We start from the raw sequence: 72,089 nt of genomic DNA on the forward strand, positions 1-72,089 counted from the left end.
ATCCTTCTATGGTATTTCAATCACTCTTTGCTTCTTTGAATGTCCTTGTCACCATGCTAATGTTTCTGGTTGTTCTATTTGTTCTTCAAGGACCAAATCTAGTTCAGGGCAATCAGGATTTACCTTCCCCTCCTCTTTTTTAGGGACCTCAAGAAAATTTGACATGATTTTTTGGTAGTTTTCTCTACATTTATCCATTTGATTTATGTTAGATAATTGGGGGGGGGGGGGGGGGGGGGGTTAATCAGTTGTGTCCAGTTATCTTATAGTCCCTTCAAACAATTTCTATACCAATAAAACTTCATAAACTTCAACAATAATCACTCAGTGATATCATTAATTAAATTTGTCAATCAGTTTATTCCAAAGAGTTAACTCATCCTTCTTTGCATTACTGAGTATCAATAAAATTTCCACTTATTACCTACTGATTACTTAGTTACTACTGAGTCATAGTAAACTGTAAAACATGTAAAACAACTTACATCATAAATAACATTCACAAATATAAAACCATGATTTAACATGGAAACCCTGTGAAGGGAAAAACCACTCGAGACTGGTAACCCAAAAAATTTACTCTTCTAAAGTGAGCTATGCTAGGATCCAACCTTGTTAAAAGTTACATACACATTATTAATGTGACCTTGTTAGAGGATTTCACTAAAAGATCATCTAGACCTTATCACCTCTTGTTCCTAAATAAAGAGTGGCCTAATTTAAAGTATGTACAAACACCACTGATCGATGTTGGCATATAAGATTTCATAGAATTTTTAGATCCACTTGGTTCTTCCAAGATTTTTTGTTGTAATAGTTAAAAAGTAACAATAGAAATGACCTGTTAAGAATAACAACTACCTTTGCTTGTTTAGATTTCTGTTCTTGCTCTTGTGTTTGTTTGATCTCTCACTCTAATCTCCTTTCACTTTGTACTTTTGACTCACTGATTTCCACCTTCTCTTTCTCCTTTCTTTGCTTAATTCATTTGGCTCAACTATCATCTTTTACCTTCAACAACTTCACAATTTGATCTCTTCTCTTGCATTTGATCAACACAATCAACTTTGAACCAAAATAATCATCATTATCAGCCTAAAATAGTCTTAATCTCCTCCTTAAATATTCATCTTCAAGCTTCCATATTCTTTGAGATATCGTCTCTTAATCAAAATCGTTGATCTTAGGTTCATACCAAATTTTCTAGATTCAAAATTCATACAATTTATTTAGACACTCAGACAATAAAATTTTCATAGAACTTTATATCCATCCTTATCCTTCTTCAATTTCCATCATTAGATCCTTCTTGAATTTTCCTAGTTGTAGATCTTGTAACAAAATTTAACTCATGCCTGAGATCATCTCAAATTTTCCAAATTTTCATTGAAAGTTGAACTTAGATTCTATTTATCTAATATTGTTCATCTAGTTGTTACTCGGTAAACATAACATTTACTCAGTTAGTTATTACTAGAATCACTTGGGAAATAATGTATTTCCATTCCTCCTTTACCAATTTCTTAGGCAATACTAAAGTCACTTAGTGAATGCAATATCCCATCATTAACCTTGTCACTTACATAAGCTTGCATTCTTCAATATATTGCAATACTACATGATTGTAAAAAAATCCCAAAAAATATTACATTATCATTGTCCAACTCATTCAAGTACCCATTGAATATGTTACATATCAATATTGTCTTCATCATACTTTCTTCAAATTCTCATCATCAAACAAATCCTCTTCATCAATCTAATGATATGGTACTCTATTGAATTAGCATAAAGTCTAGCCAACTAATACTTTGACATCAATGAAAATATAAAACCTGATATGACTCTCTTACAAACATTAATAACATTATTAGTTAGGGCTAACAATCTCCCATTATTAGTTACATTATTAGTTAAGGCTAACAATCTAAAAATTTCTCTTCATATTAAAATCTAGTAAAAGTAGGATCAACTTTCTTCAATTCTTGTTCAATTATATCCTCCCACTTCTAGGTTCTCTCCATACAAACTTCGACAAATAAGCAAATTTTGATAACATCCTCCTCCTACAATGGTTTATTTGGAGGTACATTCTAACCTCTCATCTTTCTCAATGTATTCCTAACCACGTTATTGGGTCATATATCCTAGGGGTAGAGAAGCATAATCTATAATGTCTGATAAACTCATGAATTTATTCCACAACATCCATCCTGATTGAAAAATATACTATCTTAAAAATACTGCACAGGAAAATTCCTTTTCTCCTTTTAGAGCCCAAGTGACCTCTGTTCCCTATCCATCATGATGTGTTTCCATATAAACTCTGCAATCTATAACCTTTTAGGAATCTATTTTGGTAACATGCAGGGAGGCTAAGGGCATCCAGATACTCTCATAACAAAAACAATTGTAAACAAAAAATCATCTCCCCAATTATGGTCAAGTCAATGTTTATCATAATAAAGAATGGGCCTGAGTAACTTCCTAACAATATAAGTAATTTTTTGTTGATCCTCCCACATGTTCATAATAGGAAAGATAAAATCATTAAAAATTAAATTAAATTACATTAATGGTAGTGGCAATTCCATTCCTTAGTCAATAATTGCATAGGCAATACACCTCCAATGTCTTCTATTTGCTTGATGAAATCTCCACTAATATAACCTATATTCTTGTATAGGATCAACTGCATAAGAAAAGGGCAATGATGAAATTTGAAATTTCTCAAATTATAATTTTTTGTGGTCATGATTCCATTATACATCACATTTATTATATGCCCTTTATAGTCATACTCTCTGTTTGTGTAAAGATCTTGAACATTTGTAGCCATCACATAAATATCAACAACTACATTTGTAGACCCATGCATGAAAAACACTTTATGAAAACCATACAAATATTGTTAAAATATCCACATAAATATTCAAGAGGATTTTTTTTTTTCGATATTCTTTGGTATTTCACCATCCTTCTTCTTCTTCTTTGGAATGTGCCACAACATAACCTTGCTAATGCAATACTTTTTCTGTCTCTCAAATAAAGCCTCATACTCTTCCAACTTAGTCTCCAAACTAATAGGGAATCATAGTAAAAACACTTCAAAAAATGCTTCCTTTTCCAATGTACATAGTATGCTTTTTTCCTTTATGTGGAAGGAATGTGTGGTTGGGTTATATGCTTTTATTAGTGCCTTCATTAGATCGACATCAACAAAGACCTTAATCACAATCAATTTTGCTAGATTCCTTTCCCAAGGATTTGAGGCTGGAGGTCCTTTGGGTCTATTATTACATAAATACATGAACAATTCACACCCATTAGTTTCTAGACATATAACATTCCTATAGAAGGCATAATGATCCGTCCACTCATAAGTGTAAGCAAACTGTAAATTTGAAGACCTTGGGAACAAAATAAACCATTCTTCTGCATACATGGTGGAGTTTCTTACTCTTGTTTGTACAACATCTGTTGGAACCTCTTCAACATTAGCTTTGGGTGGGCATTGTTCTACCATATTTGTTTGGTAAGAAAATAGAAACTCTACTTTGAAAACCACAATATCTCAAAGAGTTTGGACGTTGCAATTATGAAAACTTGATAGCTGTACAATGGAAATTGTTCTAATAAATAAATTATCTTTAATAACCATGTTCATTATTAAATACATTAATTCTTTACATGCATGAAGATTTTTTTTAAAGCTTCTCCTTTCCTTATATTTGGCGATATTCGTAAATCAAGTCATCTATCTTGTTTTTCCAATGTGGTGTTGTTTTACTAGCTGGGACACCATTTATGATTACTCTAGAAGTTATTCAAACTTATGACCTTCTACACCCCTACTAAAATAATCTTATCACATCCTCATAACCCTTAGTAGAGAATCCATTGAATCCCTTGCGAAGCTATGTGTTCATCCTTTTGATGCTTGTTGCAAGGTCAAAACTATTGATCTCTAAGCCCAAGTTTGTTATTAGTGTCTAACACTCAGTCATTTCTAAGACAATGTTGGGCATTCATCACTATGAATGAGCCATCCAGAGAATGCCAAGCTATAAAGGACTTGTCTATATTTTATCATATGTTCAGAAAGTTAGAGGTTGCCAAGCACCGTAATAAAGACTGAATCAACATACATGCCGAGCAACACAAAAGAGACTGAGTATTTAGAAAGTTTGTTAATGTCGAGTGAGTTAGTATATGCTGAGCATATAGAAGCCAAGTGACAACATGAATGTTAGTTATGACCGAGCATCATAATAGTCAAGTACTGAGTAAACTAGTTTTGACATATGAGTTTATAATTGCACAAACACTTATGTAAATCATTTTAACTGACTTCTACATGACATTTAAAGATTGTAGGGAAGAATTTTATACATTTTGTTAGATGAAATTAATCATAAAAAATAGATTAACCAATTAGAAAATTAGAAGGTAAACCAATAAAAGGATGGAATATGGATTGTTGATCCTAATTTGGAACTTCCTATGATTAGCTATTTAAGAAGGATTCTAACCCTAGGAAGATAAAAAGGGATGATAATGATGAAGTGTGAAGCATGAAGGAGCAAACAAGATAAGTACATATTGAAGGAAGGCTAAGTCTTAAAGGAGATCTGATGGGGACACAACCCAAGCACAGAATGGACACAATAGGAAAGGGAAAATTTTATTAACTATGAAAATATGCTAGTACACTTAGTGCAGAGAAAAAGACTCCAAAACATGCCCTATGGGCTTACAATAGCATAAATTTGGAGATAAATTCTTCTCCTAGTACCTTCTCTCAAACTCCACTCCGAACTGCCTTTTACAATGCCAACAATGTCTTTAAGTAGACCCCAAAGGGTTAAGGATTAGGAATACATTCTAGAAAGTGCTAGTTCGCATCCATCGACCAAATAGAAGGCTCTAAAAGCTGCATTAGAAGTTGGCGCAAAACTAGAAGAATCCATAAATGGTAATCGAACTTTCGGGAGGCATAACTTTTGAACCGTAGGTCCGATTGACGAATTGTTTACATTATTGAAAAACTTTCAAAGAATTCTATAGCCCTATGGACCAGCTTTGCTCATCCCCCATTTTTCAAACCTTTTTGAAGTCATTTAATGCCCCTAACCTAACTTTGAAACATTCTTAGGAGGTCTCCAAAAATTGAAAAACTACAATAACTTTCAAACCATGGGGCCTTTTGACCTGATTCTTTTTTTGGAATGCTCTAAATTACAATTACATTCATTCGACCAATTTACACCATCTAATTCACCAAAATTATGGCTCAATTACATACTCCTATTTTTCAGCATTTACACGTATCCTAAGGTGCTTAAAAACTCTAAAAAAAATCTAACCTAGAACACTAAAAGTGGAACTATGAGAGTTGGAAACTTTATTTGACCCAAATGGGTATCCAAAAATGAAAACAATTGAAATAGAAACTAAGTCTAAGTACATTTTTTTGGGTGACATAGGATTGCACTTATACCTCTGGATGCTCCTGCATCAGACACCCAGGGTAGATTGAAAAGTGACCCTGTCATTTTATGAATGGTAGAGGAAATCCCAAATGGGAAGCCTCAGCTGCTGATATCCAAGTTGTGTCCTCGATCGGTTAGAATTTCCACTTAACTAGATACTCTTCATACTGCCTATTTCTGGTACTTCTGTGCACATGATGATCTATAATGTCTGCAATGTTGAAGATAGGAGAAATGTGAATTCCATCTAGCAACTCCACTTCATATGCATTTCCTGAGTCATGCTTCTTCAAAATTTTGTAGGGGCAAAATTTCTTCATTTTTAGCTTGTTGTAAGTACCTAAATGAAATCTCTCCTTTCTTAAGTGTACCATGACTAGATCCCCTACTTGGAACTCCTTATGTCTTCTCCATTGATCAGCCCTAGCTTTATACTATTGATTCATCTTGATAATGTGAGCCTGAACCTCCTCATGTAGGTGATTGATATTTTCAGCAAACTCTTCTACTTCAGCACTTATCCTTTCCCCTTGCTCTATCTTCCTCAATTCTAGTGTAGTCCTTGGGTTACTTCCATATACAATTTGGAATGGTGATCTAACAGTACTCCTATTTATAGAGTTATTGTAAGAAAACTCTGCTTGTGGTAGAATCAAATCCCATCCCTTGGGCTTATCCACAACCAAACATCTCAGTAAATTGCTCAGACTTCTATTTACCACTTTAGTCTGTCCATCAGTCTGCGGGTGATGTGTAGAACTGAACTTCAAGTTTGTTCTCAATTTCTTCCACAATGTTCTCCAGAAATACCCCACAAATTTAGTGTCTTTGTCAGAAACTATACTCTTTGGGAGGCCATGTAGTCTTACCACCTCTCTGAAAAATAAGTCTGCAATATGGACAACATCATGAGTTTTGTGGCATGGAATGAAATGTGCCATTTTGGAGAACCTATCAACTACCGCAAATACTGAGTCATTACCCCTTTGTGTCCTCGGAAATCCAAGAACAAAATCCATACTTATGTCCTTCCATGGCTTTGATGGAATAGACAATGGCTGATATAGTCCAGTATTGTGACTAAATCCCTTGGCCACTTGACAAACCTGGAAATTCTGTACAAACTTCTTCACATCTTGTGACATTTGACGCCAAAAATAATGTTCTTTGAGAATGGCAATGGTCTTATCTCGACCAAAATGTCTTGCCATCCCTCCACTGTATTTCTCCTCAATCAAATTTTCCCTCATGGAACTCCTTGGAATGCACAATTGACTGCCCTTGAACAACATACCATCCTGAATCAAATAGTCTAGCCACTTAGTTCTATCTACAACAACAAGCTCTTTACAAGCTTTCCAAACTTAAGCAAAATCAGGATCCTCAGGGTACAGATTCTTGAGTTCATCAAACCCAACTACTTCAACCTGCATTATTGTAAGCAACAACTGCCTCCTTCTTAATGCATCTGCCACCCTGTCAAATTTTCCACTTCTATGCCTCAACATAAATGTATAGCTCTGCAAGAACTCTACCCACTTCATATGCCTCTGATTCAATTTAACTTGGCTATTTAGATACTGTAATGCCTGAACTATTGCATAGAACTCTTGATCATAAACAGAATACTTCTTCTTCACATCATTCAATTTTTCACTAAAATATGCAATAGGCTTACCTTCTTGGCTCAATACAACTCCAATAGCACTGCCACTAGCATCACAATCCACCTGGAACACCTTTCTAAAATTTAGAAGTGCTAGCACAGGTTTTTTTGTCACCTTCTTCTTCAGCAATTCAAAACTTCTCGCAGCTGCCGCAGTCCATTTGAACTCTTTTCTATCCCCTTTTATTGTGTCAGTCAAGGGTGCACATATGCCACTAAAATTCTTAATGAACTTCCTGTAATAACTAACTAGACCATGAAATGATCTTACCTTAGTAGCAGACTTTGGAGTAGGCCATTCCAAGATGGCTTTTTCCTTCTCTAGATCCATTTTAAGACCTTTAGGTGATATAACAAACCCCAAGTAGACTGACTCCCTTTCTGCAAAAATACACTTCTTCAGATTAATTAAAAATTTCTCTTCCCTTAACCTTTCAAGGACACTATGAATATGCAATAAATGTTCTTCCAAAGTCTTGCTGAAAATTAAAATATCATCCAAATAAACAATAACAAATTTTCTCAAGAACTTCTTAAGTACCTCATTCATAAGCTGCATGAAGGTGCTTGGTGCGTTCGTCAATCCAAAGGGCATGACTAACCATTCATAAAGACCTTCCTTGGTCATGAAGGCAGTTTTACACTCATCTCCTTCTTGAATCCATATCTAATGATAGCTACTCTTGAGATCTATCTTTGTGAAGTACTGAGCTCCACTCAAGTAGTCCATAAGATCATTCATTCTTGGCAAAGGAAACCGATACTTGATGATTATCCTATTGATAGCTTGAGAGTCTGTACAAATTCTCCACTCTCCATCCTTCTTTGGTGCCAGTACTATAGGTACTGCACATGGACTTAGGCTTTCTTGAATCAAACCCTTCCTCAATAGCTCCTGAATCTATTTGTTTCGCTCCTTAGTTTCAGTAGGAGTCATCTTGTGAGCAACTTTGTTAGGCAAACTAACTCCTGGGATTAAATCTATCTGATGTCTGATTTGTCTTACCGGTGGCAATCCTTCTAGAACATTATCAGAGATGATATCTCCAAACTCACCTAGTAAATCTGAAACTTCAAGTGGTATTTCACTACTACCTTCTTTATCTTTCCTAGGAATCAAAGCATAGCACATACACTGATGTTTCATGCCATCTAAAAACTTCCTTCCATCAACAAGACAAATCCTAGCACTGCTACATACCTTTTCGCCTTCCTTTTTCATGGGCTTCAGTTTGTGGTGAACTCCATCCTTTGTTAGAGAGTAGGTGTTTGCATGACCATCATGTACTGTATGTTTGTCAAACTGCCACGATCTTCCCAAAAATAGATGGTAGACATCCACTGGAATAATATCACAGAGAACTTCATCATGGTAACTCCCAATTTTAAACTTTACTAAACATTGTTCACTTACTAGGACCTTATGATCATCTTTCACCCAAGCAATTTGATAGTGTTCGGGGTGTTTCTCCCTCTTTAGCTTCAGCTTAGAGACCATCTCCTCTGATACCAAGTTATCAATGCTACCACCATCAATGATCACATCACAACATTTATCCTCACACTTGCACCAAGTATGGAATAAACTCCTCCTTTGTCCTGGTTCAATCTCACCACTTAGTAGGACCCTTTCATTTACTAAAGTCTCTTGTCTTTCTGCATCCTCTAAATGTGATGACTATGCATCCTCATCCACATGAGCAACCCTAGCTTGGCCCTTAGCTCTACTATATGTTCTTGCTTGTCATTGAGGGCATTCAAAGGCACGATGGCCTTGTTCATTGCAATGGAAATAGGTACCATGGAAACCTCCTCTTCCTATACCTTGTCCATCTCCTCTACCTCTTCCTCTCTGATCTTCAAGTTTTGATCATGGGAGCGGTTGAAATCCTCATTCCTCTGGTTCCGGCTAGTACCCATATCTTTATTTTTCTTTTGGGTCTCATTTCGACCTCTTGATGACCTACCACTGCCCCTTCCTCCTTGACCGTGCCCTCTTTGTCTTCCTTCAAACCTTTTATTTAGCTTTTCTTCAACTCGTAGTGCAAATTGGTATGCTTCTTCAACACTGGTCATTCTTACCAGACTTAATTCCTCCTAGATGATAGGTTGCAACCCACTGATATAATGAGCAACCTTCTCCTTATTTGCTTCTGCATGCCCTGCTCTAATTAAAATTCGGTAAAACTCCTCCATATATTCCTAGACTAATTTTCTTGCTTGCTTTAACCCATGCATCTTCTTAAACAAATCAAGCTCATAGTCAACAGGAATGAACTGCTTCTTCGATTTGTCCACCATATGATCCCACCTTGTGATCTTCTCCTTTCCTATTCTATTTCTTTCTAATTGAACCTCTTGCCACTAGATTTTGGTATGGTCTTTTAGTTTGGCCTTTGCAAACCTAACCCTATCTGGATCCTTGATATCCTCATATTCAAAGTACTCTTCCAGTTCATTGATCCAGTTGATCAACTCATTTCATTTCAAATTTTTTGAAAATACACTCACATCAATTGTAGGTCTTTTCCCAAACTTAGTAATGGCCCTAAAAAGCCTTTCCTTTGCCTGATTCAAAACTTCTCCGTCAACTTCCCCTTCTGGTCTAATTTCTTCTTCATTGTCATCCTCACTTTCGTCACCTAAAGTGACATTTGTTCCTCTACGGAGCTTTTCCTGCAATGCTTGTACCTGCCTTTGGGGGGCTCTAACCTCCTCAAGATTAATTGCTCCAGCCCTTCCACCATGCTCTCGTTGTGGAGGCATCTTCTTAAATCAAACACACAACCACACAGTCCTGGTGCAAACTATCTCATAGTTGGCACTCTGTCTACACACTTAGGAAAACTAGGCTTTGATACCACTTGATGGGGACACAACCCAAGCACAAAATGGACACAACAGGAAAGGGAAAATTTTATTAACTATGAAAATATGCTAGTACACTTAGTGTAGATAAATAGACTCCAAAACATGCCCTATGGGCTTACAATAGCATAAATCTGGAGATAAATTCTTCTCCCAGTACCTTCTCTCAAACTCCACTCCGAACTGCCTTTTACAATGCCAACAATGTCCTTAAATAGACCCCAAAGGGTTAAGGATTAGAAACACATTCTAGAAAGTGCTATTTGGCATCCACCGACCAAATAGAAGGCTCTAGAAGTCACATTAGAAGTCGGCGCAAAATTAGAAGAATCCAAAAACGGTAACCAAACTTTCGGAAGGCATAACTTTTGAACCGTAGCTTCGATTGAAGAACCATTTACATTTTCAAAAAGCTCTCGAAGCGCTCTATAGCCCTATGGACCAGCTTCACTCATCCTCCATTTTTTGGCCCTATTCAAAGTCATTTAATTCCCCTAACTTGACTTTGAAGCATTCTTAGGAGGTCTCCAAAAATTGAAAAACTACAATAACTTTCAAACCGTGGGGCCCTTTGACCTGATTCTTTTTTTGGAATGCTCTAAATTACAATTACATTCATTCAACCAATTTACACCATCTAATTCACCAAAATTATGGCTCAATTATATACTCCTATTTTTTTGGCATTTACACGTATCCTAAGGTGCTTAAAATCTTTTAAAAAAACTCTAACCCAGAACACTAAAAGTGGAACTGTGAGAGTTGGAACCTTTATTTGACCCAAATGGGTATCCAAAAATGAAAACACTTGAAATAGAAACTAAGTCTAAGTACATGTTTTTGGGTGACACAGGATTGCCCTTATACCTCTGGATGCTCCTGCATCAAGATCATACAAAGAAACTAGAGTAGTGAAGGACAAAAAAAAGATATCAAACAAGAAGATTAGATTGAGATTTTAAAGAGAGGAGATCCATAATTAAATTTCAAAGAAAACTGAAGGATTAGATGCTGAATCAGTTTTAATAGATTGAGTTAGGGAAAATATCTTAATAGAGTGGTTCTAACAGACCTATTTAAATGTCCTAATAGAATCTTTAATTAATTGTAAGTGTAAAATCCTTTAATAGGTTAAGACCTAATTGTCTTAAATGATTTTAATAGAGCAGGCCCCTCACAGGGTAGATCATCAAATATGATCAAATTGTAGCCCCCATAGGTAAACTTTTTTGTTGCAATAGTAAAGATTTGTGGGTTTCATCCCCACCCTATTTTTCACTTCAACTTGAAGTGTTTTTGGTTTACCAAAATCATTGTGTTATGTGAGTGTCATTTGTTTTCCACAATCCATTAGTAAAAATTGGTCGTACTTCTGGAATTTGATTGTGTTGTAAGTTTTTTGCATCAACGTTTCAGATCACACACAGTGATCCATCATCAGGATGAAGAGCAAGAGAAAAGTAATAATAAGCAGCAGACTGGAGAAAACACAAAGATATAACAAGAGGAAGGAGAGGAGGTGGGGGGGCGGGGAACACGTGGATTGAGGGGGAGATAAAGAAATAAAGAATAAATAAATGAATTAGAAAAATAAAAATAAAAATAAAGAATAAAGGTAAAAATAAAAATTAAATAGAATAAAAAATAAAAAATAAAAACAAACAATCAAATGATAAATAACAATGAAAGCGCTCACAAAATGAGAATAATAATAACACTAATTGAAAAAACAATAAAAATAGAAATAAAAATAAATGAACGTAAAACCAAAATAGACCAAATAATAAATAACAATAAGAATGAACTAAGAATGAGAAACAAAAAAATTTTAAAAAGGGGGGTCAACAAGGAAAAAATAAAAAATAAAAAATAAAAATAAAAATAAAAAATAAAAAATAAAAATAAAAAAGAACCTCGGGGACCACCAAAAAGTAAGAGGGAACAAAGGAACCAAAGATGGGAGCGTCCTAAAGATACCGACAACACAGCGAAAGGAAGGAGAAAAGAAGAAAAGGAAGAGAGCAATCACCAACCTCAAGCAGGCCACCAACTAGGGAGAAACTAGGAGCAAGGAGGCGAGGGGAGACCGACGGGCTCAGAACACCAAAGAATCAAGTTCGTTGGTCTTGAGTCAGCAAAGGAATCCACGAAGGGTTTAAGGACCACCCATCATCTCTGTTGAGGTTGACAGGGTGACTGTTGATAATTATAGCTTCTTTGAGCTTCCTTTTGAAATAGTTGTCCTCCTTGGATACGATTTGGGCATCTTCTAAACAAATGTGGTGCTTAGTGGCTGACGAGTGCTCCGCTAAAGCAGACTGATGAACCCTGTCGTGTTTAATGTCGGCACTATGCTCCTTGATTCTAGTGCTGAAAGAGCGACCAGTTTCACCAATATACGGAATCCCGCAAGAGCAAGAAACTTTGTAGACTCCTGATGCTGAAAAAACATCTCTGGAATCTTTGAGAGCGGGGGTGCGATTCTTGAGCCTAAACCAAGGTTTGAAGGCCACGCGAAGGCCTTTTCTGCTCAGAATCTTGGCAAGCTTCTGGGAGACCCCATCTATAAAGGGAAGCGACACAAAAGCGGGAGGCGGAGAGGGGTTGGGTCGGGGAGCAAAGAGGGAAAAAAAGAAAGAGCGAGCACGGACAAAGGCCCTAGAGATTTGTTTGTGGGAGTACCCATTTAATCTAAAGACTTGGCGGAGGTGGGTCAACTCCGAATTTAAGTGGTCATCATCACAAATCCTGAGGGCTCTTAAGGCTAAGGTCTTAAGCGTGCCAACTTTTTGACTCGGATGGTGGTGAGAAGAAGCATGAAGGTACAGATCGGTGTGCGTGGCCTTCCGAAACACTCGACGTCCCAGAGAGCCATCTGGTTTCTTAGTGAGTAAAATATCAAGGAAGGGTAATTGATTGTTGGATTCAAGCTCTTTGGTGAAAGCAATGCTAGGAGAGATGTTGTTAAGATGAATGTGGAACTCTTCTAGTTTATCAATACCATGGGGCCAGCAAACATTGGTATCGTCAACGTATCGCTTCCACCATTTAGGCTTGAGGGGGAAAGAGTGGAGGGCCAGCTCTTCAAAGTGCTCCATATAAAGGTTAGCAATAACCGGGGAGAGTGGGGAGCCCATTGCGACCCCATCTACTTGTTCAAAGATAGTCCCTTGGAAGGAGAAGAAGGTGGACCTTAAACAAAGATCAACCAGATTAGCGATCTCAACATTAGTTTTCCTTTCCACAATACCAACGACGTCCGGAATAGGAACCTTCGTGAAGAGGGAGACCACATCAAAGCTAACCAAGATGTCATCCTCATCAAGTTTGGACTCTTTGATGAAGTTAACAAAGTGGGAGGAATCCTTGATGAAGGAGTTGGAATGGCCAAGAAGCGGAGAGATAAGCTTGGTAAGATGGGCGGCAAGATGGTAAGTGGGAGAACCTCTGGTGTCCACGATGGGTCTAAGGGGAATGCCAGCTTTGTGAATCTTGGGGACACCATAGATGCGAGGGGTTAACTCTTTGGATGGAAAAAGCCTCTTCTTAGTGACATCATCAAAAGAAACTATTTCAAAATCGTATCCAAGGAGGACAACTATTTCAAAAGGAAGCTCAAAGAAGCTATAATTATCAACAGTCACCCTGTCAACCTCAACAGAGATGATGGGTGGTCCTTAAACCCTTCGTGGATTCCTTTGCTGACTCAAGACCAACGAACTTGATTCTTTGGTGTTCTGAGCCCGTCGGTCTCCCCTCGCCTCCTTGCTCCTAGTTTCTCCCTAGTTGGTGGCCTGCTTGAGGTTGGTGATTGCTCTCTTCCTTTTCTTCTTTTCTCCTTCCTTTCGCTGTGTTGTCGGTATCTTTAGGACGCTCCCATCTTTGGTTCCTTTGTTCCCTCTTACTTTTTGGTGGTCCCCGAGGTTCTTTTTTATTTTTATTTTTTATTTTTTATTTTTTATTTTTATTTTTATTTTTTATTTTTTATTTTTTCCTTGTTGACCCCCCTTTTTAAAAGTTTTTTGTTTCTCATTCTTAGTTCATTCTTATTGTTATTTATTATTTGGTCTATTTTGGTTTTACGTTCATTTATTTTTATTTCTATTTTTATTGTTTTTTCAATTAGTGTTATTATTATTCTCATTTTGTGAGCGCTTTCATTGTTATTTATCATTTGATTGTTTGTTTTTATTTTTTATTTTTTATTCTATTTAATTTTTATTTTTACCTTTATTCTTTATTCTTTATTTTTATTTTTCTAATTCATTTATTTATTCTTTATTTCTTTATCTCCCCCTCAATCCACGTGTTCCCCCCCCCCCCACCTCCTCTCCTTCCTCTTGTTATATCTTTGTGTTTTCTCCAGTCTGCTGCTTATTATTACTTTTCTCTTGCTCTTCATCCTGATGATGGATCACTGTGTGTGATCCGAAACGTTGATGCAAAAAACTTACAACACAATCAAATTCCAGAAGTACGACCAATTGTGTTAGGTGTTGATATTTTTCATGGATGTTATGCTTAGATAGTTTTCATTTCAGCATTACAAGTTTATGATTATATGGTATGAGATCTAAGATATTAGATGAATTAGGTGTAAATATAGTTAGTTGTTTTATTAGTGAAAATTTTTATAGATCTTGATCCATCACACCCTCCCTCCCTCCCCCTCTCATTATCTTATTTCCCATTAAGATTTCTAACAATTTGTATTAGAGCTAAGTTCTCTTGAATGAAATCTACAACTTGAGAGCACAAGATCTTGAAATAGAGGAATAAAAAATAGGAAAAATCATTGAGAAATACATGATTGAAATCTAGATCATACTATAACACCTTGAAGGAGAAAAATACGAGTTAAGGAACTCCTAAAAGAAAAGGAAAGATATAGCCATTCAATAGAATGACACACTATACAAAGAAGTTGATGTTAGAGGTGTTGATGTTTTAAAACATCATGGTTTCAAATTACCCCAATGAGAACAAGATACATCTAGGGGCAACTACTTCCCATTTTCAAGATACCCTTTTAGACACCAAGCCAACTATAAGGCTAGATCCTTCTTCTACTTCAGGCTCTGCAAAACCTAGGTAGGTGGACCTCAGATTCACTTATATGGTACTAGTGCTAAAACATACACTTGAATCTAATAAAGAAGATAAAACCCTTAATCTTCTAACACTTATGCAAAGATCATAGACATGAAATAGCTAATGACATGACCAAGAAATTGATAAGCTAAGTGAGGGAAATTCTTTTCAGCTCTTCAACATTAAAGGGAAATATATTTGATTGATAATGTTGATTTCAACAAATCTCCAAATATGCAACAATAAGAACAAAATGATCTTGTAGTTGATTAGTGCCTTATCCACTGGGAAATTTAACAAATCACACACATACATCTATGATATCACTGACATATTCCATACATCAAGATACAAATCTATCTTATCACCTTTGTGAATCATATAATCATAAAGACCTCATTCTCATGAAATATCCTTCTCAAATAATCAACAACCTTGTCAAATATATCAAGCATTAACTTGTTCCTTTGTTTGAACAACAAAATATATCAACCATACAACCTTAAGGGGTTGCAAATGGGTCTCAAGTCTTTGTCCCTAAATTTCAAAACATTGAATATTATAGAGATAGGAGACAAGAATCAAAATGAAACTAAGAGATTCCTACTCATTTGTATTCATTTCTTTGAAACTATACATTCAAATGAATGTAAAACGATTCATAAAACAACTAAATAGATTAGAACTAGCTATATTTAATTGCTACTTTTCATACAAGAGAAATATGTTGAAGAATGTGGTGGAATCATAGCTCTAGATCCAACAATGTGGTCTCATAGACAAAATAGAACCAACCCTTACAATGGATGAGAAAGAGAAAGATATAGGAGAAGAATGAAATCTTGAATTTGATCTGGAAGTGACATTTGTCTACTTGAATCTTCGTTCCCTATTGTTGTAAAACATTTCTCATCTTTCTACCCATGAAAATCTGATATGATTTTCATCATTATTCTGTAGCAAACCTAGATATATCTCTTATGAATGATGAAAACCCTTGTGTTGCCAAAATATAAGAAATGCATCTAAAATGCTGATAATACTTTGATTTAACTGACTTGGAGGTGACAAAATTCGCCCCTAACTACATTTATTTTGCCTTTATGTTCATTCAATTTATCATTTCACTGGAAATGAAATCTGAACTACCCCAACTAAATGAAATTGAAAAATGAATAATTGAGACAAAAACTCGCATAACTTGGACTAGTTGATTCTTGTACAAAAATGAACTCCAAAAATGGAAAGTTCACTCTCTCTTGATTCTGGAAATATATTATAGTGCTATACTTGCTTATAAAAAATGCCAAGAATCCCATTTTTAAAATCAAGCTCCTAGACTGGGTCTGAAATTTGTACTTTGCAAATATTTAACCATTGTCTAAAGTCTAAACTTTATAATATAACATTTATTTATTTAAAATGAACCTATACGTACTTTTGAGGGAAAATATTAAAAAATTGATTTTTCATATTTGTGCCTTTTTCTCTCCTACTTTTAAATTTGGGTCAAACTGGTTTGATTGGCCCTGACATGTGTTAATGTGTGATTGTTGGATTCTACTGTGTCATTTGATACCTGCCACCTAGATGCCACATGTTACTATCTCACTAGTCCTCTATTCTGCCATGTGGTTTCCACATTATCAGTCTCTATGTCACTATCCTAGTTAGCATGTTGCCACATCATTGCGACATAGTGACATTGCGACATGTGGCACCTTGGTCCATTTTAGCATCTTGTTGGCAGCACCACATCATTGCCTTGTCACTGCACCATGTCATCAGTCACTATGTTGCATGGCACCTCAATATGGTATCACATCATCGCAACATAGTGACGTTGTAACATGTGGCACTATCAGTTACATCAACACCTTGGGAAACATGCCATGTTTGGAAGCCTTGCCACGTGTCGCTGTCAGATTTATCCAACTCAGTCTAGCTGGTGCCATGTTATTGCCACTTGTCATCATGTGGTCTGAGTTGGTGCCATGTTATTGCCACTTGTCATCATGTGGTTGGTCTAATTTCCACATTGTTTCTGATGTTAGCATCTTGTTTGGCACATTTGTATACAATTTTCTCGTCACTGAACTGGTCGAGTCCCACACATGAACTGCTTGAGGCTTAAAAGCCATGTCTTGCAAAACATGATGCATTAGAGTGCTCTTGTATTTAAAAAACAAAAATCCCCACCATGACATGGATGTGGGATAATAAGTTTTGAATGCTCTTTCACAAACCACGGGCCTCCATGTTTGACATTATAGAAGCTCCAGTGGCACAATTACCTCCATTGCAAAGCTTCATTGATAATTTCCCACCTACGTGATTGTATGTGCTTTCACCAATGGCATAAAGTGGGAATAAGTTTCTTACTGCGAACTTGCTGTATGAGATGAATGCCAACATCTACAAGTTCAGACATTCTTCTTGGAGTACTACTGTGACAAATTTAATAGAAGACTCCCATCAAAAGGGACATCATTTCTCCCATACGCAACTAGATCTTTGAAGACTTAACATCGAGCACCTCTTCTCCAAGATTGGAAAAAATTCGTGAGAAGGAAATGATTCACTATAAATTATGTCATATCTGACCTCCAACGTGAGTTGTTGCCCTACAGTTGGCCTCCCTCGGTTCTTGAAAATTCTACGACTTGGTGTGAAGTAGATGTGGATTGGTGCAAATGCTCTTTTAATGTCTCTCCTATTTATTACATGCTCCTTCCTCCTGCATATCTCATTTGCCACAAAAAGACCCTCAATTGCACCTTTCAATTACTTTCAACATGGTTTTTCTTCTTTATATTCCAAACTTGGCCACCTTCCTTCTGTCATGGCCTTCCAATTCTGCATTGTCGACCCTTTTTCATTTGCAAACTCCTCTCTGTTTTATTCACACCCCTATAGTTAGCGTGGGTCTTTAGGTTGACACATTTTTGACTGCCAATTTCCTTTTACAAACTACTGGTGATGCAGTGGAGCACTCCTCCAATGGTGAGGCAATAGAGCTTTCCTTCAAAGGTTCATCATGCTAAAACTCCAATAGCCTTGTGCCATGATCAATCAGAGTTAAGGCAGTATGATCAGTCAGTGTTAAAGCATAGGTATTGTTGCATTTTGATTTTGATTTTTACTTCCACAGATCCCAAAGATTAAAAGACAAGACTGCGGGCTTGAAAGTAATGGTCCACTAGCATTGGCATGTACCAATCTAGTGATGTGCACTGTAATTTTGAGTGCTCATCGGTGATTGAATATCTAGAACCATTCTCACTCTTTCCTTAGTAAACACAACCTCTCCAATCATTCTTGACATGTCTCTCTATGGACTATCCTCATTTTTTTTATAATCAACAGTGGTGGCACCCTTGTTTCTCATTCATGGCGTCTAGCCGGCTAATTATACTTAGAATAAAAATTGAATGAAAATCAATTGGAAGCCATTCCTTTTTAGTGGGAGAACATATGAATGATTACCACTCAACTTGCTTCTAGAATAATTTAATTCCCTAAACTAAATTTTCACTTCTATCATGCCTTTAAGACATATTAGCACCACCGACATTTCATATCATTGAAGGTGAAATTGATATTTTGTTGCAAGCGTGACACCATTTATGAGCATTGGCAACCTAAGAATGTCCTCCAAATTCCTTTCTTATCATTCATCACATGTATATGGTTCAATATAGCCATTTATGCACATGGTAAAAAAATGTAACAATTAGAATCATTACAATCTCCTTTTCAAAATCTCAAATTTGCACACATCTTATCAATCTAATGGAATTAGTCAGGCCCCAAGTGGGTCTGGCTAAAAAAAATTCATTTTCTAACAATTGACATTTCAAATTGATCTACTGAACACCTAGCTCCGACTAGAAATAATCTGCATTGTTTCTTCAACTTTTAAAACTCATTTTCACCTCTTTTTGCAAACTATCTACTTGGTAGGAGATGATTTCCACAGCAAGTCAAATTGTGATATTGCTATCAGGATTTAATTGTGTGATTTTTGAGTCAAACTCATTGACCCATATTTCATGAGTAGTGATTCAACATGAATCCATCTCTCATGAGAATAAATGGAACACTTAGCACTCATTGGATCTAGGTGATGCTCATAGGGGTGAAGCACCAGGACTTCCGGGGAGGTCACCCATCCTAGTACTACTCTAGCCTAAGCGCGCTTAACTATAGAGTTTCCTCTATCATTAAACCCAAAGCTTGCAACACCATTTGCAAACCCTTCACCAGGTGTTGTGCCTTACGAACCATTCATTAGAAAGCCCCTTAAGCTCATCATTTGATAAGTAGGAGATGATTTCCATAACAAGTGAAATTGTGATATTGCTATCAAGATTTAACTGTGTGATTTTCGAGTCAAACTCATTGACCCATGTTTCATGAGTAGTGATTCAACATGAATCCATCTCACATGAGAATAAATGGAACACTTAACACTCATTGGATCTAGGTGATGCTCATAGGGGTGAAGCACTGGGACTTCCTGGGAGGTCACCCATCCCACTACTCACCCCTGTGAGCATCACCTAGATCCAATGAGTACTAAGTGTTCCATTTATTCTCATGAGAGATGAATTCATGTTGAATCACTACTCTTGAAACATGGGTTAATGAGTTTGACTCAAAAATCATATAGTTAAATCTTGATAGCAATATCACTATTAACTTAGTGCCACGGGGTCCTTTAACTAGCCTTAAAAAATGACAAAAACACTTGATTGAGCTTTGAAAACCAATATACTGAGTCTTTTTCCACATTCTTGCACCATGTCGAATCTCATCTCATGATGAATTCTCAATCCAAAGATATTAATTGTCAAAGTTGCCTACTCAGAATTGCTTGCAAGAAAATGTGTTAGGATATCATAAAGTGTGTTCAGATTTGGCTTTGAAAATAGGGCAAATTGACACTTGGAGAAATTAAAAACTAGGTTGTTGGTTCACTGTCTCGAGGAGAGTATAAAACTGTGATTTGGACTCATGAAAAATAACTGGGTGTATTTGGCGAATAGTCAAAGTGGGCTACTCAGATTTGTAGGACTAGAAACATTGACAGAAACATGATTTTTGAAAATGGAATGGACCTAGAAAAGTGTACAAATAGATTCATCAAGACTTACAAACTAGCACACTTAAAGAATTTTTAGAGTAGAACGCAATGGTATAATCCATTTGATGTCACCTATCATGGATTCAATGTTATGACATCACGAATAGGGATACTGATCAATCTGCATTTTATGACACCAGTAAAACTTTACAAATTGCAAATGGAATCATGTTCAAAAATTGATCAAACATAATCTTCATAAGCTCAAATCTGAAATATAATAAGTCTTTGACCTCTAGAATACAATACAAATTTTTTTTTTTCATTTTTGTCAACTGGGTCAGAGTTATAACAAGTCAAACAGGGCCTCCTAGAATTATAAACAATTTGCATCAGCATGACAACAATAAACAACCAACTTTGAGGGATTCAAAACTTAGTCAAAACATGTCAAAATGACTCAAAATATGAAACATAGGTTTTTTGACATGGATATTAAACACTCCCAAAGCAGCGAGTCATGAAACATTACTAGATGCAAGATATTCAAATGCAAACTAGGCCTCCTATCACTATTTGACACAAGCAAAAATGTAGATTTTGACATTGCTTAAATGGAACTTCATAGAATGACTCAGAATGGAAATTTATCTTCATGGGATGAGTGGATATGCTGAATGCAAGGTTTAGAAACATTAAACACCTCGTAGGCCTCAAACGGACAATCGGGTACACATAGTGGCTTGATTTTTAGAATGGTACTCAAAATTAGGGCTTCAATTTTGAGTACCAAAAAGAGGATTTCTTAATAGTGGAAATACTAATGAAAGTGCTGCAAAAATAACAGACCTATTGGAGAAGAACATCATTCTGAACAAAGAAGTCAAAGAACTCAAAAGAGAACATGAAATTCAATATTTAAGATTATGTGAGGTGGCTAAACAAAAGAAGAAAGATGAAAAAGAAAAAATCGTGGCTAAAGAAGATAAACAAAAAATTGCTACTAGACTTGAGGGAAGATCAATTGATGCACAAAAACTTACAAACAATCAGTTGGACATGATGAACCAGTTGTTAATTGCAAATCAAGAGTTGAACATAAAGGCCATGGAGATTGCAAATATGAGATTATAGAGTGACCAAGGAATGAGTTGAAATCTGAGAAAGAACTTTTGGAAAGAATGAAAAAACCAAGTGAAGTTATTTGATACTTCAAAGAATTGATGAGATCACCAAGGTCATCCAGTGATAATTCTAGTCTAGGACATGACAAGCACTCTTCATATATTGAGGAAGTAGAATCATCAAATAGTGGTGAGCAAAGAAATGAAAAATTCAAAAGAAAACCTACTTGTCATCATCGTTGTAAACTTGGACATATTTCCAACATATGCAGAATAAAAAATGGTATCCAAAACCCTAAACCTAAGTTTATTGACAACTTCTTTAATTGTAAAAAAAAAGGACACTAGGCACATGAATGCACGTCAAAGAAAAGTGATGTGCTTGCTACACCTAGGTTTGAAGGACATTGCTATAACTATCATAAATATGGACATAGATCTCATGAATGAAGATCTAAGGAAAAATCTAACTACACATCCAAAAGGAAAATACATGCACCTAAGCAAGAAAACTCTTACAATTGAGGTTACAACACATTATATAATTGTCATTATTGTTGATACTATGGGCACATTCTAGAGAATTACATTAAGATACATTTCAGAGGTAACTATAAGAAATGGTTGAATAGAAACCTAGTTTATTTTAGTTGTCTTAAGGTTGGGCATGTTAATAAGAACTATAGGATCCAAGCACCTGCACCAAAAAATAAGGAAAAGGCAAAGTTGAGATGAACACAAATTGGAAAGAGATAGTAGAAGCTTGAAGTAGTGGAGAAAGAAAAGCTGAGATCACCCAATCCAATGGATTAGGTGATCATACCACATCCAACTAAGAAAAGAAGGTATGTAAGGGAATATATACTTAAATGTAATACAATACATCAATTCCTAACAAGGAAAATGGTTAAAAGTCCATATCAACATGAATCAAGATGCATTTAGGAAGAATCTGAGAGAAGTATTGGGCAAAGGAATATGTTTCACCATCAAGTGTCAATCATCAATAATACAGTCTGTATTGACTAAGCATTGCAATATAGACTGAGATCTTACATTGACCAAGCTAATGTATTGACCAAATGAATCAATATTGAATGAGCAAGTGATAGTGACCAAGCATTTGAATGGAAAGAGGTACAAAAGGCCAAGACAATTGTTGTGCACCTACCTAAGTACAAACACATTTATTGTAGACCTAAATGGACAAATTGAAGGTATATATTGAATTTTGGCATTCTTTTTCTTTTTACTAAGCTATTTTCAAAGCTCAACCTATTCAAAGGCGATTTCAATGATATAGCAATCGAATCACAATGTATCACTGGAAAATTGAAGGATCACAGTAAGTTAAATTTTTCTGTGCTGAGTAAGTTGTTTTCAAAGTTATTGAAGTAAATTTTTTTGAACCCTAGTTCAGAAATGACATCATCTGTGAAAAAAATGTTGAAGGAGAGAAATGTATAGATTATGAGGAACAATTAGTGTCCTCCACCAAATTTCAAAGAACATCCAAACATTACATTGAATGTTGATGAATTTGGCACCCTATTGTCAATTCCACCAAGGGTACTAATGATTCATGATGTACAATCATGTTATATGTGTAAAGTGGGAGAAATTGGAGATTGCAAAATGAATGCAACATATGAGAAATTGTGTGATCATGGAGCATTGAAAGACAAGCACAAGATTATTACTAAGAAAGGGCTGACCCATACCCTAGCCTTTTCAAAGGTTTTCAAAATCAAATGGATAAAGATTGTGTTGATCCATGTACATGAAATGAATAATGGTTAGAGGGTAGATCAATTAATATTAACAAGGCTATTATACACTAATTTATTAGTTATCCTACTCTAGATAGACCTAAGTCAATGAGAAGTGCTATGAAGGGTGTTGTTGAGCAATAAACAAAGGCAAAGTGGAATGATTGTGGTACATTGATTGATGGAGTCGATGACCTTGCCATTGAATTTGTAGTATTTGTGATTGCACACAAGCTTTATAACTTGAGTTTATCATACCTTGCATTGTAGTGGACCTTAGATACAAAATCATGAAGAAAGATCATAGTTATGATCTTGCCAAGCTACAAACACAACAATTATCAAAAAATCTTGGAGCGATAAGGAAAGTCAAGAATACATCATGTAAGTTTGGTTCCCTACTTGTTTGCATATTTTTCTATGTAAAAAATTCATTTCCCACCATCGACACCATAGCATGGGATAGGAGCAGTCCAACAATAGAACATATAAATGAGTTGATAAATCAATTAGGAAATTTTTTTAAGGGAATAATGGATAACTATTTTGAGGAATTTAAGACTAAGATGAAGAACTGAATGAGAATACCTAAATTAGATGTAGATAACTATTTTGATGATATATACTTAATGGTAGATACAAATTTAATTTATGCATAGGTAGTAATATCAAGGGTTGCATGGATGAGGCTGATGCAATATGAAGTGAATTTTGATGAAGTGACAACAATGGTGACTGCATTACTATCTGAAGAGATTGATGCAAATATTGAGCCATTCAATACATATGACACAACCAAGAGTAGAATGACATTAGAAATAAAAGTGCCCAACACAGATAGGAAAAGGAAGAAGGATGTTGAGGGAAAACTTGGAAAAGGTCAACTTTAGATCACTGAAGGAAAAGGAGAGGATGAGAAATTTGAAGATGAAGCTGAAGCTGAGTCATCTAAGGGAAAATATCTAGTTGTTGTTGAGCCCAAGACAACAAAGAAAAAGAAAATAGTAATTGTCGATCCAAAAGTTAAAGAGGATCTAAAGAAAGGTGTAAAGAATGCTAGATTAGCATAAATAATGCTAGATTTGGGAAAGACGCATGTCTCTAGCCCTAAAATATTTTGTGAAGAAATTCATGCCTAAGGAGAGGGCTTATAAAATTTTGATGAATAAAGCTAATGAAGTTGAGCAAGAGAAATTTTTTATATGGAAGGAAGCATTTGGGTTGCTTATTCCATTGGCTGACAAAGAAGATGAAGAAGAAGAGAGAGGTGAAGAAGTATTAGAAGAAGAATGTAATGCCCCGTCAAGGGATCCAAAGAATTAACCTAGTATTTCACTAAGTTTGGTAGCATTTTTAAAAAAAAAATCACTACCACATACAACTTATGCACAATAACGGAAGCAATAGCAATGTCCATCTAAAGAGTAAACTTAACATATACAATAGATTACATTCTTTAAGATCCCCTTAATGTGAATTACTTACATGAATCCATCTAGTACAACATCCACATGAAATAATATGATAAGTCCAATGTTCAGTTATTACATATCCAACTGCTCATTCATCCACTGTACATGTCACAGGGTATGAAGGCTTAAAAGAATATACACATGTAGAATAAGGTACATCATCCTATTTCAATCCATGATACATGAAAGTAAAGATAATTACATGATACTCATGATACATCATCATAAAGGCCAATTACATCTATCAGAAAGATCAAATAAATAAACTAAGTGCACGGTTCCTCCCAACTGTTAATAGCATCATTAGACCATTGTGGATCCTAGCCATCCCTCCGTGCGTAACATTCCAAGCACCAAAGAGATCATCGGTATTATCATAGTAGGAATGTCACTCCTAAACATCCTACTAACATAAAAAGTAAAGCATAAGATATCATCATCTAACATATGCTAATCATCAATGAAAGGATACATATTCACCATCACGAAGGACGCATTAACCACAAAGTCTCAATGAATCTCAAATGATAAGAGTGAAAAATACACTACCACTCGACCGCGTGGTACCTAAGTGGTCCACTCCCACCATGCTGAGGAGATAATCTCAAGTCCCAAAACAGGTTATCAATACCACATAGCACATGACTCTTAAGTCCAGGAATCCTAAAAGTATACTAACTCAAAGGTTCCAATCACAAAATAGACATCTACTTCCCAGAGGCACACAATGACATGTAGGAACCTACTATGCAAGCGGGAAAGTGTCATCGCATTTATCTCGTACAAGTTACCCTGGCAGTTAGCTAAACTCCACGGGTCCATACAGATCTCATGCGGCCACTAGTATCCTTTCACACTGACAAGGCATACTATGGAATGCAAGGTCGCAACCATGCGTTCTCTCTACTCCCATCCTAGCCTATACAAGCACTCAAGGCATGGGCGAGAACCAAAACTCTTATCTTTTTAGGTTCATTCAGTTAGTATTAAGTGTGTGAATGTTATCACTTATTAACCAACTTACAATGAGTTACCCTGGCAGCCTCTTAGGGCCCCGACCCCCATTGCAAGCCACTTCCCGTCACTACATGTAGATATCCTACCCTAATGCTCATGGTATCATAAACATAAAGAAAGTCCACAAAATCACCATAATAAGGATCAACAAATATCCATGATTAAAAATCATTAAATATGCATAAAAGCATCAAATCACCATGAGCAACATCCATAGAAAATCATGAACACAACAGCTCTCTATTGGCAACTGAAGTAGCACTAATAATCAAAATATCCATTGGTTCTCAATAACCAAAATATATCTCAAAATCATACTGATCGAAGACTCCAAAATGGTTGAGTCAAAACATGTCACATCATGACATCATCAATAATAAATCCACATATTAGTCCCATCATGGCGACTAGAATATATCCAAGGATAACTGATCGATGACCAAAATAATGGTTAAGTCAAGGGTTCCAGACATAAGAAATCTCAACTATAACAATCAGTATTCACAACCAATTCATAGAGCATTCCATCACATAAACATGGTTGGAATTATAAAGATCGAATGAAAACATCATCAAGACATCACATTCACATAACCCCCAAGCCTCTGGTAGACGTCCTATATCGGTCAACACTAGTCAACCCAAGACCCAAAACATTAGCATAATGAAAACACAAAGTAAACACATGTTTTGGTTTTGCTAAGTTTTCAAATTTGAATTCATATGCAAAATCTCATTTTTTGTATTCCAAGTTTAGAGAAAGAACATTTTCCTATGTTTTTCCATGTATTAATTTTTTTGGATGGATTAAAAATTCCCTCTAAACTTCAATTTCCAAATATCACATTTAAAAGACGTTTCCACTATCTTAACTTTCATATGCTTCATATATCTTATAATCTTAAACTATTAATTCATAATAGTTAAAACTATAAAATTATAAAACTATTCATCATTAAAAAGAGATGAATTTATAAATCTTTTATTAACAACTTTAAATCTTTTAATATATATATATTAAATATATACATATATATATATATTATATATATACATATATATATATATATATATATATATATATATATATATATATATATATATATATATATATATATATATATATATTTAAACATATACATACGTACATATATAATATAATATTTATTATTTTTTTTGCATTTTATAAAAAAACGGAACCAAATTTTATTAATTTCGATTCATAAAGGAAATCGAATTAACAAAGTTTCCATAGAATCAAAGCCGAATCGATTAAGTCGTCGGCTGTCACTGTGGTGACTATTGCCGTGGGTACCCTGCCGTCGCAGGTACCCTGCGACCATTGCAGTCGCGGGTACATTGCTCAACAGGTACCGCACGCCCCTTAAATACATGGGTACGGGGTGCGAATTCCGCCCCCACCCAACATGCATTAGTTTTTATTAAATCAAACAATCGCAGCGCGATTTAATAAGTTGTGATTCCGCCATAATAAGGGTACAATTATATAAATACATATTATATATATATATATGTATGTATGTATGTATGTATGTATACATACATACATACATACATACATACATACATACATACATACATACATACATACATACATACATACATACATACATACATACATACATACATACATACATACATACATATATATATATATATATATATATATATATATAACAAGGTTTATGTATATATATATGTATATATATATAATATACAGAATTCTTAGATTGTTTATAAAATTACAAGCTTTCATTTTCAGAACCTCTCTATGAACTTGTTCTCTTAAGAATTTCTCTGATGACTAATTCTAATGGGTTTGTCCATGAAATTGCAACCCTAGTCCATATTATTTTCAGATCTAAACATATAGAATCCTTAAATAAAACTTAATTGCCCCAAATTGAAAATGCACAATGAAGACATATGGAAAATACGAAGAAGACAGGGGAAAGCAAGATGCAGAAGTATCATAATGAAATCACAAGAATCTACCCAGATTCTAATGCTAAACTCACTTATCCTCAGACAACCCGCAGAGCAAGCTTCCCTTCTTCAGAATTTTCCTGAATCCTCCAATGCCTCAACTATTCTCCATGCTAACCATACTATCCACGCTATGTCCCCGCTATATCCCAAGCTATTAAGGAATGCCCGAATATAAAGAGCTTTCGAATAACCCTAGAATGCTTCTAGAATCAGCTGGAAGATATCGCCAACTAAGCATGGACCTATTTCCAACCTTTTAGATAAGCCCTAGGGTTGTAGACACCATGTGCTTAATTGATGCACTAACCCCCGTGTTGTTGACACATGAAAAATAGGGAACTGCATTATTTCCTATGCAAACTTATAACTCCAATAACTTTTAAATTAATTTTCATTTAAATATTTATAACTCCCACTTTAATCTTCATAACTTTTATTTTAATTTTTATAACTTTTATTATTAATATTTGTTTATTAATTAATTAATATTTTATAATTTATTATTTATTTTAATTTCTAATTTTCTTTTAATTTAATTCTCCTTTAATTAATAATCAAAATATCAAAATCATGATATTTAATCTCTCAAATAATTAATTGGTTAATTAAATCTATTTATTAAAACTTAGTTAATAGAAAATTCACCATGGACCTTCATGATAAAATATGAAAACCCATCATAGAACAATTCATACCAAATCAGTCTAAAAGATTAAAAATCACAAAATATGTCATCCGACACATTCAGTGGGTACTCAACTCAGATACTTGTCCTATCTCACTAGGACAAATGGTTTTAGGGTTTGGGATTTGGACTTGAGAATTTATCTCCCCTCTCTTATCATTGAGATAGTATAATAGGGTACGCTCATCCTGGCAATTCAGGGAAGTCGATACCCGGTACCTGCAACCTGTAGAAAAGCCATGCATGTACATACAAAATATATAGTGCTAAGCTAAACAGGCAATGGCAGGAAGTGGTGCATCGTGTAGATCCCGACTAAGCAGGTGACTACGACTCCCTTCCTTAACCACATCAGAAACGCCATACAATAAGAAAACACGCACACCATACAATGCAAGTATGGGGTAAGTATCCATAATAAAGCACATAAGATAATCAACCATCTAACTAATCATCAACAGTAACTGAAAACAATATAGTGATCATCATACATACATGAAATGTGAAGTCTAAATGATCTCATCACATGATAACTGAATCCACAATATAATGTCTGATAGTGTCAAAACAATACCACTAATCCATCTACATAAACTAGTCCATCAAAGTCTGATAACAATAGCAATAATATGTCCAGAGAAGATGTGAACGAGGGTAGGCACTACAAAGAAGATGATACATAAGAGGTTGTAAAACTTGTGGAAGAGATAAGAAAATTAGTAGAAGGGTGTGAACAACAAGATGTTGTCACAATTGAGGACATTCCCGATTCATCCCTATAGGATTAGAATGTGTTGACTAAGGAAGATCTAAAAAATGCTACACTAGATGCCTTAGACCCATCTCTACCATGCACCAATCCAATGTTACTACAAGTACAAGACTATCCAAGGATTAAGAGTGCAAGTACTAAAGGTTTTAATGTTACATCAGTTATAGTGGTTTCTGACATGAGTGTCGAGCAATAGGGCAAGGCAATAATTGTGTTTCCACAATTCACCCATGTCATAGATGCTAGAACATGTGAGAGGAAGATAGAAGCAGAGAAAGAGATGTCATAGAAAGATAAACCCAAAGAAAAAGAGGCTATCCAAGCTCTTATACAACTGTAGAGTGCCATACCTACTGTAAGCATTTTTTTAACACCCAAGTTCTAAACTTTGAAAATGGTCCTAGTAGGAAAATATTCTAAAATTGTTTAACTCTCTTATTGGTTTTTGTGATTAATGATGCTTTTGTAAGGCTTGGTTTGTAAAGGAGGCAGTGTTCATGGATTGTATTGAAGTTGAACCATGAACTATTAAGGTCAAGGTTCAAAGTTCAAAACTAGGTTTAAAGTTAAATGTTAAAAGTTCAAAGGTTCAGAAGCATGATAGGTTCGTAAGTCCCTAGTTCAAGTTCAAGTTTTCAAATTGTGGGTCCTCAGCTTCAAGGTTCAAAGTTCAAAACCAAATTCAAGATTTGTCAGTTTAAAACTAAGTTTAGATTTAGTTTCAAGGTTCAGTTCAAGAATTCAAATACAATGATCAAAGTTTATAATTGGGAACATAAATCAAAGATATGAATTCAAGTCACAAGAAAATTGATGTTTCAGTTCCAATAGTTCAATAGTTCTAATTTAATAATTCAAGAAATTAGGGCCCACATGAAGGACACTTCAGTAAAGTTCTGAATGAAGCTATGAATTTAGTATTTCCCTTCAAAAGAAATGGTAGAGCATCATGCAATTCATTGAAAGATTACCATTTTGGAAAATGTTATTTCATACCATGGAACCAAACAAGTGGCATGATCCCTCACAATGTAGGAGGCGAAGACACTTTTCAGTTTAGATCATTATGCCTTGAAATCTCTTCTCCCACATGGCTCAAGTCAAATGCAAGGTGTCAATAGTTTATGTTCAAAGATGAATATGTCTGAATTAATTTATCCTCAGCATCGTGACCATCATATATATCCAAATTTGTATGTGAGAGAACAAATACTTCAACTCAAGACCATTAATATGGATGGTATGGATAATGTGTGTGTCAAGCTCGAGTTTGAACATGAATTTACCTTGGATAAAATGAAGGATCCGATGCAAGTTACAAAAGCTCATATTTAATTGATGATTCTAAAGTAATGATTGAGATATGAAGACCACCTAATACTGATGATGAATCCCGATTCATTCCCGTTTGAACCATCGATGTCATTGTCTAGAAATTCAAAATTGAACTCCAAACTTCCTCTCTTCACAAATTGATGGACTCTCCATGAGTTAGGCTCAATAAGAACAAGCTCTAATGGTGATCATGTTTCTCTAGAAGCTAACAGAGAAGTAAGCTCATGGTTTTGAATTTGTGAGGTGAATAAACCAACGGGATATGACAATGGTTCAGATGAATTCATGCAAATTGTCTGACTAAATGCCAATTAACGTACATCACAAAAATTGGAACTAGCCACGAACCTCAAGTCCCAATCTATTCAGAAGTCGATCCCTCAAATCCAACCAAGGTATGAAAGATCGATGGATCTACATATGGGAAAACTAAGGCTCTAATGGCAACCATCTTCATGATCACCCAATCAGCGAGTTGTTAGTAAAACTGTGACAGAGTGTAGGTTAAGGCGCATCAACTGTCTGACAGAACGAGAGCTTCATGGATCATCATAATTGTGAACTTGACGCCCATAATGTAACCGAGCCAGAGCCACAGGGACTCAATTCTTTGGTGCATATATATTCAAAGCCCCCAATTCATGGCACATATCAGTCAACGATCTTCCTCTCTAAATCACGATCGAGATTGTATATTATCAATGGAATCTCTCTCTTGCCCACTTTGGAGATTGGAATTCCCAGGCTATGTCATTCTCCCAATTTCTTTTTATACACATACAAACCAATTGGATGGAGTACAGATCGTAATAGATGCCGATAGACGGTGAAGGCTGAATCAATCCATGGAGACTAGCATCAAATAGTTTGACATAATGTCTCAAGGTTAAGTGAATTTTTATGGCAGGGAGAATCGGGCACAATAACATAGTTTTTGGGAGCCTGTAACATGTTAAGAGGATTCAAAACTATTGACCCGATCTAGCACTATGGCTTGTGCTTATTGTAAGCCTCAACTGCTCATGTCCTTCCATAACAGTTTGTAGAAATTATGAAGTCTCACGAGCTGAATTAACAATTGTAAGTTCAGTGAATTTCTTCAAAGAGCATAGCTGAGCATCAACCCTCCTCACAATCATGAGATCCCAACACTGTCAAAATTGTTGCAAGGTTGTAGAATCATCAATATAGAACACAGGTTATGATAAACGTTTATTGAAATGGAAATTATAAGCAATGCCACATGTCACCCAAGTATGGACATATTTATATCTATTAGCCTTCTTAAATACTAGACGATTTCCGATGAAGAAGCATATCATTTAAAATGGCCAAGATATTAAAGATTAAGGAGTTAGGACTCAAAGGAGGTGAAAATAAAGAATATCATCGGGAAGTAATGAAAGATTTTGATTCCAAGAATCAGTTATGTTGGTAGCCGAAAGGTTATAAGGATGGCCAAAATGTTAAATAGGGGATGGGAACATTGACACTGGGGTTTCTTTTTCGAGGAAGTCTTGAGGCTATAAGAAGACATATTTTAAATGTTGATTATAATAGAGAAAGATGATTAGTTTGATATTCTACTTTTCATTTGTAGTTCTAGGGATAGGTTAATCATATGGTTTCTTGTTATGTTTTCATAATAGAGATAGATTATGTTTATAAGATCTTATGATCTGAAGATGTAATTTTTGGATTGTGTTGGATCGTTTGGTCACTACTTTCATGTTTTGAATCTAATTTTGTGTCTATTTATATTTACAGAATAAAATATATTTTTCTCCATTTCTCTGTGATGTAAATAGGATTGATTGATTGGTCATATGGCTATTTTCTATTCTTTTTCATAAATATGCTATTCATAAATCTTGTAATCACATTCATTCCATATCGATGGGTGAATGTGATGGAGACACAACCCAAGAACAAAATGGACACAATAGGAAAGGGAAAACTTTATTAACTATGAGAATATGCTAATACACTTAGTGCGGAGAGAATAGACTCCAAAACATGCCCTATGGGCTTACAATAGTATAAATCTGGAGATAATTTCTTCTTCCAGTACCTTCTCTCAAACTCCACTCTGACCCAAAGGTTAAGGATTAGGAATACATTCTAAAAAGTGCTAGTTTGCATCCACCGCCAAAATAGAAGGCTGCAAAAGACGCATTAGAAGTCAGCGCAAAATTAGAAGAATTCAGAAATAGTAGCCGAACTTCTGGGAGGCATAACTTGTGAACCGTAGCTCCGATTGACAAACTGTTTACATTTTCGAAAAGCTCTCGAAGTGCTTTATAGCCCTATCAACCAAATTTTCTCGTCCCCCATGTTTAGGCCAGTACGAGGTCATTTTGTGCCTCGAACTTGACTTTGAAGCATTCTTAGGAGGTCTCCAGAAATCGAAAAACTGCATTAACTTTCTAACCGTGGGGCCTTTTGACCTAATTCATTTTCTAGAATGTTCTAAATTACAATTACCATCATCCCTCCAAACTGCACCTTCTTATGGCTCAATTACATAGTCCTATTTTTCTAGCATTTACACGTATCCCAAGGTGCTTAAAATCTCTAACTCAAAACACTAATAGTGGAACTGTGAGAGTTGGAACCTTTATTTGACCCAAATGGGTATCTAGAAATGAAAACACATGAAACAAAAACTAAGTCTAGGTATATTTTTTGGGTGACACAGGATTGCCCTTATACCTCTAGATGCTCTTACATCAGACACCCAGGGTAGATTGAAAAGTGACCCTGTCACTTTATGGATGATAGAGGAAATCCCAAATGGGAAAACTCAGCTGTTGATATCCAAGTTGAGTCCTCTATCGGCCGTCCTTTCCACTTAACCAGGTACTCTTCATATTTCCTATTTTTGGTACCCATGCCCACATGACTGTCCAAAATCTCTTCTATCTCCTCCTTCTTAGAAGTAGGAATTGGACATGGCTCTAGCATCAACCCCTCATCTGCACCATCATCATGATACTCTATTAAGTCTGCAATGTTGAAGATAGGAGAAATGTGAATTCCATCTAGCAACTCCACCTCATATGCATTTCTTGAGTCATGTTTCTTCAAAATTTTGCAGGGGCTAAATTTTTTCATTTTCAGCTTGTTGTAAGTACCTACTGAAAACCTTTCCTTTCTTAAGTGTACCATGACTAGATCCCCTACTTGAAACTCCTTATGTCTTCTCCTTTGATCAACCCTAGCTTTATACTATTGATTCATCTTGGTAATGTGTGTAAGGACCTCCTCATGTAGACGCTTGATATGTTCAGCAAATTCTTCTGCTTCAGCACTTGTCCTCTCCCCTTGCTTCGTCTTCCTTAATTTTGGTGCAGTCCTTGGGCTACTTCCATATACAATTTGGAATGGTGATCTACCAATACTCCTATTTATAAAGTTATTGTAAGAAAATTTCGCTTGTGGTAGAATCAAATCCCATCTCTTGGGCTTATCCCCAACAAAAAATCTTAGCAAATTGCCCAGACTTCTGTTTACCACTTCTGTTTGGCCGTTAGTTTGCGGGTGATGTGTGGAATTGAATTTCAAGTCCGTTATCAACTTTTTCCACAATGTCTTCCAGAAATAACCCACAATTTTAGTATCTCTGTCAAAAACTATACTCCTTGGGAAACCATGTAGTCTCACCACCTCTCTAAAAAACAAGTCTACAATATGGACGACATCATGAGTTTTGTGGCATGGAATGGAATGTGACATTTTGGAGAACCTATCAACCACCAAAAATATTGAGTCATTATCCCTTTGTGTCCTCGGCAATCCAAGAACAAAATCCATACTTATGTCTTCCCATGGCTTTGATGGAATAGACAATGGCTGATATAGTCCAGTATTGTGACTAAATCCCTTGGCCACTTGATAAACCTGAAAAATCTATACAAAATTCTTCACATCCTGTGAAATTTGAGGCCAAAAATAATGTTCTCTAAGAATGGCAATGGTCTTATATCGACCAAATGTCCTGCCATCCCTCCACTGTGTTTCTCCTTAATCAAATTTTTCCTCATGGAACTCCTTGGAATGCACGATTGACTGCCCTTGAACAACATACCATCCTGAATCAAATAGTCTAACCACTTGGTTCTGTCTACAACAAAAAGTTCTTTACAAGCTTTCCACGCTTTCGCAAAATCAGGATCCTCAGGGTACATATTCTTGAGTTCATCAAACACAACTACTTCAACTTGCATTACTGTAAAAAACAACTGCCTCCTACTCAATGCATCTGCAACCCTATTAGACTTTCCACTTCTATGCTTCAACACAAATGTATAGCTCTGCAAGAACTCTACCCACTTCATATGCCTCTAGTTCAATTTACCTTGGCTATTTAGGTACTATAATGCCTAGTGATCAATATATAAAACAAATTCCTTTGGCAATAAATAATGCCTCCATTTCTTTAAGGCTTGAACTATTGCATAGAACTCTTGATCATAAATAGAATACTTCTTCTTCGCATCATTCAATTTTTCACTAAAATATTCAATAGGCTTACCTTTTTGGCTCAATACAGCCCCAATAGCACTGCCACTAGCATCACAATCCACCTAGAACGCCTTACTAAAATTAGGAAGTGCCAACACAGGTTGTTCTATCACCATGTTCAGCAATTCAAAACTTCTCATAGCTGCCACAGTCCATTTGAACTCTTTTCTATCCCCTCTTATTGTGTCAGTCAGGGGTGCACATATGCCACTGAAATTCTTAATGAACTTCCTGTAAAAACTAACCAGACCATGAAATGATCTTACCTCAGTAGCAGACCTTGGAGTAGGCCATTCCAAGATGGCTTTTACCTTCTCTGGATCTATTTTGAGACCTTCAAGGGATACAAAAAACCCCAGGTAGACTAACTCTTTTTTAGCAAAGCTACACTTCTTTAGATTAATTAATAGTTTCTCTTCCCTCAACCTTTCAAGGACACTACGAATATACAATAAATGTTCTTCCAAAGTCTTGCTGAAAATTAAAATATCATCCAAATAGACAGTAACAATTTTTCCCAAGAACTTCTTAAGTACCTCATTCATAAGTCGCATGAAGGTGCTTGGGGCATTTGTCAATCCAAAGGGCATGACTAGCCACTCATGAAGACCTTCCTTGGTCTTGAAGGCAGTTTTCCACTCATCTCCTTCTCATATCCGTATCTAGTGATAGCCACTCTTGAGATCTATCTTTGTGAAGTACTGAGCTCCATTCAAGCAGTCCATAAGATCATCCATTCTTGGCAAATAAAACTGATACTTGATGGTTATCTTGTTTATAGCTCATGAGTTTGTACATATTCTCCACTCTCCATCCTTCTTTGGTGCCAGTATTGCAGGTACTGCACAAGGACTCAGGATCTCTTGAATCAAACCCTTCCTCAATAGCTCCTGAACCTGTCTATTTAGCTCCTCAGTTTCAGTAGGAGTCATCCTATGAGCACCCTTGTTAGGAAAACTAGCTTCAGGGATTAAATCTATCTGATGATTGATTTTCCTTACTGGTGGCAATCCTTCTGGAACATTATCAGAGATGATATCTCCAAACTCACTTAATAAATCTGAAACTTCAAGTGGTATTTCACTACTACCTTCCTTATCTTTTCTAGGAATCAAAGCATAACACATACGCTGATGTTTCATGCCATCTAAAAACTTTCTTCCATCAACAAGACAGATCCTAGCACTGCTGCATACCTTTTCGCCTTCCTTTATCATGGGCTTCAATTTGTGGCGAACTCCATCTTTTGTCAGAGAGTATGTGTTTGCATGACCATCATGTACTACATGCCTATCAAACTGCCAGGGTCTTCCCAACAATAAATGGCAGACATCCATTGGAATAATATCACAGAGAACTTCATCATGGTAGCTCCTGATTTTGAACTTCATTAAACATTGTTCACTTACCAGGGCCTTATGATCATCCTTCACCCAAGCGATCCGATAGGGCTGGGGGTGTTTCTCCCTCTTGAGCTTCAGCTTAGAGACCATCTCCTTTGACACCAAGTTGTCAGTGCTACCACCATCAACGATCACATTGCAATATTTATCCTCACACTTACACTTGGTACGAAATAGATTCCTCCTTTGTCGTGGTTCAATCTCACCACTTAGTAGGACCCTTTCATTTACCAAAGTCTCTCCTCTTTTTGCATCCTCTGAATGTGATGACTGTGCATCCTCATCCACATGAGCAACCCTAGCTTGGCCCTTAGCTTTCCTATCTGTCCTTCCTTATCGTTGAGGACATTCAAAGACACGATGACCTTGTTCATTGCAATGGAAATAGGTACCATAGAAGCCTCCTCTTCTTGAACCTTATCCACATCCTCTACCTCTTCCTCTCTAATCTCTGAAGTTTTGATCACAGGAGTGGTTGAAATCCTCATTCCTCTAGTTCCTACTAGTACCCACATCTTCATTTTTCTTTTGGGTCTCATTTCGGCCTCTAGATGACCTACCACTGCCCCTTCCTCCTTGACCATGCCCTCTTTGTCTCCCTTCAAACCTTTTATTTAACTTCTTTTCAACTCGCAGAGAAAACTGGTATGCCTCTTCAACACTGGTCATTCTTACCAGACTTAATTCCTCCTAGATGCTAGGTCGCAACCCGCTGATATAATGAGCAACCTTCTCCTTATTTGCTTCTGCATGCCCTGCTCTAATAAGAAGTCGGTAAAACTCCTCCATATATTCCTAGACTAATTTTCCTTCTTACTTTAACCCATGCATCTTCTTAAACAAATCAAGCTCATAGTCAATAGGAATGAACTGCTTCTTTAGTTTGTCCACTATGTGATCCCACCTTTGGATCTTCTCCTTTCCTCTTCTATTTCTTTCCAATTGAACCTCTTGCCACCATATTTTGGCATGGCCTTGGCAAAATTAACCCTATCTGGATCCATGATATCCTCATACTCAAAGTACTCCTCCAGTTCATTGATCTAGTCGATCAACTCATTTGGTTTCAGATTTCCTGAAAATACACCCACATCAATTGTAGGTTTTTTTCCAAACTTAGTAATGGCGCTAAAAAGCCTCTCCTCATCCTGATTTAGAACTTCCCCTTCAACTTCCCCTTCCAGTCCAATGTCTTCTTCTTCATTGTCATCCTCACTTTTAGCACCTACGGCAACATTTGTTCCTCTTCAGAGCTCCTCCTACAACGCTTGAACCTACCTTTGAAGGGATCTAACCTCCTCAAGATTAATAGATCTGACCCTTCCACCTCGCTCTCTTCATGGAGGCATCTTCTTAACTCAAACCCACAACCGCATAGTCTTGGTGCAAACTGCCTCACAGTTGGCACTCTGTCTACACACTCAAGAAAACCTGCTCTGATACCACTTGACAGAGACACAACCCAAGAACATAATGGACACAATAGGAAAGGGAAAAAATTATTAACTATGATAATATGCTAATACACTCAGTGCAGAGAGAATAGACTCCAAAACATGCCCTATGGGCTTACAATAGTATAAATCTAGAGATAATTTCTTCTTCTAGTACCTTCTCTCAAACTCCACTCTGAACTGCCTCCTACAATGCCAGAAATGTCCTTAAATAGACCCCCAAAGGTTAAGGATTAGGAATACATTCTAGAAAGTGCTAGTTTGCATCCACCACCAAAGTAGAAGGCTCCAGAAGTCGCATTAGAAGTCAATGCAAAATTAGAAGAATCCAGAAATGGTAGCCAAACTTCTGGGAGGCATAACTTTTGAATCGTAGCTCCGATTGACGAACCGTTTACATTTTTGGAAATCTCTCAAAGTTCTCTATAGCCTTATGGACCAAATTCACTCATCTCCCTTTTTTCAAGCCCATACAAGGTCATTTTGTGCCTCAAACCTAACTTTGAAGCATTCTTAAGAGGTCTCCAAAAATCAAAAAACTGCATTAACTTTCTAACCGTGGGGCCTTTTGACTTGATTCTTTATTTGGAATGTTCTAAATTAAAATTACCATCATCCCTCAAAATTGTACCTTCTAACTCACCATAATTATGGCTCAATCACACAGTCCTATTTTTCTGGCATTTACACATATCCTAAGGTGCTTAAAAACTCTAACTTAGAACACTAATAGTGGAACTGTGAGAGTTGGAACCTTTATTTGACCCAAATGGGTATCCAAAAATGAAAACACATGAAATAGAAACTATGTATAGGTATATTTTTTGGGTGACACAAGATTGCCCTTATACCTCTGGATGCTTCTGCATTAGAATGTTAGAAAACCTTCATGTCTTCAGGTTAAAGACATAGTCAATTTATCCAATTCATTGGATATCCTTTAATGAGGGAGTTGTACCTCTCAATTCACAAGATGGTTGTCAATTAATGATAACTCATCCAACTATTAGTACATTGTTTCTTCTTTTTGGGCATTAAGGGTTAATATATTTCATTATTGTTGAAGGAGAAATATGTTCACTAATAGATTTTTGGTGACTCTATTGGGGACTTGAAAGCAAAGATCGGTGCTTGACATTTGGTTTCTTAGTTTTAAATTTATCTGTGTGTAGGAGATTGGCGACTCTGTGAAATGACCATGCCAGATAGAAAGCTCACAAAGAAGAAGAGATCCGACCTTACTATACTTGAAATTATGTAGATGAATGATAAATTGCTGCAAGAATTTTGGGAGCACTGTAAAGAAAGCATTTCAAATGCTATGAAAACACACCTCAAACTTGAAGATGATCACACTTCTAACCTGTTGTGGAGGAGTTTGTGTTATAGAATTCACAAGATGAAAGATTTGGAAGAATGTAAGAGAAGAGTGCAATTTGAAGCTCCATTTATTCCATTTTCATCCCTCTACTACAACTACCTTGTTATGAATGAGCAAGAGATTAAGCAAGAAGTCTCTTAGCCTTGTGAAGAGAATGTAACTTGTGACAGATGTGAGTTTGAGCTATGCCTCAAAAGTCATCCCTATGGTTCTGAAACTCTTCTTAGGAAGGAGGTTCCTAAAGCATATGGAAATCATGTTGATGATAGTGTTGAGAAGACTCAACCTCAAGAATCACCAAACATCTTAGGAGGTATCCCTTGTGAAGATGAAACCACATTGAGGCAACCCTTATCTACTGAAAAAGAAACAATGCAACCTTATGGAGGTCAAATATCAATAAGAAAGAAAAATATAAGTGAAGAAAGCCTCTCAGATTTCATTCTTTTTCCCAAGTCTAAAGATGCTGGTAGTTTTTCTTCTTTAGTAAGTTTAAGGATGAACACTCTTAGATGTATGAACAACCAGAGTTTGAGGTTATGTTTTCTACTTGGGATAAAGATAAGTAGGGTTATCTAAATAAACCTATTGTAGAGTCTTTTACCTCATGTGAGTCTTATTGTGCTGATAATGAAATTAATTCAAGCCTAGCTACAAGCTTTTTAGATTCTCACAATTTAGTAGAGGAAGAGAAATATGAATGGGGTGTAGCACTTAGAAATAATAAGGATTTTGAAAGGATACAACCTAGACCAACATCCACTTGCTTGGGAAGTGATTCTTTGAATGAAGAAAAGATTATTGAAAAGTTCTTGCCAAAAATCAAGCAAGAAGATCTTGAGGGAAAATGCTCAATAGTGATGATATGGTTAGCCTAGATAGAGGGTTTTCAAATGTAAATGTAGCAACAAGAAAGACAAAGGAAGAATTCATAGAACTAGAAGGTAAAGTTACTTGAAGTGTGCCTTACCCATTATACTTACCAACGGGGATTTATGAGTACGTAGACAACCCTCTATTCTAGATGTCACCTTCGGGTGAAAAATATTGTTTCTTCTCTCTTGGGGTAGAAAGTGTGAAACAAGTAGCAATACAGTCCCAAAGGCCATTGAATATCTTAGTAAAGATGTTTCCTCATAATGAAGCAGATGTTCTCCAATCCTTCCCAACCAAAAAAGAAGGGATGATTTTTGTGAAAGCTTCGAGTATAAGCTCTCATTTCTTTTCTTTATATCAAGGATTTTCAGACAATAGTGATAGGTGGTGATGAATTTAACTCAATCAAGGCTGACTGCACTTTTGAAGAAGCTTACTTTTATTATGAGGGTGATTTCAATCATAAAGATCCTTTTACTTCTACTGATCCCAAGAGTGTATATAAAGAAAATGACCCAATCTCTTCTATAGAAGTGTTTGAATATCATTTATTTTGGTTGTGTATTGGAAATGGTCCTGGAAGTTCTCTACATAAGGCTAAGGAAAAATAAGAAATTTATGATGAGATGTAGCTCTTTGGGTGTGGTGTATGGTTGATAAAATTCTTGCAAATGATCAATTTGAGTTACCAAGATGGAGAGTTTTCCAAATTGAAGTGGTATTAGGATGCACCATGCCGATGCAATTCATTGTTCTGAAAATGATCTTTCTTCTCATAACTGGTGAATGGCTTCGTGTAAGTCCTCCTCAACACTAATTCTTTGGCAAGTTCTTCTCACCTGTATATAATTGTATATATCTTGTCGCTCTTAGAGATTTTGGTGCTGTGTAGTGTAGTTATTTGTTTTTTCTTACTAGTAGCTTAGGTGTTTTGGGTATTTCCCTACTCTTCCCTCTCTACAAGTAGTCCCTTTGATCTCTGTTGTATGTCAACTCTATTTTCCAATGGCTAAGCACTGGTCTCCTACCAGAGGCTTTCTGGATTCTTCATGTCCCTTATGGTCCACCTCCCCAATCAAAGCTAGCTATAAGCATATTTTTAACACCTAAGTTTTAAAATTTGAAAATTGACCTAGCGAGAAAATATTATAAAATTGTTTAAGTTCCTCTTTGGTTTTTGTTACTAATAATGCTTTTGTGAGGCTTGGTTTGTAAAGGAGGTAGTGTTCATAGATCATATTGAAGTTGAACCCCGAACCATTAAGGTCAAGGTTCAAAGTTCAAAATTAGTTTTAAAGTTAAAAATTCAAAGTTCAAAGGTTCAAAGGCATGACTCAGGTTCGTAGGTCCCTAGTTCAAGTTCAAGTTTATGAATTGCATGTCCTCAGCTTCAAGGTTCAAAGTTTAGAACTAGATTCAAGATTTGTCAGTTCAAATTCAGTTTCAAGTTTTAGTTCAAGAATTCAAGTGTAGTGATTGAAGTTTATAATTGGAAACACATATCAAAGATATGAATTCAAGTCACAAGAAAACCGATGGTTTTGTTCCAATAGTTCAATATTTCTAAGTTAAGAATTCAAGAAATTAGGGCTCACATGAAGGAAACTTTGCCAAAGTTCTAAATGAAGCTATGAATTCAATATTTCCCTTCAAAAGAAATGGTGGAGCATCATGCAATTCATTGAAAAATTACCTGTTTGGAAAATGTTATCTCATATGATGGAACCAACCAAGTGGCATGATCCCTCACAATGTCGGAGGTGAAGAAACTTTTCATTTTAGATCATTATGCCTTGAAATGTCTTCCCCCACATGGCTCAATTCAAATGCAATATGTTAATAGTTCATGTTAAAAGATGATTATGTCTGAATTAATTTCTCCTTAGTATCAAGACCATCATATATATCCAAATTTTTATGTGTGAGCACAAAGGCTTAACCTCAAGACCATTAGTACATAAGATATGGATAATGTGTGTGTCAACTCGGGTTTGAACGTGAATTTACCTTGGGTACAATGAAGGCTTTGATGGAAGTCACAAAAGCTCATATTTAATTGATGATTCTAAAGTAATGATTGAGATATGAAGACCATTGAACATAGATGATGAAACCCGTTTCACTCTTGTTTGAACCATCGACATCATTGTGTAGAAATTCAAAATTGAACTCCAAAATTCTTCTCTTTACAAATTGACAGAGACTCCATGAGTTAGACTCAATAAGAACAAGCTCTCATGGTGATCATGTGTCCCTAGAAGCAAACAACAAAGTTAGCTCATGGTTTTTAATTTGTGAGTTGAATAGACCATGAGGATATGACAATAGTTTACATGAATTAATGCAAATTCTCTGACTAAATGCCAATGAACACACATTACAAAAGTTGGAACTAGTCACAAACCACAAGTCCCAATCTATTCAAAGGTCAATCCTTCAAATCCAACCAAGGTATGAAAGATCGATGCATCAAACATATGTGAAAAATGAGGCTCTAATGGAAACAATCTTCATGATCATCCAATCAATGAGATTTAGTAAAATTGTGACAGAGTGCGGGTCCCATTTTCACTTACAAAGGCACATCAACTATCTGACAAAATGAGAACTTCATGGATCATCATAATTATGAACTCAACGCCCATAATATAACAAGTTAGAGCCATAGGGAGTTAATTATTCGGTGCATATATATTCAAAGCCCCTCATTCATGGTATATATCAGTCAATAGTCTTCCTCTGTAAATCACGATTGAGGTTATATATTATCAATGGAATCTCTCTCTTGCCCACTTTGGAGATTGAAATGCCTTGGCTATGTTATTCTCCCAATTTCTTTCTATACACATATAAATAAATTGGATGGAGTATAGATCCTAATTGTTGGAATACTTTAGAATAATCAAGAGTGGGGGGGGGTGTAATCAGTTAACCAAGGTCCAAATGTATAAATAAAACTTTTCACAGCTTAGTGAACCCATAAAACATTTATCTTCATGCATGCATCCATAATATTATGCAATAAAAAAATCTTGTAGATTACTATTAAATCAACTTACAAAAATGTAAACATGAAGCATAACAAATTCATCAACACACTTGACACAATGATTTATGTGGAAACCCAATTTGGGAAAAACCACCACTAACATGCTACTCTTTTTCACTCTTATGAAGTGATGCCTTGTGAAAGGCCAACCTTGTTAAAGGTTACAATACACACTGCTAAATGTCATCATGTTAATGGATTTCAATCACCTTGTTAGGAGTGAGCCTTGTTAGAGGACTTTAGACCATTCACTTGGAATGTCACCCAATTAAAGGATTTACAAATGATTGTTAGGTCAACCTTAATCCAAAGGATTTACCCTAGACTGATACAATTATTAGAGACTAACAATAAGGCTTGATCTGGTAACAACTTACAACTCCATTTGTAGATTACAAATCTCTATTTCAGTCCTCCATTTTGGTTGGCCTTTACTCATTGCAGCTCTAATAGCTTGTTCACCCTTCAAGCATTTATACCCTTAAACCTTCTTTCTTAACAAGGCATTGTAGACTCTTCTCTTAGGTCACTTGATGAAGTAAAACCTTTGACTCCTTGTCTTCCTTAGGTTCTTGCACATGACAACCTTTGCTTCTAACCAGTCATTCCTATAAATAGGAAATTAAGATCTTTTGCTACTCATTCTCCATCATCCAATTTAGGGTTATGATAGATTAGGTAGGATACAATGAATCTACCCCATGTATTTCATATCTCTTCTAGAAACTTTTCCTTGAATCCTCTTTGAATTTGCCTAAAAATAGTTTACCTTGAATTTTGTGTCTCTAGCTCATCAATCTTGTCTTCCACCACATTATCCAAGAAAATAAACTTGTTGGCTCAGATCCATCAAATTCACAATCTTTTAAATAATCCAGCCACTTAGCATTATCTTGCTTCTGATGCTCGACACATACTGTGTTGCTTGACATCCTTTGTAAAATCACTTAGCACAAACTAAAGTTTACTGGTGCTCGACATCAACTAAACTTTACTCAACATCCACTATTTTGCTTAGCATACACTAGAATAGACTTTTACTAAGCTCCAATTGATTTTTTGCTCGGCTTCCATTGACTTTTCTCGGCACCTACTATCCACCCAATTAAGCTTGGTAGACAAAATTTGTGTAGTTTGTTCTTCTAAACTTTCTTAGTGTAACCAATCTTTGTAACCTTAAGTAGAATATTAATATGTCATGTTATCACTGACTTAACTGATTCTTGTACCTCCTTACAAAAGCATAACTCAACCTTTCCTCTAGGTACTATTGTTTCATCTTTTGATCAAATCCTCTTCATCGATCAAATAAGTAGTAGTACTTAAATCATATAAGCAGTTGTCTTACCAACAAATAGCAGGTTTGACATCAGTGACAAAACAATGATTGAGACATATTGATTATACTTCTTTAATCATACTTTACTCTCAAAAATCTCCCTCTTTGTACTATTTTCAATCTATTCTCAACACCTAATATATGCCGATAGCTAGTGAAAGCCATATCAATCCATGGAGACTACCATCAAACTGTTTGACATAATTCTCAAGGTTAAGAAAATTTGTATGGCAAGGAGAATCAGACACAATAACATAGTTTTTTGGATCCTGTAACATGGTAAGAGGATTCAAAACTATTGACCCAATCTAGCAATATGGATTGTGCTCATCATAAGCCTCAACTACTCATGTCCTTCCATAACTGTCTATAGAAATTATGAAGTTTCACGAGTCAAATTGCTAGATAATTTATGATGAAGAAGCATATCATTTAAGATGACCAAATTATTTAAGATTAAGGGATTAGGACTGAAAGTCAGTGAAAATAAAGAATATTATCGGGAAGTAATTAAAGATTTTGATTCAAAGAATTAGTTATGTTGGTGACAAAAAGGTTATATAAGGATAGAAAAAATGTTAAATAGGGGATGGGAACAATGAGGCTATGGTTCTTCTTTTTCTGGGCAGTCCTAAGGCTACAAGAAAAAGACATATTTTAAATGTTGATTGTAATAGAGAAAGCATAATAGTTTGCTATTCTACTTTTCTTTTGTAGTTATAGGGACAAGTTAATCACAAGGTTTCCTATTATGTTTTCATAATAGAGATAGATTATGTTTATCAGATGTTACAGTCTGAAGGTGTAATTTTTGAATTTTAGTTGATCGTATGGTCACTACTTTCATGTTTGAATCTAGTTTTGTGGCTATTTATATTTATAGAATAAAACAATTCTTTTCTCCATTTCTCTGTTATATAAAAAGGATTGATTGATTGGTTGTATGGTTATTTTCCATTCTTTCTCTCTTTATTCTATTTGTAAACCTTGTAGTTGCATTCATTCCATATTGATGGGTGAATTTTAGCAAACCTTTGTGTCTTTAGGTTAAAGACATAATCAATTTATCCAATTCATTGAATATCCTTTCATAAGGGAGTTGTACCTCTTAATGTAGAGGATGGTTATCAATCAATGATAACTCATCTGACTATTTTTGGGCATTAAGGGTCAATATATTTCATTATTGTTGAATAAAAAATATGTTCACTAACACCTCCAAAGACCTTAACTATTACACTTGTACAATAGGTTAAATCAACTCAATAGGAGAAGACACCTGGATCAAGTGCAAAGGGAAAAAAATTACAGATATCACTACTTAGTGATAGCACCCCTCGATCTTAGGTGATGGTAAATACAAATGATACAACAGAGGAAATAGCGAGTTTAGATTGTTAGAGTAAATAATTAATTTATTAATTATTTATTCTATTTACTTAAGCTTACTTAGGTTAATGCATTTATTTATTAGTTGTAGTCTAGGAGTTTGTTATAAGTTGTTGACAATAAGGGAGTTTGTTCTCTCCTAAGTCATACTTATCCTCTCACCTTGTTCAAGGACTTTCCACCTCATGTGGATGTATGCTTAGTTGTCACACTTATCTCCTAGTGTCTTCTAGCTTGTTTTAGGAGATTCCTTGAGTTATTTATATTCAAGCTCCCTCTTTGTATTTTCATAACATTCAACATATTGTAAATACATATTTTCTTGTGTTTGCATATCTGGTTGTCTCTCATGTCCATTTAGGGTTTTTCCCTATCTCCATGCTCTTCTCTCCTTGGCTTCCCTTTGATAGGTTATTTGCATGCAAGTGATCTTGGGCATCTTTGGAGTTGGATTTCATCAACTCTAACATGGTATTAGAGCCTTCCTACTGCTACTTTGTTGAAGGATTTTTTAAGCCGTAATTTGAAGTCACAAACCCTAGTTTGTTTGTGCATTTTTCTTCAAATCGGGAGAACAACATTTTTTTTGGAGCACTTTGGACTCAAATGGATACTACTATTAGATTCAGAAGACATTTTTCAGCTAGGATCCATATAAAACTTTTCAATTTTGGAGACAGGGCTCCGAGAGGCAAACATTTTTTATTTGGAGGGCTTCTCTGTATAGATCATATAGACTTAGCATCAAAAAAAATAAAAATAAAAAAATATTTGGGCTGGCCACTAGGTGGCCACCACCACACCACCCAGCGACAACCCACACTAAGCCCAAGCTGGTGGTTTGTACATCCCCATTGCCTATTTTTGACTCCCCCCCAGAGGTTGTTACCTCTGTGCCACTCAAAGTCAGCTCCGCCTAGGTACAGTCTACTTTGCTTGGCTAGATCTCATAGCCAGGCCTCCACTCTCACTTTTAGTGCCACCTTCCTCACAGGTTCTACGACTTGTTCTATCACTTCGCTATGTGTTTCCGCTCTGCCTCAGCCGTGTTGAGTTTGTTTCACCTGTGTGTAGAGTCAACAACACTTGGAGAGTCTTTGCAGTGACACATGGACTGATTTAAGCTAACTTAGCACCTGTGTGGCATAACTCATCAGCATTTTGAACAATCATTGAGGGGTATAGTCAGTGCCAGCAACTGAGTCTGCGTGTGACATGTGGCAAGGTTGCCACATGGCACTTTTCCACGTGGCCCCTGCGACATCAGCCAATCTGCCACGTGGACCTACCACGTGGCCTCTTTTTTTGTAGTGATGACCTTCAAGTTGTTAATTTTAATGATGTGAAATGATGATGTCATCATGACACCATCTTTGCATCAGCAAACTTCTTGCACCTCTCCTTCAAGGTCCTTTTTGATCTACCTTCCATTTTTTGGCCATAACTTGAGCATACGGAGGTATTTTTTCGATCCAAAAGAAGCACCAAAAAGCTAGTTCTGAGACAAACACATTGGTGCAGGTATTTTCAGATTTTGATGTAGTTTTATTGCCCTTTTTTTAGTCAAAGTCCAATGTCATATTTTTGACTCCGACAAGCTTTTCTTTTGCATCCCATTGCCATTTTTTGAAAATGTTATATTTTTAGAAAGCTGGTTTTGTCTACTTTTCAAAAATGTAGTCCTTTTCCTTTAGATTTTGTGCCATTCTCTTTCTATCATTGTTTTGGCATTTTTGGTCCATGGTGGATATCTTGGGTGTTCCAGGTTCGAGGATCATTTTCTTGGTATGGGATCCTTTGTTTTGGGCTGTACTTTGTTTTGTTGTAGCTTGTTTTCAAGTTTGATCATTGTAGCTATCATTTTGAAGCACTTTTATGTATTACACTAAGATAAAGTGTCACTCTTGCATTCCAGAGGTCATGAATGTTGTTGAGACAGCTATACTTGGACTATTTTCATAAACCACCATGGGGGATAGTAGTTTCCATCTTTGTGCTATCTTCCTTTGTCAAGTGAGTGTCCCTTCCACAACATTAGCCCATGCAGAGTCAGTTTGACCATGCCTTTATGGCTGTTTTGTACCTCTTTCCCTCTCTCGTCATTCTTGGTTCGTATGTATGAGATTTTTAGCCCACCTTCTTAGCTACCTATCATCTCACCCCATCTGCATTAAAGGGGGGTTATATTTTTGTTCTAATGCATCCGTGGTTTGATGGTTCATTAGTGTGAGCTATGTATTCAGTGGTTGATCCTATATACAAGGCGATTGCAGTGGCTAGCTACCTATGCATTTCGGTGAGATGGATCATCTACCATATAGACATGCTCAGTTCGTGCCTTCTTCTTCCATGGAGGTTCTTTAGATCAGCAATTTTCTTCTTGATGGCAGATTTGTGGCTTCTTCAAGCTTGGGTGATGCTTCTTCATGATCACTCCTTGTTCCTATTTTAGGGGACATTCCCCTAGTTGGAGGCTTCTTTAGTTCTTCACTAGGTTTTTACCTCTTTTTGGGGGAGGGTTTTTCACACGTGGTTTTCTCTCTTTCCCCGTGTTTAGAGGTTGCATTTTGTTGCATTGTAGATGGGTACCTAACATGGCCTCATTGCTGGGACCCATTTTGCATTTCATCTTAGTTTTGTAAGCTTAAGGCATTTTCCTAATTTGCACTTAAGGGGGGGTGTTAGAGTAAATAATTAATTTATTAATTATTTATTCTATTTACTTAAGCTTACTTAGGTTAATGCATTTATTTATTAGTTGTAGTCTAGGAGTTTGTTATAAGTTGTTGACAATACGGGAGTTTGTTCTCTCCTAAGTCATACTTATCCTCTCACCTTATTTGAGGACTTTCCACCTCATGTGGATGTATGCTTAGTTGTCACACTTATCTGCTAGCATCTTCTAGCTTGTTCTAGGATATTCCTTGAGCTCTTTATATTTGAGCTCCCTCTTTGTATTTTCATAACATTTAGCATATTGTAAATACATATTTTCTTTTGTTTGCATATCTCATTGCCTCTCATGTCCATTTAGGGTTTTTCCCTAGCTCCATGCTCTTCTCTCCTTGGCTTCCCTTTGACAGGTTATTTGCATGCAGGTGATCTTGGGTGTATTTGGAGTTGGATTTCATCAACTCCAACATAGATGAATTCATTGCATTTCCTATGTATGACTTGAACAAAATGAGATTGGAATAGATGGAAGAATTATAAACCTTGCTATGTCGTAAGACAAAGCAAGAACAGTTGAGAAGAGAACGCAAAAAAAAACAAGTATTGTATAATATAAAGGATTTTTTTGTTGATGCATTTGAGATTTTTGATGTTAATGTGTAAAATCCAATTTTGGATCAATTATTTTATATAGTTGATAAGGTTTAGACTAAAGATATAGAGATGAATAATAATTGATGAGATGGTCTGAGTTGAATTTTAAGCACAAAATTTTGCAAAATGTCTCAATAGAACTTGCAATTAGGTAGGTAGAGCTTTCTACCCTTACCACTCAGTTGGAAGGAATTTTGAAAGTCATTCATTCTTTATACATAAAACTTTGTGGTGTTGATATCTTCACATTAGAGAATCAATGATCTATTGATATGATTTAGGAAGGAAATCATGAAAAAATTTCTATGCCTATTAGGAAGGGAACACTCAACAAAGAAATAATCAAAGACAACACACAAAGAGAAGTAAAGGCAACAAGTCTCAACCAATGTTTAGTTTAAGTGCATGTGTGAAAGTTACATGACTGCCTTCCTAGAACATCAAATCTGCTAATGAGAATCATCACAACATCCTAGACCGTAACAAAGGTATCCAATAAGTGTTAAGAAACACTCGATGTTAAGGGGAGTGTTGAAAAACATTATTTTCAAGAGTTGCCAAACAAGCACCAACACAAAAAAGAGACCCTAGATAAAGAAAAATACTACCTATGCCCCCTAGACTCTGACTAGGATCAACTCCAAAACCAAGAATACCAAAAGGACATATGAAGTGAAATGGATTATGCTAAGAGTGTAAAGTAAAATGATGATAGACATAAGCACACAAGTTTCAAGTAGCACCTATTTCCAAGTTTTCACCACTTGGTAAGAGTTTGATTTTTTGATTTTTTTGGTGATACATCAAAGCACCTATTGCTAGGTTTTCACTAAGATGATCATTCTTTCAAGACATTTTATGCTTTTTAGGATTTTTTTGAGCATCATATATGATTTTTCTAGAATTTTTAGAATGATTTAGAGATTACTAGTTCTCAAGAAATTAAGATCACATCATTTTTCCTAATGTCTAGCAAGGTATAGGATATGAAGGAGTAACAAGCTGGTGGATAAGAAAATATGGATAATAAATGAGTATGAAGCAAATGAAAGTGATCCTCAAGGACTAAATCCTCAAGAGCATCTAAGCTAGGGAAAGATAACCATATGAAGCATGTTTTGGATAATCAAGAAAGCTAAGAAAGGAGATATCATGTAGGATAAGAAGTGGAAGCCCATAAGAAAGGTAGCATGAAATCATGTAAGCCAAAAGAGTAGACATGTGAAGAGTCCTAAAAACCATATTTTTTAAAATTGTGATTAAGACCAAGGGGTCAAATGAATAGGAAAAAAATAGGATAAAGTAATAATAATGAAGCTCAAGATGAAGGCTATGAATGAACATGCAAGTACAATAGGGAAAGTTAATTAATAGGATAGCCATATGAAAGGATAGCTCAACATTGTTAAGATCAAAGAGGAAGGGGGAAAAGATGGATCCTGGAAGAATTACACATGACACCTGTTTGCTAGGTTTTCATCATGGTACTTATCCAAGGTGCCACGAGAAGTAGTTTTCACTAGGACGATTTATTTATCTTTACTTTTTCTACCAAGGTGCCACAAGAAGTGGTTTTCACCAAGGCACATTTTGTTTTTCATCTTTTTGGATTTTTTTGAATTTTTATAAAGAGGTCAAGCTTTTTCAATTTGGATAGTGCTCCTATAGGAAGGATAAGTCATGATAAGCCAATACCGTAGAAAGGTATGCTAAAATATTCTAATAGGGTGATAGAAAGGAGATGATAGTAGAAAAAGAATATGGAGGATAAGAGTTCATGTCTTGAAAGAAGTAAACAAGTGTGGATAGAAAGTAAGTGTAAGATTTAGGGGATTGCATGAGGGTAGCTAAAATATTGGGAAAGATCAACATTGACACACACCTTGAAGGGTGTTAGAATGATGGAGGAATAATGGATGGAAGAGCTTGAGGTTTAGATGTATGAAGTAGTAGAGAAATTTTTGAAAAAGATGGAGTGGAAGGATTTGGAAGATTTTAATGAATATGTTTGGAAGAGTATGGAGTGGAAGCCTTTGGAAGCTTGAATGCCAACTTGAAGTATTTTCAATATTCAAGTCTTTCAAAAGAGACTTGGGAATCCATATAGCTTTAGATTTTTCTTTTACTTTGGATGCTTTAGAACACATTTCTTCAATGATGGATTTAGGAACCCATATTTTCTTTGATTTATCTCTTTGGGTAGTAAACCTTTGTGATCTCTTGAGTTTTTTTTCTTTCTTTGTATTCACATGTCAATTAGATGGGACATAGTGATCTCTATTTTTCAGCGGATTCTTGTATTTCTTATGTTGATCATCCAAATTGCTTCTAAAAGACTTGGGATTTGTGGATGAATAAGGTGGGTATGACTGGTTCATATAGAAAGGACGAGTGTCTTTGTTGATCTTGTAGTATAATAGGCAAGATAGAAGTGGAAAGTGTAGGAGATGAAGGAACATAAGATACCAATATAGATGGAACGTTTGAAGGCTTTAGCTTTGACAGATAAGGACCAAGGATATATTTAGGCGATGAAAAGGGATAGCGGATAGGAGTATCAACATCTTTAGAGTGAGTAATTTGATCGAGGCTATCAATAGAATCATGAGTATCTTTAATAAGAGAAACACCTTTGATAGGAGTGCTTGATGCTTGAGAATAGTTTTGAAGTGCATATGAAAAAGTAGAACAAGAAGGGATTCTTTGATCTTGACAAGTTTCTTTGGATATAATACGCATAGAACTTTGTTCACAATTTTCAGTAAGCTTGAGGGAAATAGTGGAAGTATTGTCTTCATCATACTTGAAGGTGGATAAGGCATAGGATATGGAAGAGTGACATCTTGAAGGAGATGAAGGGGTGCTTGATCTTGATCTTTCAGCTTGAAATTTTTATCTTTATCCTTTTCAGAGTCCTCTTGACATCAAGCCACTTCTAAGGACAAGGGAGTATATGAGGTTTGCATGATAGATTCTTGAAGGGGTAACAAAGAACTAGTAGAAGTAGGTATAGTAGGAATAGTGTCCCATGAAGGTTGAGGATCTTTAGTCTTAGTGGCATGAAAAAGGTTTTCAACCAAGTGTAGATTAGCTTGAGTTTCTTTCAGAGGTATCCCTTGAGGATATGCATAGTCGGTGCGGAAAGCATTAGGATCTTTTTTTGATGGAGGTATGTTGGATAGATTTGAAGTTTTAGGAAGTTAATGAGTGTTAGAAGAAGTAGATGTGTCAAGGAAACCATCACCTGACATAGGAATTTCAAAATCAATGATTCTATCATCAATAATATCTCAAATTTTAAGTGTCAATGTAATACAATCTTTAGTTTTATGACCTTTGTTTCTAAGGTAGCCACAATAGTGATCATATTTACACCATGGAGGGTTGACCTCAAGTTCAGAAGGTTTAGATTTGTATGGTAAAGTAGTTATCTTGTTTGCAACTAAGGTCTCAAGCACCATGTCATATGAAAATCCCATAGGAGTAAAATTTCTCTCAAAAGTATGTGTAGGACCAATTTTTTCATTCTCATCTTGGTAAAAGATAGGTCCATATGAAGTATTGGCATATTCTCAAAGGAGTAATTACTCGCTTTCTCTATCAAGAGGTCCTTAGATCTAGAAGATGAAGAAAAATTGATGTCTTGAAGTAGAATATGTAGACCTAAAAGAAAATGATTCAAATTTATGTAAAGGTCTTAAGGAAGATTCATGTAATGATAAAATTTTCTCCTCTAAAAAATTTTCAAATTTAGAGTGCATTCCCATTTTGTAGTTAGTGAGATCAAGGTAAGTAGGATCATTTGTTTCTTCTATCTCTTTTCATTGAGAGTATAGATCTTGAAATTCTTCAACAATATGGAGGAGCTTATGATAATCTAGATTTGGTTCAAGTTTGGTAGCACAAGGTTTGAATGCCATAGTGGTAGATATAAAATCAAGCATGAAGGTGACTAGAGGAAGCTAATAAGATGACACAAGATAACTTGATGTCCAATCCAGAGAGGTAGAGTGTTCACTTTCTAAAGAGAGGCAACAATAAAAGAGTAAATTTTCAAGAAAGGTGTCCATGCAACTTGTTGTGGTTTCATGAATACACACCCCATTTCTCCTAGAAATGGGGACCCCCTAGTAAATCTTTGTCTCCCAAACCCCTAGTCTGGGGCATGGGTCATTTTGGACTACCCTTGGAGTCTAGGTTTAACCTCTCTCTCACTCTCTCTAACTAAGAGAACCAGGTGTTAGAGTTGGAGAAATTTGAGAGAGATTTAAGTATTTAAGTGCATACATGCGCACTAGTGCACTTAGTGCACATGCGGATCTATCCAAGGTGCATAGGTCACTAAATGTAAAGGTGTACACCCATTATCTTTGGAAATGTGCACATGTGCACCTACACATTTGTGGACCTCCAAAGTGTGTGTACACCGAGCCTAGGCCTATATAAGCTTGGGACCCCCCTCCCCTCTCCTCATTTGTTCTCATGTGCTCCTGATCTTGTACCTTCACACCTCCAAAGGTGTGCTAAACTTGTGATACACAAGAAAAATAAAAATGTTAAGACACTAAGGTGCACATGTCCATACCTTCTCAAGGGGCACATATGTGCACCTTAATTTACATTTGAAAACCTCAAACATAAAAAGAACTAAAGAACCTAATTTAACTAAAACCTAAGGAAAGGTGCGCATGTGCACACCTCCCCGAGGTGCACACATGCACATCTTTTAATCTAAAAGAAAAAAAAATTAACATAAGGAAAATGGTACATAGATGCTCACCTCTTCAAGGTGCACATATGTGCACCATTTTTTGTATAACAAAATACTCAAGTGTTTATTAGGGTGTGCACATGCACACCCAATAAATTTATTCATAAAAACATGAAAGACAATTGACTCCCCCCTTAACAAAGCAATTTCCTTGGGTAGTGTGCATGTGTGCACCTCACCTAGGTGCACAATTATGCCAAAATGGTCATAGAGGGACCACTTAAGTACATCTAGCACACTTGTTAAGGTGCCCTAGGGGCACTATTTTGCACTCCAAGATCTATGGGGGGGATTGAATTGGTTTTTCACTATTTTTGGTCATTTTGTTGGGTTTTGGTAGATTAGGATTTGTGTTTAGTTTAGTTTTTTAGATCTTCGAAATAATGTCTATTCTTTTGTGTAGATAAAATAACATCATCATCATCCTCATGGTAAAAAAGATTTCTCTTAAGCTTTTTGTCTTCAAATACCAAGGTGTACCAAAAAAATCCAACTTTTAGGATGGACTTTTAGAAATTAGAGACACTAAGCTTAGACATATTGACGAGAATGCATTCCTCACCATTTACAAAAAGCCTAAAGAAAGATCCACAATGGTATGAGCTATGATAAGGTTGGGGCTAGTAAATACAACATCACATTTGACTTCTGTACAATCCTTTGAGTTGATCATGACCTTGGCATAACATTTTGTGCCTAAAGAAAAGGTTGTCAAGAGTATCATAGGGGAGATAGTTCTAGACCTTAGACTGAGGAATATTGAGAAGGCATTTCATCTCCCAAGGGTCGATCAATATATCAAGATGACCTATGATTGGGCACAAAGATGGTATAGGGATAACGAAAAGGAAGCCAAATAAATAATTCAATCTTCCTTCCCAATAGACATAACACCAGTAGGTCGTAGAGTCAAGAAAATAGATATAACATGAGGGTACATGAAGGATGATATTGGCTACACAATTGTACTTTTGAGTAGAGCCATGAGACTCCCTACAATGGGACATCTTTACATTTGGATGGTGCACTTCATAGATGCCATCAAGATGAAAAAATACTAATAGACTGTGCTATTACCCTTAGCGATAATCTACATGAGCAATTGGTAGATGTAAAAGCTAATCAAAGATTTTATACAACATCATACATGGTGTACTTACTGGTGGCTAGAACAACTGACTACCCAGGACTTTACAAAAAGGGTAGCATGCAAGATGCTAATACATGGCCCTATGTGGTATATCCTTAGTTGGTGAAGAAAAGGCTTTTAGATTAGAGAAAGGAGTACATAATAGTGAATGTAAACTTTATATTCGCAATCATTTGATTCATAAAGGGTGATTATACCAAATAAATGTAAGTAGAGGTAGTAGCCAGAATCACAGAGATTAATGCCTACTACATTCAATTCAAAATGTTCACCTACCTTAGGGTAGCCAACACACAAGTAAACCCAATGAATCTCTGAAGATATCCTTCAAATAGGTTCATTTGTTGGAGATTTCTAGGAAACTCACATTTGTGTATGACAGAGTGAGGAAACAATACAAAAAGACGTGGGTCTAGCCAATCACCATCGATGCGTTCAAGTTCAAGAAAAAAATAGATAATATAGTGTCCTTTGATTGATAATGAGATCAATATCCCTTGGAAGAGTAAAACTGCCCTCACCCATACTTTGATAATATTGGATGGTGCTACATCTAGCAAGAAAGTAGTTTATACATGAATATGCACTCAGAGATCATTGGATGAATGTAATAGATGACTATGATATCCAAATAAGGGATTATCAAAGGATGACTCTATATCTGGTAGAAAAGGCCCTTAAAATAAAGATCCCATTAAAGGCTACTAAGAAAGACATAGAAGATGTCTTAGATCCACTATATAATATGGATAAAATTTATGACAAGCCAATAATGAATGTGGAAACTGGTAGAAATTAGAATGTAGGCATTAATAACAGAGCTGGGCACATAGTCCAACTAACAAGGGAATGGATGAAGAAACCCTTCAAACTTAATCCAATCCCCCAGACTATTCCTCTTCAAGCTATAACACACCCAAGTAGGGGTAAAGGTGCAAAAGTCACAATACCAACCTTCCTTGCTCAATCCCCAGTGAGGCTGGAAATAATACATCAACATGAGAGGGAGGTTGAGTACTTTAGGGTGGATGAGGGAAAGAAAAAAGGAAAAGAGTGTAAAAGAAAGCTGAACTTGTAGCTCCAAAGCCCCAAGCTAACCTAGAAGCTCAAGTCCAAGAAACTGAGTAAGTACCTCCACTAGGATAGAAATAGAAGTTAGAGCAAGAGGAAGAATAAAGGGTGCCATTGGTAGGTGAAAAGGAAAAAGCCTCCCCCTCAGCATCTAAGAAGGCTAGGATTGAGTCCACTGTGGGAGGGTCATGTAGGAGAAATTTGAAGAAAAATGATACTTCTCCTCCACAGGTGCCATAAACCATTCTTGAAGCCAAGTGGCAGAAAAAGAAGGGGAGAAAATTGAATATGTTCCTTTGATTAAGAGGACTTTCTTGGCTAGGGCTATGGAAGAAGAAAGAAGAAGAAGCTCCTCCATAATGCCACCATGCATTTCGAAAGAACCTATTCAGGTTACTACTTTAGAGAATGGGAAACAATAGTGGATTGAAGACATGGAGGGTCAAGAGATAGATATTTTTGATCTCTCAAATTTTGATTTCATGCCTTTCAACACTAAGATGGTGGGGGAGAAGATACAGGATACTCCAATGATTCAATCCTTAGGAGAGGACTGGGACCAATTACCACCTCTACCTCAAGGACCTCTGGGCCTACCCCACTACTATCTTAGGATTTTTCACTCCTAGAAAAAGGTTTAGCAACACCACTTTCTCTTGTAATAGACTTTGAAGAATAGATAGTAGAGGAAGAAGAGCCCCAACAAATGCAAGCTGATGAAGTATCAAAGGAGGGTAAGATACATAAGGAACATCAAAAAAATCTCATGATACTGAGGTTGAAACCTTAGCCCAAGCAAAAATAGAGACCCAAACTAGTAATCTCATTCAATGAGATAAAACTCTAGAGAAGACTGATAAGGGAAAGGGACCTGCAGTGTGAATCCCCTCTTTAGTCAAATATATATCTACACCCACTTGGATAAAGAGGGAGGTCATGGTTCAAAAAAAGAGGTAGCTGAATATACTAATGAGGAGGGAATGGATGAGCTAGTAAAAGCCATCAAGAAGCTTGAGCCACCTATGGGTGATGCACAACCATTGGCCTTCATTATGAAGAACCAAGAACATGACATGCTTACATACATAGCCATCCCTCCTCCAAATGTTAAAACTAAGGATTTGATTTTGAATGATTACCAAATGAAGGGGGTCCTATTGGGAAGGCCCATGGTAGACACCACCAAATTAATGATTACTATAGGCATTAAAAAAGTGTTCAAGCATATGGATAGAAATGAGTTAGAACTGTTGACATTATGGAAAAATGAAATTATGAGAGGCTATATGCATGGAATAGTGGGCCCAATAGACCCATGTCATCCAAAGATCACTCTTACTGTGATATTAGAGAGAAAGGAAAAGGGGATGGTACAAATGGATCCATTTTTGGGGGGCATGTCACCAATGGCATGAAAATTCTAGGGAAAAGGACATGCAGATAATACAAGGCAATTTGAACTTGTTGAACTAAATTTAGTCAAGTGCAGATAAATTGGTGTCCATAGTGAACTAGGATATTGGGTTAATGGATGAGGCACATACCTAGGGGAAGGACCTTTATATTTTGACATTAATAAAAGGTCAAAGGTATCTTACACTCATGGAGGTGTATACAACAAAAGAGCTTGATAAAATCAAGGTCTGGATTGAGAAAATAATTGCTGGAAATAAAGACGTGGAAGGACTTCATGAAGATATTCAAAGGTTAAGAGACTAGATTGAAGAGCAGGTTTTGGAAGAAAAGAAGTACTATGACACTACTTCCCTTGAGATTTTTGAAGATGAGTCAAAAATAAAGCTCAAGTCAGTGCAATTAGTTTTCCAACAATTTCGAAGAACTTTTGAGGATGCTTCATCCAATGAAGATATCAAGAAAGCATTTAAAACTAAAAAGGTATATTGGAAGTAGACATTAAACATGAGGATTTTCAATAAACCCATATGGAGGTTAGTAACTATTGGTAGACAATTAAAGATAAGTATGTGGCTTTGGATTTTTTGGAAGCTACCTAAGTAGCAGAAATCATAAAGAAATTCAAGAGAAAACATCCAAACATTGGTCTGGTATAAAGGGGTACGAAACCTAGAACCTAGAAATTCATTTTTAACACTTGTGAATATTTTGGATTTTTTGGAACTTTTCATTAAGGTGTACAAGGTGCGTAGGTGCACTATTCATAGAGGTGCACCAACAATTTTGAAGAAGTAATAATGCATCGATAGTTAATTGCTAGTTCCTAATTTAGAGCTTTCCATGCACCAAAAACACATTTTGATGGCAATTCAACTCCCAGAAAAGCCCAGAGAAGGTCAAGCTTCCATTTTTAGAGCTTCCAATGACTCTTAGATCCTCTTACAAATTCCTTCTTCTTATCTACTTCTTCTTTCTTTTCTTTAAGTCATGTAAAGGTTCATGCACCCATTAATTGATATAAATAAGGGTGGAGACCTACTTAGCACCTTCTAGAGAGTTAGTTTGTATATAATTAGATTTATTTTATTAGTTTTTAGCATGTGTTTACAATTTAAGAGATCTCACTCTCAACACAAAAATAAGAAATGATTTCTTATAAATATATGGATGTACTATGTACTCTAGGCCATTATTTTGATGCAATAAATATCCTATTGGTGCTCTCATTTTGAGTGTAGTTATTCTTTCTAGAGTTTATTATTTTTTTGAATGCATGTTTTTGAATAATAATGGAGCCAATGGTTTTGTTGTGTTGATTTTATTGTGCAATTTTTTAGTTCTGATGTTTGTCTCATGTTAACAAATTTTGTTGACATACCGAGTTGGAGAAAAGATCACCTTATTATTCTTGCATAGCTTCTTGTCTCACATGAGCGCACTTTCTATAGCCTTGCAATTTGATGAGAAGTGAATCATCTTTCAGTTATTATTGATCTCCCATCAATGATTGCATTAGTGGTATTGAGGAAGTGCTACTCCTATTTTCATTAGTTTTTGACCTGATCTTTTCAACAATTTAATTCGCAGACCTGTTGTTACTATGGTTTATGTCCATTAGGAATTTCCATTTCAAGTTATTTACTTTAATGTCTCATTACCTTATCTTTTTTATTTTCTTTGCTAACACTTGATTAGAATAAGAATTCATATAGTTCCACTGATAAATTGCATTCATCATAAAAACAAAAAATACCAAAAGTATGTCACTTTTGTGGCTACTTTTCAAAATAGTAGATCAAACATCTTATTTGAAATTGGTTCAAACTAGAAAAGGCCTCCTTGTGAACATACACATTTATCTTCAATTGAGTGAATTCCAATAGGTCAAGAGATCGCCCAAAACCTTGGAGTTGATCCTAGATTAGCTTTTCAAGATAGGAGTTCGAAAGGATTCCTACCATTAAGCATCGTACAAAATGTCAACTCAATAGAAGTGGTGCTAGAAGGAGGGCCTCATACCATTTAGAACAAAAAAAGACATGCTATTTTCAAATTTTGAAGTTTTTGAAAGTTTAGAAAATTTTCTGTCCAAAACTATCAGAAGGTGCATAGGTGGGCAATGTTCGTTGTTTTTGAGAAAGTGTGCTTCTGCAAAGGTGCACTTTTTCTAGAATTAATGCAAGCTAGAAGATCCTAATCCAACATCTCTATTTTAGCAAGCTTTTAAGATCTTTAGATAGTGAGCCAGATTTCTTAGAACTCAGTCATTTTCATAAGCCTTAAAGTGACAAAGGATTTCCTAGAATTTTACTACTTCCATTCCAAAATTCATCATCTTCAATTCCACCTCCACCCATTGTTCCACGAAATCCTCCATCAATGGCCTTCTTTTCAAATGTGATAGATTCGCCAATTAACTTGCAAGGTGCACTTAATGACCTTCATAATAATCCTGAGAAATTTTGCACAAGGTTCATCTATGGAGAAACATGAACAACTAAAAACCATGTCAAAGTTTTTAAAGAAATATTCGATCAAAAGAAAGTTCAACAAGATAATGTGGTCCTATGTTTATTCCCATACTAATTGGGAGAAGTTTCATTTAATTGATACGTGAATTTTCCACCAAGATGTATCCAGAATTGGGTCACCTTCAAAAAGTTGTTCCTCAAACAATTCAAAACATTCATTAACTTGACTATGATACATCATCAGTTCATATCAATCAAAAGGGATCTAGTGAAGACTATTTCATGTTTCAATCATTGCTTTCATATGGCTTTCTGCAAGTTGGAAACACCCTATACTATACTAGTTGAAGTTGCAATTTAGATTTATCTTAATGCTATGGACCATCTTACAACTATCTTTCTATGAAGACTCCTTGCTATAAACATTGACACATTAGTAAAGGTCTTTGAGGAAGCAATTACCTTTACCAATCAAGCCAATCCTAATGGAGGAGGATTGATGGTTCCAGCTCAAGCAACTACAATGATACCAACATATCCTACTGGAACACCACTGATGCCTAGTTAATTCATTCCAATGAATCCAATCCCACTACAATAGGCACCAACAATATTGGTTCCAGCCATAACCTATCCAAGATATGAACCTCCAAAAGCTACTTTCTTTGAGAAAAAGGCAACAACTTCTGCTAAACTAGAAAATAACATCAACTCTGAGATTGGTCAAATGAAAAAAACAATATATTAGATTACTAAAATATTAACCTACTTGAGGTTGTTGCAAGGGCATAACAACACATTTTAGAGAATGAATGCAACCCATTACAACAACAACTATGGTTAGAATTACAACAAGAATTTCAACAAAAATAACAATGTGGGAAATAAAAATGCATGGAATAATTACAATCCTCTAGATTACATCAATGGCTTCCAAAGGCAAAATCGATAATGGAATACTCATCCTAACAATGGAAGCATCCTTATTGACAGTAACAACAATGCCAAGTTTGTGGACATCAACTAGTATGACAATAACCAAAACGTACCTAATGATGGTGGCTCATATTTCAATAGAAATCAAGAAATGAACTAGAATTCACAAGGCAATAATGGTGAGTCTCCTATGCAATACAATGCTATGGTATTAGAATCTTATTATTCTTTACAAAATCCTCAAATGGAACAACTAGCTAGTGAAGAATTCACTCTTCCATTCAATTAAGAATCAAATACTCAACCAGAAGAGATGCTAGCTTTTCAAAATGATAATCAAAATACTTACAATTTGCATAACTGAAGAGAACCTATCATTGATGAGATTTCTATTGCCTTGCATCCAACAACTCTTGATCCAAGATCTAATAACAATCCAGTACCTACCAGAGCACCCTATGTTGGGCAACAAAATCAAATTCAAAGTAACGTACCTATGATCTTGAAGAATCCTATATGGGCAAATGAAAAGTACAATGTAGTGGAAGATCTAAAGAGAACCAAGGCTAATATGTCCATGTTTGATATGCTACAAAATTTTCCTAATCAAAGAGAAGTAGTGTTGAGGACTTTGGATCATGTAAAGGCAACACCAAATGCGAACACAATCCCTCAAAAGATAACATCACAACAAGTCAATACTTCTGAGGCAATGCCTACCATGTATAAAAAGAAGGCTAAAGTGCCTCCTTTCTTGGTTAGTCTTATAATTTTTAGAAAGAACTTGCACAATTGTCTTATAGATTCAAGAGCTTCTTTCAATTTCATGCCACTTTCAATAGCTCAAAGTTTGGAAGTCACTCCTTAGCCCTTGAATCGAATAGTGATACAACTCAACAGACAGAAGTAAAAGTTATCAAGGTATTGAAAGATCTTAGAATATAGCTAACTATAGACCCCTGAATTCAAGTTATTATAGACATATATGTGGTTGAAATCCTTGAAACTTATGGATTATTACTAAGTAGAGAATGGACAAAGTGCTTGAGAGGATGGTTTTCAATTGATTTTACTTAGTTATGGCTACCTTGGAAGGGACTAATTAATCAGATCAAGATTGATGTTGAGCCAAAGCTAAAGACAATGATCACAAAATACAATGCACCAAATGAGGTAGCATTTTTTCAAGCCGAGCTAGGCTCCTTCAAAGTGATGTCTCTTGACATAGATGTAGCTGAGAAACCTGACCATCTAAACAAAGAATCTATGATCCCTACTCCAAAACAATAACTTGCCACTCAGTTTGTAGATAGTATGGTTTCAAACATACAATTCTTAGGAGAGGAACCAAACCCAAATATTTTGCTTCTTCTAGGATTTTTTTAGGTTAGACAAAATCAGTCATTTAGAATCTGAATGCTCACATTATCAGGAAGTAGTCACTAGGGTATTCACTCAGATAATGCAATTGAAAAATGACCAAATACCAAATGAGGTACAAAAGTAAAGTTAAAGTTCTACAAGAACATATGAATTGGTTGAGATTTATGAAGAAGAAAAATAAGATTCCAATGCGTCATATAGTGGCACTTCTTTAGATGGTGGGGGTTTATCCAATCCTCCACCTAGAATGGTCAAAGTCTAGAGGAGATCTTTAGATGTTTTGTAAAAGGCAAAGGTTGGACCTCAGTGGTCATTTATCCAAAACCCTAGATTGATAAGATCACTGAATTGATTAGGGATATTTAAAGTCAACAAGAAAAAAAATGGCCCCTGTATCCAAGATAAATAGTGGCAACTCACCAAGTCTTTCGTGTGAAATATTGCAATGGGTCCCAAAGAAAAAATCTTTTAAAACTCAAGTCAAGGAAAATATACATACAAACAAGCATAAGATTAGAAATCCCAAAGAACAACCAATCTAGAGACTCAAGTTTGATGTTTGTAAATGCAAATTAGGAGCCAACGTAGGTATTGAGCTAATTAATCCCAAAAGTAATTCTTTTTATGCAACATATCATTTATAATTTAGATGTACTAACAATGTTGTAGAGTATGAAGCCTTGATTTGTAGACTTGTCTTCACATTGGAGAAGGATGTCAAAGCTCTCATAATTGAAGGAGACTCTTACTCAGGTGAAATAAATCTACTCGTGCAATATTAGGAGACTACTTGCATACCAAAAAATAGTTTGGGACTCATTGGAAGATTTTGAGACCTTGAACATAAGGTCCATCCAAAGGAAAAAGAACATGGTATCTGATGCCTTTTCCATTTTAGAAAGTGCATTGCAACCTATTGAAAGGACAAAGCTAAAGATATTTTTAGTTGAATTGGTTGGTGCCCCATCTATTCCAGATAATATTACAAACTTCCAAGTCTTTCAAGATGACCATCATATTCTTGAGTTTATCATGTGAAATGACCTTTTCAAGGGACGAGGTATTGATGATATTCCCTATGAAAAACTTGAAGAAGATGAGCTAGCGGATGAAGATGTAATTATAAATTTGAAGACCAAAACTATTCCCAAGGGGATGGAAGAGTTAGAACATATCTTTGATCAAGATGAATCAACACGTAGTAAAAGGAATGTTGAAGAAAAAGAGGTTAAAGAACATGATTCATATAATTTAGACATGGAAAAAGATCTAAAGATGGTTAGAATCATAAAAGCTTGTAACCCTCAAGAATGAGAATGTATGCTTCAATTTCTTACAGAGTACAAAGATGTCATAGCATGGAGTGATGAAGAACTCAACACCTATGATCCTAAGATACTCATGAAATTTTATTAAAACCTGATGCCAAACCCTTTCGTCAGAGAAAAATACTAGTGAATCCTATAATTGAGTATTTGCTAATGAAAGAAGTACATAAATTACTTGTTGCTAAAATCATCTTCCCAATCTAACATTCTACATGGGTCACTAACTTGGTCCCTATAAAGAAAAAGATGAGAAATTTGCCTTTACGTGGGTTTGTGAAATTTGAACTTGGCTTCCTAGAAGGATAATTACCCATTACTCTCGCTTGATGAAGTGTTAAAAATTGTGAATGGGTCTAAAATGATTTCTTTTCTAGAAAAATATTCCACATAAATTCAGGTGATGGTAGATAAAGAAGATAGGTTGAAGACTACATTTACAACAAAATGGGGAACCTTTGCATACCAAAGGATGCCTTTTAGGTTGATCAATGTGGGAGCCACATTCCAAAGAGTGATGGATGAAGCATTCAAAAGGTTGATAAACAAGTGCATAGTCATCTACATGGATGACCTTACTATCTTATCTAAAGATAGGAGTACTCATATTGTAGACTTGAAACAAGTGTTCAACTGATGTTGAAGGTATGGTATATCATTGAATCCAAAAAGTGTTAATTTGGGGTTAGTGAAGGAAATATTCTTGGTCATATTATTTCTAAATTGGGATATCTATTAATCCTTAAAGGATAGAAGCCATTCTTAATCTGTCACCTCATAGTCGTAAAGATCTGAAATCGTTCTTTTGAAAAATCAATTTCATATGTAAGTTCATTAGTAGATTTATTGAGATAGTACATCCTCTTAATGATCTATGCAAGAAAGGAGAAAAGATTGAATGGATTCCTAAAATAAATAAATATATTGAAGACATCAAAGTAGCAATCTCTATGGCCCCAGAGCTTGTAACTCTAGATTATGATTTACCATTCAAAATCTACTCATTTGCGTCAGAACATTCATGCACTGGGATTCTTACTCAAAAGAAAGACAAAGAGGATGAGAGACCTATAGTGTTCATGAGTTTCCCACTAAAGAATACTGAGTTGAACTATTCTAATATTGACAAACAATCTTTTACATTAATAAAATTAATTAAGAAATTTCACCATTATATACTCAGGAGCAAGATATATGCATTTGTGCCTAACATGAACTAAGTGATAGACAAGGAAAATTGATGGCTATATTGAAAGACTTTGATTTGGAGATTCAACCAATGAATTTGGTAAGAGGAAAAGGATTAAACAAGATGATATCTAATAATGAGATTGGTAATGATAGCAAAATTAGATTTAATGATGAAATCAACTCTGATAATCAACAAAAGATTATGGTGTCTCAAGTGGATATTGATCAAGGAATAATAATTGATGTTTGGTATCAAGATATTATTTACTATCTCTTACAAAATTAATACCCCAACAAGATGAATAGTTCTCAGTAAAGAGGACTCAAGATGAAATGTCAATCCTACATGCTACAAGATAGAAAAATTAATGAAAGAAACTATGAGGGAATTTATTTGAAATGCTTGGGACACAAAGAAGTGAAAGAAGTTTTAGAATAGTTTCATGATAGGTATGGCACGTGACATGGATCATTAGAAGCTATAATGCATATGATTTTGAGATTAGGTTATTTTTGGCCTACCATCTTTAAGGATACATTTGAACATGTACTTTCTTGCCATATTTGTTAGACAAGTACAAATAGAGAAAGGCATCCTACTGTGCCATTACAACCAGTGTTCGAGGTACACCCTTTTGCTAAGTGGGGGTTGGAATTTATTGGTCTAGTAAACCCACCATCATCTATAGGACATATGTTCATCCTCACAGCTATAGATTATTGCACCCATTGGACAAAAGTTGAGACTTTTCAAAATTACATGACAAAGGTGGTTACATGTTTCTTGGAAGAACACATTGTCACAAGGTTTGGTATGTCATTCTTCTTAGTATGTGATAATGGATCATCATTTGCATCAATATTCCTTACTCAATGGGCAGTAAACACTCAAGTTATAATCAAGCTTTCTTCTAATTACTATCCCCAAGGGAATGATGTGGTTGAGTCCACCAAGAAGAACTTGATGACAGTGATAAAGAAATTGCTACAGAAAATCCAAAAGATTGGCACACCTAGCTGAAGTATGCATTATGGACGGACAGAGTGAGGATATAAAATGCTTTAGGGACATCTCCATATTTACTCATCTACAAACAAGAACCAGTGTTCCCACTTAATCTTAGGATTCTAGTATTGAAATTTATGAAGAGATATGCTGAGGACATAGATATAGTTTAGATCAAATTAATGAATCTATTGGAATTGGATGTGAAAAGAATGACAGCTTTGGAGCATATGGTGAAACATCAGGCTATCATCAAATTGTGGTTTGACAAGTGGGCCATAATAAAATATTTTAGAATATTTGACCTTGTTCTCTTGTAGGATAAGGAAAAAGAAAAGCTAGGCAATCACACTAAGTTTCAACGATTGTGGATTGACACTTATCAAATTGTAGAGGTTTTGGGAGAAAATACTTTTAGGAAAAGTTCCTTAAAAGGGAAATTGGTTCCATTGCCTATCAATGGTTAGTCCCTAAAACATTACTTTGAGGCCTAAAAGTGGAAAATATTTTAAAATAAAAAATAAAAAATAAAATTATGCAAGTGTTTTTATTTTTTGCAAGTGTGTTTTCTTTTAGTTGTGTGGTTGCTTTCAATGTTGTGTCTTTCTGGGGTTAGGTGCAATCAAGACTCATTCTTGATGTATTTCATAAATCACTCCTTGTGGTTTTGACTTTTAGGAAGAGATATTTCTTTGTCAAAACATTCAAATGATTTTGTTTCTTATACTAACTAGAGGACAAATATTACTTTTAGTCGTAATGGATTTTTAATTTTCAAATCAGAATTGCAAATCAATAGTTCTCAACACTTGTCAAACTTAAAGATCGACTATCTTGGTGTTTTCAAATTAAGGTTGATGACAATAAAGGATAGTCCGAGACTTGCCAGTTCAGACAAAAGGTCTTTTCAAGGAATTGCTAAGTGTAGTGTCTGCCCTTAGTTCGCATTTTGTTATCATTGTTGAACTCTTTTAGAGCTAGTTTTATGTTGTTGGTTAGCAACATTCTTTTGAGATTATCAGATATTGTGTTATGGATTCAGTTTATTAGGTGATGTGATTATTCAGACTCTACATTTCATGTATGTATGATGATTATTTTTAGTGTTCGCAATTATTGATGATGATTATTACATTGCTTTCAATTATTAATGATGATTAGTAAGATGATTTATTATCATATGTGCTTTCTTATGGATACTTACCCCATACTTGCATGTGTATGGTGTGTGTGTTTGCCTTGCACATTTGCTTTTGTATGGCGTGTCTGATGTGGTTAAGGAAGAGAGTTGTAGTCACCTGCTAGTCGGGATTTACACGATGCACCACTTCCTAACATTGTCTGTTTAGTTTAGTATATATTGTGTTTGTACATGCATAGTTTTTATGCAGGTTGCAGGTACCGGGTATCGACTTCTCTGAATTGCCAGGATGAGCGTACCCTATCACATTATCTCAATGATAAGAGAGGGGAGATAAATTCTCAAGTCCAAATCCCAACCCTTTGAGCCATTTGTCCTAATTGGAAAATTAGGACAAGTATCTGAGTTGAATACCCACCGAATGTGCTGGATGACATATTTCATGATTTTTAACCCTTTAGATTTATTTTGTATGATTTGTTCTATGATGGGTTTTCATATTTTATCTTGGAGGTCTATGGTGAATTTTCCATTAATTAAGTCTTAATAAATAGATTTAATTAATAAATTATTTATTTGAAAAAATTAATAAAATATCATAATCTTTGATATTTTGATTGTAATTAATTAAATGTGAATTATTCGGGAAAAGGAATTAAATAAAAGAAAACTAGAAATTAAAATTAATAATAATTATAAAATAATAATAATTATAAAATAATAATAATTATAAAATAATAATAATTATAAAATAATAATAATTATAAAATAATAATAAAGTAATAAATAAAATAATAATAATAAAAGTTATAAAAATTAAAATGAAAGTTATAAAATTTAAATAGAGATTATTTAAAAAATAAATTGGAGTTATAAGCTTGCATGAGAATTAACATGTGTCAACAACACGGGGGTTAGTGCATCAATTAAGCACAAGGTGTCTACAATTCTATGACTCATCAAAAAAGAATTGGAAAAGACCTATGCTTAGTTGGTGACACCTTTCAGTGGTTTCAAGAAGCAATCCAAAAGTTTCTTCAGAGCTCTTTATATTCAGGCATTCATAGAAGCTTAGGGAAGGGGGTGGAGAGCAATTGGAACATTGGAGGACTTAAGAACTCTGAAGAAGGGAGCTTGCTCTGCGGGTTATCTGAGGAAGAGCGAATTAGCATCAGAATCTGGGTAGATTCTTGTGATTTTTCTTATGCTATTTCCGCATCATGCATTCCTGTCTTCTTCGTGTCTTCCATATGTCTTCTGAGAAATTTCATATTTTTATTGTATGCATTTTCAATTTGGGCAATTAAATTTATTTGAGAATTTTATATGCATGGATTTAAAAAAAAGAGAAATGGGTTTGGGTTCGAATTAGAATCAAATTGAAATAGATTTGAAATGGTTTCAAATTTATGGCCAAATCCATTAGTGAAATTATTAGATAAATTTAGAGAATAATTACCTTTTAAGAAGAAATTTTTAATTATTTTGTCGCTGCCCCTTGGATAGACCCGAACTCAGTCATTCATAACTTTTTATTGGGATTGAATTTATTCGATCACTCTAGTCAAAATTGGCGCAACTTGGCCCTCTCTAACATATTTCAATTTCAGCCCGATCCAACGGTTCATTAGGGAGATATGGCCGTCGTACTGGGACTGTTTTATTCAAAGACAGATATTTCTCCATTTCCCATAATCAAGAGTTCTTTATGCTTAAACTTCACAAAAATAATATATCAAAGCATGGAATGAATTAAGATATTATTGCAATCTTCCCTTATTAGAATTTTATTAATATGCATTAGTTTTATATGGTTTATTATCTAATCTAATTAAATCAAATTTAATTAAGATTATTTAATAGTAGAAGAAGTGTAATTAATTATTAGTCAATCTAAGTAAATGGATGAGAGAAAATTAAAAAAAAAAGATTTTAATATAGTTTATATAGTGGACCTTTTGTAATGTATATTAAATACTATTTAATATATATTAAATAATTTAGAGATGGTAATTTTATATTACGTTTTTAAATGAAGAGACTTTAATGATAATGGATTAAGATTTAATTGACATGAAGTTACTATTATAACATTGTTATAATTTGAATTACTATGGTATTATTAATGCGTTATATATTATTAGCTAAATTATTGATATACCTTAATGGTATTAAGAGTTAACTAATGAAGCCTATGTAAAGTTTTCTAGATCGATTAATAATAGTTTTGATGAGTTTATTATTTATTAATGTTTGTTGGGACTAACAAACTATTAATAAATAATAGTGTAAATAGTTATCAATTAATACGATCAGAGTTAATCTAGAGGAGATTAGTTAATGATTGAAGTACTATAAAAGATATTAATCAAATTGAATTGGTTAATAATTTGGATTATTAATTAATTGAATTATCGTACATAGGGGAAACTTATTTGAGATAATAATACTTGGTATTGAGGATTTATTATAACTTGTTATTATTAAAATAAAATGGAAACATTGTTGAAAGAATGACGAATGTGGTCATTATAAATTTATTAATAAGATTTTCAATATAGCTTGTTATTAAATATTAACAAGTTATTATTATTGAACTATGAATATGAATATTTGTGTACTAAATTATAGATGACTTTTAACTTACAAAATTATAGCTAGTTATTAGTCAACTGATATTAATTGGAATGTTGCCTTGGATATGTAATTATTAATTAAATTAATTAGAGTTAATTAGATTTAATTAACAATCAAGTTATGTAATAGTTTTTTAATTGATATGCTAATATCGATTCCTCTAGCAAAATTGTGAAGTATTTACATCGAAGTTGATAAGTCATACTCTCATGACTTGAATAACGACCTTAGATGTTTTAATGGTGAGACTTAGTATTATTGAATTGGAAACTATTAGATGTTAATAGGTCATGGATGGTGTACTTATGTTAATTTTTTGATTTAATTGATCATTTTAATAAAGTTATAATTCTTCTTAGTTTGATAATTGGTCCTCTTATAATATAACGAATAATGATTCTAAAAAAAGTTGAAAGGTTAATCAATTAGAATATGGATCATGGTTAAATATAAAGGACAATTTAATTAAGGTTAATGGTGATTAGTTTAGTGAATATTTATCCTTAAGTTATTCTTAGAATGTAATTCTTAATAATGGAAGGGTAATGCTATCGGGGAACAATTGGGTTGACTTGTAGGTCAAATGATGAAACTTAAAACACTTGAAGTATACTTGCAAACAGAAAACTGGAAACCCCTACACATTATTCAATTATGTGAATTTAGTAAACTAAAACATGTGTTTGCATCGTGTATTCTATATGCTTCTTGTTTTGGGTTTTGGGTTGACTAGTATTGACCAGTCCTAGGATGTTACCAGAGGCTCGGAGATTATGAGATGTGATGGCATGTTGATCTTATTTGGTCTCGATCTTTATAAGCCCAACCATGGTAATGTGATTGTATGCTCTATGAAATGTTTGTATTTACTGATTGTTATTGTTCATCAGTCTTCATGTGTGAAGCTGAGAGGTATGTGTATGAGACACTTGAGCTAAATATTTTTGAGTCATCGATCAGTTTTTCTTGGATTATTTTCTAGTTGCCATGATGGGACTGAAATGTGGATTTATTTTTTGATGATGTCATGTTGTGATATATTTGACTCAACCATTTTGGAGTCTTTGATCAGTATGATTTTGAGATATTCTTGGTTGCTTGTTGAGAACCATTTATCTTGAGATATATTTTGGTTATTGAGAACCAATTGATACTTATGATTATTAGTGATGCCTTCAGTTGCCAATAGAGAATTTTTGTGGTCATGATTTTTTATGGATGCTTTTTCAGATGCTCATGGAGATTTGATGATTCTTATATTGGAGATTTGATGATTCTTATTATGGATATTTGATGCTTTTATGCATATTTGATGATTTTATTATGGATTATCTTTTATAATTTTGAGATTTATGATTCCATGAGCTTAGGGTAGGTAATCTACTTGTAGTGTCGAGAAGTGGCTTGCAATGTGGGCCGGGGCCCTAAGTGGCTGCCAGGGTAACTCATTGTAAGTTTGGTTAATAAGTGATAATATTTACACACTAAATGGGGATTAAATGAACCTAAAAAGATAATTGTTTTGATGTTCTCGCCCATGCCTTGAGTGCTTGTACAGGCTAGGATGGGAGTAGTGAGAATGGATGGTTGCGACCGTGCATTCCGTAGTATGCCTTGTTAGTATGAGAGGATACTAGTGGTTGCATGAGATCAGTATGGACCCGTGGAGTTTAGCTAACTGCCAGGGTAACTTGTACGTGATAAATGTGATGACACTTTCCCGCTTGCAAAGTAGGTTTCCTACATGTCCTTGTGTTCCTCTGGGAATTAGATGTCAGTTTTGTGTGATGGAACCTTTGAGTTAGTATACTTTTAGGATTCCTGGACTTATAGAGATTTGTGCTTCGTGAATTGATATCCTATTTGGGACTTGAGATTATCTCCTCAGCACGGTGGGAGTGGACCACTTAGGTTCCACACGGTCAGGTGGTAGTGTATTTTCACTCTTATCATTTGAGATCCGTCCGAGACACCGTGGCTGGAATATCCTTGGTTGGTATTTATTCTTCATTATGTTCTTGGAGCATTATGATAGATAATATACCTTATGATGGATGTATTTACTGGTATGTTTCTTATATTGATGATTTATTATGCTTTACTTTGAATGTTAGTAGGATGTTTTAGGAGTGACATTCCTACTATGTTAATATCGATGATCTCTTCGGTGCTTTGGAATGTTACGCACGGAGGGATGGCTAGGATCCACAATGGTCTAATGATATTGTTTATGGTTGGGAGGAACCGTGCACTTAGTTATTTATGTTTGTGATATATGGTTATCTTTTGTGATGGATGTTTATATCTTTTGTGATGATGTATCATGTATGATATGTGATTTCATTTATGTTATTGCATCATGGATTAATATTAGATGATGATGATGTACTTTATTTACTTGGATGTTTAATACCCTGTGATATGTACAGTGGATGATTGAGCTAAACTAAAATATAATTACA

The 72,089-nt window shown here is 35.3% G+C and overlaps 1 protein-coding gene across 1 annotated transcript; it reads right to left on the bottom strand.

Annotated features, from left to right (window-relative positions):
* Window positions 1-12,137: 12,137 nt before the first annotated feature.
* LOC149568814 (uncharacterized) lies at window positions 12,138-26,979 on the bottom strand. The gene is made up of 2 exons (XM_089816780.1): window positions 26,828-26,979; window positions 12,138-13,650 (listed from the first exon to the last, which is right to left on the bottom strand). The coding sequence occupies exons 1-2, from the start codon at window positions 26,977-26,979 to the stop codon at window positions 12,138-12,140; spliced, it is 1,665 nt and encodes a 554-aa protein (XP_089672906.1).
* Window positions 26,980-72,089: the final 45,110 nt, after the last annotated feature.

Source organism: Cupressus sempervirens, chromosome 3 (genome assembly GCF_028749045.1).
Source record: "Cupressus sempervirens isolate cs-2001-9-10 chromosome 3, ASM2874904v1, whole genome shotgun sequence".
Taxonomy (NCBI): domain Eukaryota; kingdom Viridiplantae; phylum Streptophyta; class Pinopsida; order Cupressales; family Cupressaceae; genus Cupressus; species Cupressus sempervirens.

What these genes read in the sequence shown, in the direction of transcription:
- LOC149568814 (XM_089816780.1), bottom strand. Translation starts at nt 26,979, where the DNA reads ATGTATTTAAGGGGCGTGCGGTACCTGTTGAGCAATGTACCCGCGACT. An exon ending in TTTGATTCTATGGAAACTTT is followed by an intron (nt 13,651 to 26,827) that starts GTTAATTCGATT and finishes TGATAATTATAG; the next exon opens with CTTCTTTGAGCTTCCTTTTG.